The sequence below is a fragment of the Ranitomeya imitator genome, chromosome 2, assembly GCF_032444005.1.
Source record: "Ranitomeya imitator isolate aRanImi1 chromosome 2, aRanImi1.pri, whole genome shotgun sequence".
In the NCBI taxonomy this organism is placed as follows: Eukaryota; Metazoa; Chordata; class Amphibia; order Anura; family Dendrobatidae; genus Ranitomeya; species Ranitomeya imitator.
The window spans coordinates 333,095,894-333,167,982 of record NC_091283.1 but is presented as its reverse complement, the minus strand read 5'-3'; the positions used below and the strand labels follow the sequence as shown (position 1 = coordinate 333,167,982).

Below are 72,089 nucleotides of genomic sequence, written 5' to 3'. Positions count from 1 at the left end.
GTCTCAATTAGTTGAATGACAAACAATCAATATACAAACATATATTCAAAGACTGATCTGGGAATTGTGTGTAGACACTAAGTTACCTGCACTGAAAAACCTATATAACCATGGATGAGAATGGATACAAGAGGAGTCAGATTCTGTAGAGGATGAGGAGGCTTTATTAGGTGAATATAAGGATTCTTTTTATCTCGGGGGGGCTGTGGGGTACACTATATAGGGTACTGTGAGTTGGACCATCATAAAAAGTAAGGTGCGGTGGAGTGGACTACCATACTATATAGTGTAATGTTGGGGGACCATCATACTACATAGTGGGCTATTGTGAGACCATCATATTATATGGGGGACAGTGAGGTGGACCATTATATTATATGGGGGTTGTGAGGTGGATCGTCATACTATATAGGGGACTATGAGGTGAAGTATCATACGATATCAGGGGCTGTAGTGGGTACCATCATACTATATAGGGTCTATAAAATATAAGGAGCTATATACAGCTATAATACATAAGGAGCTGTGGGGTGGACCATCATACTATATATTGGACTGTTAGGTGGACCATCATAATATATAGGTGGCTTTTGGGGGTTCAGTCCTACAGTATTGGTGTTATGAGAATTTTCATAGGGTATGAGAGATCTATCATACTGTATGGGGTGGCTGTGGTGGGATTATCTTACTGCTTAGGGTGGTTGTGGTGAACATCATATTGCATGGGGTGGCTGTGGGGGACATTGTACTGTGTGAAGGTCTATGGTGTTCATTATACTATGTTTGATGGACATTATACTGTGTGGAGGAGGTCTATGGTGTACATTATACTATGTTGGAGGCTGTGGTGACCATCATACTTTATGCGATGGATATGAGGGACATTATACTGTATGAGGGCTGTGGGGATCATCATACTGTATGGGAGGTTTCGGTGGACGTCACACTTTAGTAGTTTAGTTTACATTTTACTTGTCAAATATATTCTGACAGGTGCCACACCCCTATCAAAGTGTATGAAAACTGTGTGTTCTGTCCCTCTTTTTCCAAACACACTCTCCTCCCTATCAAACCATCTGTTGTGCTTTTCCCTGTATTTAATAGGAGTTTGATATCCCCATTATTTATTTGTCCTTCTTTGTTAGCATGTCATGAACAGGGTGTGTTTGGCTGACCCTGGTTCGTCAGGGATCATTTATATCCCACTTCCGGTTTGGAAGTTGCAGCTCTCTGGTGCCCCTTTTACTCTCAGGTCAGTCAGGGAACTGCACCTAGGATAATTAGTTGCCATAAAGGCTGCCTTGATATGTCCTGGCTATTGGGCACACTGCAGTGAGGGCAATATAATTATTCCCGGTCTCAGATGGGAAATCCAATTATCAATCGCCATCCATTGCTGCCAGTATCCCCAAAAGCTCAGGACACTTCGCTGCCACCATCTCTTATTACTATGATTAATAGCGGGTCAGGATTCAACCCAATCAGTAGCGATGACTTAGTTCGGAGGACTTTGGCGTACATTTTAGAGCAAGGAAAATGAAACTAGTAAATATTATAGCTTTTACTCCCAAAAAGATTAGTCAGTGTTTACAAAAGTATAAAAGAAGATACTACACAAAGAGACAATTACAATATGTACACGATTACAAAATAAAAGGGACTAAAGATGAAAACACTTAGTTATCTCATATCATGGTTGCCATGTGGTGTGGGGGAGGGGTTCCCAAGGACCAGGATTCAGTCCACAGCAGGGATGGTATATGCTGTCCTCCTCCAAGCACTGATCCCCTGCAAAATGGCTGTTCCTGTTTTATAGTTGGACTCTAAACTAAGGAACTCCCCCCGTGCTGACCTCACGAGTGGCTGCCTACTCCCCTTTTTGAAAGTTATGAAAAATCTTCTACTGGCCTTAACTCTTAGGGTGAAGCTCGTAGGGGAATGATGGAAGTATTACATGTCTCCTCACAACATTAGCTTTCTATGAAATTAAACATGAAGTGGTTATTTGACTGGGTTCAGAAGAAATCCATTTCTCGGATTCTGCTGGTACTGGAACTTAGAAAACGCACTGGTGTGTAGTTCTACCATTGCAAATTCCAAATATGTAACTTTCACACCTATATAACTACTTTTTAAGTTATTTGATCTTGAATAACTCTATCATACAACAAAGGATGCACGTTTCCAGAACTGCTTTCAGCCAGTTTCACAGCTGCCAGTAGGGAGGAAGGAAGAATGGTATTGAGTTTCACAGGCAGACTGAGGTGGCATGCAGCTGTGAGCAGGGGAAGGGAGGAGCTGGCAAAGTGAAGAAAAGCTACCTAGTATAGGGAGGAGGGGCCGCAAGGGGGACCACAGAAGCAGCGTGTGTGCTGAACTGGCATGTCATGGAATGTACTAGAAGGGTACTTTGAATGACATTTCTTTTCTATTGCGCTATGGAGGCTGGACCTCTCGGTACTCCTCCATGCACACCTCAGCAGGTGTGCATGGAGGACAACCCACCTGCATTGCCATGCTCGCTGCCCTTTCTGTGTTTCATGGTAAAGTTGTACTACTGGAGGGCAAGGCTCCAACGTATCAACCTTCTGTTAGTACCAGACACGTGCAGCCAGCTCAGGGGGCTATAGTTGGTCACCGCAGTGAAAGTGCATCCGTACAGGTAGGGCTAAAATTATAAAGCGTCTATAGTACCCTGCCATGCCCAGGAAAGACATCACCTGTTTCTTGGTCCTGGGGGTGGGCTAGGATGCGATTGCATCCACTTTCGCAGGCTCTGGCCTCTTAGAACCCCTGTCTACCTGGTGCCCCAGGTAGTGGACCTCCCTCATGCCCATCTGGCACTTTCCTGCCATGATGGTCACGCCTGCTGGGTGGATGCGCCTGAGCACCTCCTGGAGATGCTGAAGATGTTCATCCCAGGAGGAACTGAAGATGGCAATGTCATCCAGGTATGCCACTGAGCATCTCTCTAGTCCCTTCAGTCCAGGTGGTTGACCATCCGCTGGAAAGTGGCAGGGGCATTCGTCATGTTGAAGGGCATGACCGTGGACTCGTACAGCCAGAAAGGGGTGATAAAAGCAGACTTCTACTGCACCTTGGGGCTCAGGGGAATCTGCCAATATCCCCGACTTATCCATTATGGTCAAATATTTCACACCAGTTAACCGCTCAAGCAGCTCCTCGATGTGCGGCTTTGGGTGTGCACCAGAGGCTGTGGTGGCATTGAGCCCGCTGTAGTCCACGCAGAGCTGGGAGGGTCTGATCCTTCTTTGTCACGAGGTCTACAGGTGAGGACCACGTGCTTTTGGACCGTTGAATCACCCCCAGCTGTAACATCTCATCGATCTCCTGGTGCATAACCTGCTGCACCACGTCAGAGATCCGATAGGGTGTCCGCCGTAGTGGGGCATGACTCTCAGTGTCCACTTTATGGACCGCTAACTCAGTCCTTCTGGGTCTGTTGGAAAACACAGCCTGGAAGGATTCCAGCATGGTTCGCAGCTGCCACCGCTGGGGTTCAGTTAGCAAGTCGCTTACCTCCACATCCTCGATGGACCCACTGGTAAGCCAGCATGTCTTCGTCCTCGGGCAGGTTGCAGAATGGCAGAATGCATGCTTCAAGTTCTTGATGAGCATTCATCATGTTGACGTGACAGGTTTTGCGCCTACCCCGAGCGTGGTCAAGAATGGCCATGTAGGTGACTGGATTGAGCTGTTGGTGGACGTATTGGCCTTCCCAAGCTGCCTGAAGCTTATCCTTTGGTACAGGGACCAGCACCCACACCTTTTCACCCACTTGGTAGGTCTGCTCCCGGGCATTCTGGTTGCACAAGTGCTTCTTGTCAGCCTTGACTTGCACCATGTTTTCATGCACCGACTGTGTCAAGGTCTGCATTTAGTCACGGAAGTGTGTGGCATACTCCATGATGGACACTTCTGAAGTGTTCAGCTCTTCTTCCCAGGATTCCCTTACCAACCCGAACTCGCGAGACAGCTACGTCATCATCTCGCGAGACTGCAATACACTCTTGGGACCGGAGCGTCGCGAGGAGCATCGGTAAATGCCTCGGCTGAATCCGGGGGCTCCGGAAGGTGATTATATAACCATTTATTATTTTAATTCTTTTTTTTAACAGGGATATGGTGCCCATATTGCTATATACTACGTTGGCTGTTATATACTACGTGGGCTCTGTTAGATACTGCGTGGGCTGTGTTACATACTGCGTGGGCTGTTATATACTACTTCTCTGTGCTATATACTATATGGGCTGTGCTATATACTACGTGGCTGTGGTATATATTACGTGGCTGGGCAATATACTGCATCCCTGTGCTCTATACTACGTGGCCTGGGTTATATACTGCATGGGCAGTGTTATATACTATGCCTCTGTGCTATATACTACGTGGCTATGCTATATACGTGGCTGTGCAATATACTACGTGGCTGGGCAATATACTACGTGTCTGTGCTATATACTACGTGGCTGTGCTATATACTACGTGGCTATAAACTACATACATATTCTAGAATACCCGATACGTTAGAATCGGGCCACCATCTAGTGACAAATACATGATCTGCTGTGGAGATCAATCTCACATAAAATACAGAGAATTGGGAAGGTGATTTGGGAGAGCTGAATAATAGACTCATTGTTCATATAAATAATTGTTGCTCATAAGTCAAAAATAATTCAGCACTCCCAAATTGTATGATACAAAAAATGAGATTGAGATTTTATTAAAGTAAATCTGTCACCCCAAAAATCGTACATGAGCTAAGGCTACCGACATCAGGGGCTTATCTACAGCATTCTGTGACGCGACGCCCATCAGACCGGACCGCCCCTGGGTGAGTATAGTATAACCTGTACTTCTTACCTTTCAGGTTACATCTGGGGCTTATCTACAGCATTACAGAATGCTGTAGATAAGCTCCTGATGCCGGTGGCCTTTGCTCATATACGATTTTTGGGGTGACCGATTCCCTTTAATGAAATAATATCCACTTTAGACAAAACGTTGACGTTTCAGCCAATTCTTAGGCCTTCATCAGAACTATTGTCTTCAGTGATTGTAGACAGCACAATAGGTCAAGAAGGTTCTGATGAAGGCCTAAGAATTGGCTGAAACGTCAACGTTTTGTCTACAGCAGTGTTTCTCAACTCCGGTCCTCAAGACCCACCAACAGGTCATGTTTTCAGCATTTCCTTAGTATTGCATAGGTGATGGAATAAATGCTCGAGCAGGTGATGAAATTATCACCTGTGCAAAACTAAGGATATCCTGAAAATTTGACCTGTTGGTGGGTCTTGAGGACTGGAGTTGAGAAACACTGGTCTACAGTGTATATTATTTTATTAATAAAATCTCAATCTCATTTTTTGCATCATACAATTTGGGAGTGCCAAATTATTTTGGACTTTTCTGGAGTGGTATCCTATTCATGTACCTTTTAGGGAGAGCCGCGCAGCCTTATTTTTAAATTTTTGCTCATTTAAATAATATGCTCAATCAATGAGAAAAACATTATCAAATAAGAATGACAAATTATCTGATGGGGATAGCAAACTCATACAATATTGCATCCATAGTGAATACAGATACAATCATTGAGAAACACACTATCAAATAAGAATGACAAATAAATGATCTGATGGGTATATCAAACTCATAAAATATAGGGAGAGATACGAGATATCAAGGTCATATAAAATACAGGGAACAGCACAACAGATTGTCTGATAGGGGAGGGGAAGTGTATGGAGTGGGAGGAGGGACAGAACAAACTTTTTGACACACTTTGTTTGGGGCATGGCACCTGTCAGATGACTAAGAATATGTAAGCTACACTACTTGTTTTCTTTTCAACTGGGGCTATAGACTCCTAAACTGGCATCCTGCAGAAGACAAATTTGTGTCCCTCATGTTGGAGCCATGCTTTCTTGTAGAGAGTCTCAAGGTTCTTTGGATGTAAATCTGTATATGGAGGTATATAGTTTTATCTCAAGTCCAAAAACAGTGTTGTGCACACCTCAAAATAGACATATTTAAACCAAAATCCCCATATGTAAATACTAGGGAAAAAGAGGCATAGGCAAAAAGTATAAATTCAATAAAAACATCTTTTTAATAGAAAAATAATCAGAATAAGGTAATATACCAATAATGTTAACCTGGCAACAATAATCAAAACTGTGTCACAATATAAGAAGGTAGCACGACAATATTCAATGACCTATAGCCAAATCTAGCTATATAAAGTATTCAATATATCTAGTTATCATGGAACATATGCTCCTATGATCCTGCAAACAGCCGTGAATATATTCTAAAACCTTTAATGGCGGGCTCAGCCTAAGTAAAGTGCATCGTGCATATCAAGTAAATTACACACAGTAATGTTGCTAGAATTTGTAAACTTACATAGATGTAACTCCAAGTGAGGAGCGACCCCGACAGCGCCGTTTCGCGTGACTGGCTTCCTCAAATAGGGGGCATATGTGTCTATAACTACCCGCTCTGCCTTTATATCTAAATGAAACAGCTGTGTTTCGCGTCAGCATAATTGGTATCGCATAGCGCATGCGTCGATCGTCACGGGCACAAGGGGGCATTCTTTGCGTCTGGAGGAGAGAAGGTTTTTCCACCAACATAGAAGAGGATTCTTTACTGTTAGGGCAGTGAGAATCTGGAATTGCTTGCCTGAGGAGTTGGTGATGGCGAACTCAGTCGAGGGGTTCAAGAGAGGCCTGGATGTCTTCCTGGAGCAGAACAATATTGTATCATACAATTATTAGGTTCTGTAGAAGGACGTAAATCTGGGGATTTATTTTGATGGAATATAGGCTGAACTGGATGGACAAATGTCTTTTTTCGGCCTTACTAACTATGTTACTATGTATGTTACTATGTCACACGTCCCTGTATCAATGTGACTTCTGGAACTCTGCGCCTGGAACGCAAGCGTTCCTTTATGTACGGAGCAGGATGTCACTGGGACGTCACTGACAGGCGCATGCGCAGACCACATGCCGAGGCCGCGTAATGCAAAGAGTAGTTGTAGGGGCAGAGAACCTGAAGGAGAATATATAACTGTGAACTAAAAACTTAATTTAAAAACGACAGCAACCTAAATCTAAACTCGTGGCACAAACATTTATGAAAGAAACCTAAAAGGGCACATAAACCACATATATTACTATAAATATGTGAAGAATCAATACATAAAAATGAATACTGTGATAATCAATGTGAGGTGCATACTTGCTGTGCATATATGTGGGATAAATAAATGTGAAGTGCATACCTAATGAATGTTATAGCTGAAAATTATATATGCAAATTATACATGTATGCACCTGTGTGACCATACACACATACGCCCACATATATATATATATACATACATATATACCGTACATATACATATATGTACATACACACACATACATACATATACATACATAAAAAAGTGAAAACAATGTGTATATAAATGTGCCAATGAGAATACAGTGTAAGATAAGACTAATAATTATATAATAATTACTTAATTTTTCAAAATTTGATAGTATATGTGTAAATATATATTAATAATAAACAAACAAAAAATAACAACAAATGAAAATATATACATATATTCATGTAACAAAACATGTTAAAAAATACATAGTGTTAGTGATCACTACAAATACTGAATATTAGACGTATACATAAGTCCATATTGATCTTCATATATTTTGTTATCATTATTCCTTCTCTTTTTTCTTTTATTCTTCCAGAGACCTTTCAGAGATAGAGACCACTATGACGCAATGGAGAGACCACTATGACGCGATGAAGAAAAACCGCCAGAAAGTGAGTTGCCACCGATACAGATAGTAACAAGATCACTAAATAAAAAATTGTAATTAATATCAAACATATAAACACATACAAAAATATACAATTAAAACAGGATCACAATATAAATGTGGAGATAAAGAACTCATTCTAAGGGACCTATATGAAAAAAGAATAAAAGACAAAGCTATAATGGATGGATGTTATATAATGCTAAACAAGAGAGCAATGTATCCAAAAAAACAAAGGGAAAAAAAGAAGAAAAATGTTATAAAAATGAATCAAGACCTAAGGTCTCATTAAGGCCCTGTGGCGCCATGGTTCCCAACAAATAGATCCATTTGCTCTCTTTTTTGCTCTCTTTTTGTTCATGACTAGATTAAATCAGAATCAATTTAACATCAAATTAACTTATAACTATCGTAGAACAGTTGATTTTCTAGATTTCAAAATAATGGCATTGGAAGATGGAAAAATAGTTACAGATGTATTCAGGAAATCCACGACTAATACCCTGTTACACGCTTCCTCTGCCCACCATAGATCTACCATCAACGGTATACCTACGGGGCAATTTCTTAGAGTCAAGAGGATTTGTACGACTGTGGATTATTATGAAAAGCAAGCATCTGACCTTATTAGAAGGTTTAGTGACAGGGGATCAAAAAGGGACTCAAGAAAGCCACAAACACCTCTAGAGAAGAATTGTTATATGGCAACACAAAGAAGGATAAGGCAAAAGGTGACAAGAGCGAAATAAGATTTATTACCAAATTCAATAAACAATGGCCTGAATTAACTAAAATCATGTATAAACATTGGGGTATTCTACAATCAGATCCGATATTGAAGCAACTTCTACCCAGTCGTCCACTACTGGTTCCAAGGAGATCTAGAAATTTAAAGGATCTTCTCGTACACAGTCACTATTCTACAGCCTGTTCTAAACCTACGTCAAAAGGTAACGTTTTTTTTCCATGCAATATGTGTAAAGGATGTTACAATCTATTTAAGAGTAATACAATTACAAATTTCAACGGTTCTAGGACATTTGAGATACGTAAGAGACTTACTTGTTCGTCTAAAGGTATTATTTATCATGCTCACTGTCCATGTAAAAAAGTATATATTGGTTTGACTTCGCGCGAATTAAGGATAAGGACAAGAGAGCATGTAAGAGACATAGAAAAATCAGCAACTGTTATTGATCCTAGTATGTTAAAGACTTTACCTAGGCATTTTCAACTATACCACCATTCAGATCCTAGGGGATTGAAGATCCAGGCAATTGATCAGATCGAACTTGGAGTTAGAGGGGGTAATTTGGCCAAAGTGTTAGCTCAAAAAGAGAGCAAATGGATCTATTTGTTGGGAACCATGGCACCACAGGGTCTTAATGAGACCTTAGGCCTTAATTCATTTTTATAACATTTTTCTTCTTTTTTCCCTTTGTTTTTTGGATACATTGCTCTCTTGTTTAGCATTATATAACATCCATCCATTATAGCTTTGTCTTTTATTCTTTTTTCATATAGGTCCCTTAGAATGAGTTCTTTATCTCCACATTTATATTGTGATCCTGTTTTAATTGTATATTTTTGTATGTGTTTATATGTTTGATATTAATTACAATTTTTTATTTAGTGATCTTGTTACTATCTGTATCGGTGGCAACTCACTTTCTGGCGGTTTTTCTTCATCGCGTCATAGTGGTCTCTAACTCTGAAAGGTCTCTGGAAGAATAAAAGAAAAAAAGAGAAGGAATAATGATAACAAAATATATATGAAGATCAATATGGACTTATGTATACGTCTAATATTCAGTATTTGTAGTGATCACAAACACTATGTATTTTTTAACATGTTTTGTTACATGAATATATGTATATATTTTCATTTGTTATTTTTTGTTTGTTTATTATTAATATATATTTACACAAGACACAAGCGGCAGGGCTGCACAATACCTCCAAGGTATAGAGGGACAGCTCATGCCAGGTGTCCAGCTTTGAGACCCAATAGTTGAAGGTCGCTGAGGAATTTGGGAGTACACTGGTTTAGTCAACCAGGTATTGCTTTACTATCTTTAAAAACGTTTCCCTCCATGTCAAAAATACCTGGTCATCAGGCCCTGGATGCTGGGATGGTGTAATGAAATTGGACCAGTCCTTTGACAGTGTACCCCTGCTGTGTGTCTCCGTCGCCTCTCTTCCTTGGTTGGGCAAGGAAGCTTGTCCCCTGCTGCTAGCGTTGTTTGATGGGAACCTTTTCAACATATTTTCCACAATGGCCTTCTGGTATAGCAGCATTTTAGAAGACCTCTCTGCCTCAGGAAGGAGAGATGCAAAGTTCTCCTCCAAGCGTGGGTCTAGCAGGGAGAATAACCAGTACTCTTTTTTTTTTTGGTCAAGGTAAATATAAAGTCACAGGAAAGGCAGTGCTACATAAAATCGGCCATGTGACAAGCTCCCTACAGCCAACACTTCCCTGTATCTGTGCTAGCAACCAGATTCTGTTCCCCCTCTTCATTTCTATCCAATACGGCTTGAGCAGATGTAAATGAGGGTGGGCTAGGTAGTATCTCATGTCTTCCTCCATCTCCACGTGGTCCACATGCATAGCTTTATGTTTAATTTTCAGCGACTGTAAGCACAGAAGTTGGATCGTTGCACGGACTATGGCGTCATCACCGCTCACCATCTTTGTGGACTCCTCAGTCTTGGAGAACTGCACAAATGACAGATATCCATGCCCACTCTTTAGGCACAGTACCAAAGGCTATGTTGGAGCTGGCACTGCACAACTGGCCTCTTCTCACAAATCCTTACCAGTATGGCAGCGTGGAGTTTTAGCATGTGGTCACATCGTATACCATTTGGTGGGCTCACACTTGCATGCGCTGCTGCAGCACTGCCAGCAGCTGTAACAGACTTGTGGAAATGGGCACTGCCGTAGTGTACATTGATCAGAGGCTCTGACAAATCTGGCTGAATGCTGTGCTGGGGCAACAATTTGGAATTGCCTAATGATGGAACATCATAATGTGCAAGGACAGATGCAGCCCAGGAGGCATATTCACCAGTGTCATAAACAGGGAATTGGGAAGCACCAACACAGGAGGCAGTGGTGTCAACCACTTGCACGAATCATAGACCCAGGCGTCGGGTGCTTAGATGACATATGCTTTATCATGCTAATGGTGGTTAGGCTCTTAGTGGCTAGGTCTCAGAACTCTCTTTAAAAAAGTCCCAGACTGGGGAACTCCTAACTCTTTGATAGTGATATTCACAAGCGTCGGTACTCTACAGAACGGTTGCCTGCCTTCTCCCTCTGGTCACCCCACTGCGTCTTTCTGCCTGTTTTGGTGCAGTCAATCTATTCCCCTCAGCGCTTTTTGCTTCGCTGTGCATGCTATCTTTGGTCAGTGACTTTGTCATCCACCACCTCGTCTTCAATCCGCTGCATATTGGTCCTCCTGACTTGGTGACTTAACACCCTGACTTATCGACAACTGTGCCTCATCATTTTCCTCTTTAGACAAAATGTGGGTGCTCTAAGTTTTGTGCATCATTAAACAGACAGTCCTCTTGGAATATGCAGGTTGAGAGGTCACAATCAAGAAATTAAGTTGTAAAGAGCTTCTCGGAGAGTCCTAGTGTGGGATCACTTATCTCCTGGGACTCAAATTGAAGGAGGATCAGCATGCTAGAAGCATTATCTGCTATCCAACCAACCACCTGTTCGCACAGTTCTGTCTTCAGAAGTGGTGTACGTTACCTTCCTGCAAAGTGGGACAAGAACCTATGTGATGTGGATGGGCATGGTTCTTGTGCTCCAGCAACAGGCGTAGTCACATCTGTCCCACCTCCTTGGCATTTACATGCACCATCATTAGCACCTCCACTTCCCTGTCCCTTCCCTCACGGGTTACGAATTTTCTAATTGCTAGGTATCTGGAAACCAAGTTTATTTTTTATTTAAAAATTTTAAAAAATTGTCCTCTGCAGCAGTAAAAGCATTTTTTTAGTTTAAGATCACCATAATGTAACACAAAGCAGGTAAAAGTGTATGGATGAACAAATCCAATCCAGAAAAAAGTTCTCAACGCTTATTTGGAGTGTTAAATACCACAGAAATGCACCACAAAGCACATTATACTCTATGGATAACACTAGTCTATTTTTTCACCCCCAAAAAAGAATGTGGTCAACTACCACTTCTATATATTTAGCAACGGACAGCAAAGCACTAAGCCCTGCTTAGAGACTGTATTCCCCTGTATTCCAATCCCCTGCTCATGTTAAGGTACCTTCACACATAACGATATTGTTAACGATATCGTTGCTATTTGTGACGTAGCAACGATATTGTTAATGAAATCGTTATGTGTGACAGCGACCAACGATCAGGCCCCTGCTGGGAGATCGTTGGTCGCTGAACAAAGTCCAGAACTTTAGGGTACCGTCACACTATACGATTTACCTACGATCACGACCAGCGATATGACCTGGCCGTGATCGTAGGTAAATCGTAGTGTGGTCGCAGGGGAGCTGTCACACAGACAGCTCTCCAGCGACCAACGATGCCGAGGTCCCTGGGTAACCAGGGTAAACATCGGGTAACTAAGCGCAGGACCGCGCTTAGTTACCCGATGTTTACCCTGGTTACAAGCGTTAAACTAAAAAAAAACAAACAGCACATACTTACATTCTGGTGTCCGTCAGGTCCCTTGCAGTCTGCTTCCCGCACTCAGTGACTGCCGGCCGTAAAGTGAAAGTGAAAGCACAGCCGCTGTGCTCTGCTTTCACTTTACGGCCGGCAGTCACAGTGCGGGAAGCAGAGACGGCAAGGGACCTGACGGACACCAGAATGTAAGTATGTGCTGTTTGTTTTTTTTTTAGTTTAACGCTTGTAACCAGGGTAAACATCGGGTAACTAAGCGCGGTCCTGCGCTTAGTTACCCGATGTTTACCCTGGTTACAAGCGAACGCATCGCTGGATCGCATCGCTAGATCGGTGTCACACACACCGATCTAGCGATGACAGCGGGAGATCCAGCGATGAAAGAAAGTTCCATACGATCTGCTACGACGTACGATTCTCAGCAGGATCCCTGATCGCTGCTGCGTGTCAGACACAGCGATATCGTAACGATATCGCTGGAACGTCACGAATCGTACCGTCGTAGCGATCGAAATGTTATAGTGTGACGGTACCCTAACTGTCCCTTGCTAGGCTAAATGAAGAATGTATCTGATAACAACAAAGCACAAGATTAGCCCTAACAAGGACTGTTAATATGGTGGTTCAGCATCAGCACAAGTATCAACACTACAGGACTCTGATTCATTATACTGTGCACATACAGGCCTGTACAACCACTCTCTTCCTTTAATAACTGTCAGAGCTATGCACTGACGTCAGTGTGCCAAGCGTGGCAGCACCTGTTCTTTTATAATACCCGATTATATAATACGGCCAGCCAATCACAGTAATGCCACTACCAAGATGGCTACAGCATTACAGTGACTGGCAGGCAATCCCCTGCATGTTTATTGGCTGCGTAACAGACACCAAACATGAGGAGCTGGAATTCAAACTTTAAATCTGAGCAACGACTAATGCTCACCGAGTATTTCCAAACATTTAGATAGTTAATAAATATCAGAGTATCAACAACCACGTTCGTTCATCCCTAGTAATTATCTTTTCTCATTTAATTATATGACTATCTGTTATGTTTTTGTGCAATTTGTCAATATGTAGTGTCTCCCAGTCGGAGTTATTTTTGATGGTCAACAAAATACGATTTTCTTGTAATTTCTTTTTCACACTCTACTGTGGGTATGATAATGGTTTCGCTCTGTGTGGGACAAACCCTTCTAACTGGAAAAGGAAAGATTGATCCAGCTTCTACTCTACAAATCCAAGACAGGTTTAAAATGATGAATTCTTAATTTTTTCAAAGTTAAAATAAAGTCATATCATAAAGTCTTTTTATTTCTTGGTTGAAACATGTAGGAAAAATGTATTTAAAAATCATAGAGAACACAGGGAAAAGACTAATAGAATACCAAATGCATTTTGAAAGCAAGTGTGTTCTTAAACTTAGTTCACTGTCTACACTTTTGCACATATCAAACAATAAAAGTAAGTCAGAGAGCAGTGGTGGCCCTAGCTTCCTGTTGATGCTCAATATATCTGAAGGCAGGAACAGTGAAGCCAGTGCTGATTTTGAAACAACCTCACATGAACCCCGGGAACGTGAGTGCCAAGAACACCGGAATGACACTGGTACGGAGAGGGAGTATTAATATTTTTATTTGAAATAGACCAAACATGAGGAATTATAAGGGGTTGTCCTACTAATGAGCAACCCCTTTAAGAAATACATTTTTTTGTGAAAACATTTCCTACATTATGAACATGAAAAAGGCTTCTCCCCTGTGTGAATTCTTTGGTGACTAAGAAGATATGATTTCTTTACAAAACATTTCCCACATTCCGAACATGAAAAAGGTTTCTCCCCTGTGTGAGTTCTTTGGTGTGTAACAAAATTCCCTTTAAAGTTAAAACATTTCCCACATTCTGAACAGGAAAAAGGTTTTTCCCCTGTGTGAATTCTCTGGTGCTTAACCAAATCTGATTTCTGTATAAAACATTTCTCACATTCTTTACATGAAAAAGGCTTCTCCCCTGTGTGAGTTCTCTGGTGTATAACAAGATCTGATTTCCGATTAAAACATTTCCCACATTTTGAACAGGAAAAAGGTTTCTCCCCTGAGTGGGTTCTCTGGTGCCTATCCAAATCTGATTTCCGATTAAAACATTTCATACATTCTGAACATGGAAAAGGTTTCTCCCCTGTGTGGGTTCTCAGGTGGCAATCAAGATTCGCTTTCCGGTTAAAACATTTCTCACATTCTGAACATGAAAACGGCTTTTCTGCTGTGTGAGTTTTCTGGTGCTTAACCAAATTTGATTTCTGTGTAAAACATTTCCCAGCTTCTGAAGATGAAAAAGCCTTCTCCCCTGTGTGGGTTCTTTGGTGAGTAATAAGATTTGGTTTCTGGTTAAAACATTTCCCACATTCCGAACATGAAAAAGGCTTTTCCCCTGTGTGAGTTCTTTGGTGTATAACAAGATTCCCTTTAAAGTTAAAACATTTCCCACATTCTGAACAGGAAAAAGGCTTTTCCCCTGTGTGAGTTCTCTGGTGCTTAACCAAATCTGATTTCTTGTTAAAACATTTCCCACATTCAGAACATGAAAAAGGCTTCTCCCCTGTGTGAGTTCTCTGGTGCTTAACCAAATCTGATTTCTGTATGAAACATTTCCCACATTCTGAACACGAAAAAGGCTTCTCCCCTGTGTGGGTTCTCTGGTGCTTTACCAAATCTGATTTCTCATTAAAACATTTCCCACATTCTGAACATGAAAATGGTTTCTCCCCTGTGTGGGTTCTTTGGTGTATAACAAGATTGCATTTCTGTTTAAAACATTTCTCACATTCTGAACAGGAAAAAGGCTTCTCCCCTGTGTGAGTTCTCTGGTGCTTAACCAAATCTGATTTCTGTGTAAAACATTTCCCACATTCTGAACATGAAAAAGGCTTCTCTCCTGTGTGTGTTCTCTGGTGCTTAACCAAATCTGATTTCTGTGTAAAACATTTCCCACATTCTGAACATGAAAAAGGTTTCTCCCCTGTGTGAGTTCTTCGGTGTATAACAAGATTGCATTTCTGGTTATAACATTTCCCACATTCTAAGCAGGAAAAAGGCTTCTCCCCTGTGTGAGTTCTCTGGTGACTAACAAGATGTGATGTGTATTTAAAACATTTTCCACACTTGGAACAAGAAAATCTTTTCTCCACTGCGTGAATTTTTGGATGTTTAAGAAAAGACTTTTCGATGGGAAACCTGTTTCCATATTCTGAACATGAAAGCGGCTTCTTTAATTTAGGAGTATTTTGGACTTTAATGCTTATTTTGTGACTCTGATTTTCCTTAGTTGTCACTAATGAATCAGAAAACAGGACCTGTTTCAAAGGACTAGATGAGAGATCTTTGCTGTGAAGGGATGATGTTATATCTGGAGCAATGACATTAACTTCCATTGTATCCAGTGGGATCTCAAAATCATCCAATTTAAAAATTGAAGATGTCAGCTGTTCCTCTGATCTCCTGCTACAGTCATCTGCCAAGATACAAACCAATTATTATTTTTGAATAAAATATCTTTGAATGTCATTTAACATTTCTACTTAAACTGTCTGTAAAAATGGCAAGTTATGTAAAAATATTGAATTCTTCACTAAGACAATGACAGTTCATAGTCTAAAAGAAACTCTCATAGGATGAACCAGTGGAGCGTGGTGTTCAACTGTTTGTTCATTCTGCCTCCTAAATATGGAATAAAAAGCCACAAAGAAACGTTATGTTGACTAACATAATACCAATAAAAACTTCTATTCATCTAACAAAAAACAAGTCCTCACTCAGATCCATCATCTGTCAATGGAAAAACAGAGGTTTAAACATTATTAGTGGATCAAAGGCTCTTGAAAAGTAACATGGTTTCCATTAACAGATCAGCAATAACTAGTGTTGAGCCACCTCCCTAGTGTTCGGGTTTGGTTCGTCAAACAGGGAGGTGTTCGCTGAACTGTTCGTCGAACGGTCAAGGAACACCGTCGAACCCCATTGAAACCAATGGCAGGCAAACACAAACACATACAAACACATGGAAAACACATAGAAAACACTTTAAAAGGTGTCCAAAAGCTGACAAACTGCTCAGAAGACACAACAAACATGGAAAAGTCACAAATACATATAGTCATGCGAAAAGAAAAGAGGTGGAGGAGTAAAAGGAGGAGGAGACACAGATATAGGCATGTCATGCCCTTCAAAAATCAAGAAAGGCTGGAGTAAAAATCTAAACTCACTCTACCAACACCCAGATGTCTTGACAAAAAAAATAAAAAAATAAGTATCTTTAGGTAGAATGGCGGCAGGTCCATTCAGAACACTTTCCTTAGAAGACGTAGTGGTACCCCCGTTGGGAGTTGTGCCAAAAAATGAACCCAATACATTCAGACTAATCCACCATTTGTCATATCCAAGGGGCAGGTCAGTAAACGACAACATCGACGCGGAACCAAGTACAGTACTATGCTCTGTACCTCCTTTGACGAGGCAATCAGGCGGGTCAAGAAGTTGGTAAGGGTCACCCTAATGGCCAAAACAGACATTGAGGGGGCGTTCCGGTTACTACCTCTGCCTCTGAATAGTGTCCTCCCATTAGGCTGCTTCTGTGAAGGAGCATACTACATAGATCAATGTTTGCCCATGGGGTGCTCCATATCCTGCTAACTATTTGAGGCGTTTAGTTGCTTCCTGGAATGTGTCGTCATGGACGTTTGTAAGGCGGCACATATTATCCATTACCTCGACGACTTCTTATGCCTGGGCCCAAAAGATTCGCCACAGTGTGAAAACACGCGGTATCCCACCTGTGAGAAGGAGAGAGCTGGAGGGAGAGTGGACACCCCAGAGCCGAGGGGTTAGATTGAGAAAGAAAGAAGGCGGTGTAGCTTGCTTCATGGGTGGGGTACTCTGCTGAGTAGCAGAAATTGCTACTAGGCCCAAAAGGATTTCCTGGGCCAGATGCCGTTAAAAAATAGTACTTAGGTAAACAGGCGGTGTACATTGCTTCATGGGTGGGGTACGCTGCTGAGTAGCACTAAATTCTACTTGGCCCAAACGGATTTCCTGGGCTAGATGCCGTTACAAAATAGTAGTTAGGTAAACAGGCGGTGTAGCTTGCTTCATGGGTGGGGTGTTCTGCTGAGTAGCACAAAATGCTATTAGGTACAAAACGATTTCCTGGGCTAGATGCAGTTAAAAATGAGTAACTAGATCAACAGGCGGTGTAGTTGCTTCATGGGTGGGGTACGCTGCTGAGCATCACTAAATTCTACTAGGCCCAAAAGGATTTCCTGGGCTAGATGCCGTTACAAAATCATAGTTAGGTAAACAGGAGGTGTAGCTTGCTTCATGGGTGGGGTACGCTGCTGAGTATCACTAAATTCTACTAGGCCCAAAAGGATTTCCTGGGCTAGATGCCGTTACAAAATAGTAGTTAGGTAAACAGGCGGTGTAGCTTGCTTCATGGGTGGGGTATGCTGCTGAATATCACTAAATTCTACTAGGCCCAAACGGATTTCCTGGGCTAGATGCCGTTACAAAATAGTAGTTAGGTAAACAGGTGGTGTAGCTTGCTTCATGGGTGGGGTACTCTGCTGAGTAGCACAAAATGCTATTAGGTACAAAACTATTTCCTGGGCCAAATGCAGTTAAAAATTAGTAATTACAGTAGATCAACAGGCGGTGTAGCTTGCTTCATGGGTGGGGTACACTGCTGAGTAGCACTAAATTCTACTAGGCCCAAACGGAGTTCCTGGGCTAGATGCCATTAAAAAATCGTACTTAGGTAAACAGGCGGTATAGCTTGCTTCATGGGTGGGGTACTCTACTGAGTAGCACAAAATGCTATTAGGTACAAAACGATTTCCTGGGCTACATGCCATTAAAAATAGTACTTAGGTAAACAGGCGGGGTGGGTGGCTGGGCTACTCTGCTGACTAGCAGACACTGAAGCTTTGGAGCAGACCTCTGAATCCCAGGCCATAGTATGAGGAAACAACTCTGCAGACAACCCCACCCACCTGGAATTGACGATGGCAACGTCATGTAAAACTCAGCAAGGGGACTAAATAAAAGAGTCTCCATTTTTTCCAAAAATTCGGCCACAGACACCACTTAAGTGGCATCAATTTCGCCAGAGCTTTTTAAAACGGTTGGTGAGGTGATTTTTAAAAATCATCAAGCTTTTAGTCTCCCCAAGATGACACAGGGGTAGAAAAGTCCTTGCGGATCCAGGATTTGTTCATCTTGATGAACGTTAGTCTGTCTACATTGTCACTGGACAGCCACGTGCGCTTATCTGTCAGCACACCACCAGCAGCGCTGAACACACGTTCAGAGAGAACGCTGGCTGCGGGGCACGACAAGATCTCCAAGGTGTGAGTGGCGAGCTCAGGCCATTTTTCAAGATTGGAAGCCCAAAATGAGCAAGGGTCCAGTTCCACAGTCATGGCATCGATGTTAACTTGGAGATACTCTTGTACCATCCTCTCTAGGCGTTGGCTGTGCGTCAGACTTCTTGCCTCCTGTGGCCTTGCAAAGGATGGTCTAAAAAAAATCTTGAAACGATTGGAAAAAATTGCTGTTACCTCCAGATACGATGTTACTGTTACGGTTTGAATGATGTCCCACGGTTGGCAAGTTAGAACTCAGAGATTGACTACGCGCACCACTGGTGTTTTGTGGAAAAGCAGATGTTAGATTCTGTAACAGTCTCTGCTGATACTACTGCATGCGTGAATCCCTTTCTATGGCAGGAATTATTTTGCCAAATTTGCTTATGTATTGGGGATCTAATAGTGTGGCAACCCAGTAGTCAGCATTACTTCGGATCCTGACAATCCGTGGGTCATGTTGCAGGTACTGCAGCAAGAAGGCACTCATGTGTCTTGCGCATCCAGGAGGACCAAGTCCTTGTTGTCTTGGTGGTGGCGAGGTGAGAATCATGCTTCCTTCGTCTGCCCTCTCCCCCCAACCTCGCACAACAGAAATTTGATCAGGGTCTCCCTCATCTGATGAGTCTTCCATGCCCAGCGCCAGTTTGTCCTCCACTTCTTCCTCACCTCCTGCACCTTCAACAGTTTGGCTGCTACCATGCGCCCTCGGTAACCCCTCTCCCCCAAACGCCAATGCCAGCCGCCTTGGTGCTGCCAACCTTCTTGACCTTGGAGAAATGATCCCTTCAGCATACGACTCCTCCTGTTCCTGCTCCTCTTGTTCCACCACCTGACTCCGAACACTGTGTAAGGTGTGCTCCAGCATGTAAATCACCGGAATGGTCATGCTGATAATGGCATCGTCAGCACTAAACATCTTCGTTGCTATTTCAAAACTGTGCAGAAGGGTGCATAGGTCCCTGATCTGAGACCACTCCTGCAGCGTGATTTGCCCCACCTCTTGATCTTGTTGGCCCAGGCTATACGTCATAACGTATTACACCAGGGCTTGTTGGTGCTGCCACAGTCGCTGCAACATGTGCAGAGTTGAATTCCACCGTGTGGGCACATCGCATTTCAGCGGGTGCACTGGCAGGCCCAACGACTTCTGTAGAGATGCAAGTCATCGAGCTGCGGGATGCGAACGGCGGAAGTGAGCACACAGCGACCGTGCCCTCTGCAGAAGCCCATCTAGTCTGGGATAGTGGGATAAAAATTGCTGGACAACAAAGTTCAAAATGTGAGCCATACAAGGCACGTGAGTGATATTGCCCTGGCGAAGGGCCGCACCCAGGTTTGCAGCATTGTCGCACACAGCGTTCCCTGGCTGCAGGTTGAGTGGAGACAACCATTGATGGAACTCAGTCTCCAGAGCTGACCACAACTCCTCAGCTGTGTGACTCACATTTCCCAGACATTTCAATGTAAACACTGCCTGATGCCGTTGAGCCCTGGTGACAGCATAGTGAGGAGGTGTGCAGGATTCCTTCTGCGCAGTTACAACGCGGTATTACCAGACAGGCTTTGGGTGCAGGTGGAGGACCGAGAGGAGGTTGAGGAGGTAGAAGCAGTGGAGGAACTTCTAGATACAGAGGATCGACGAGCAACTCGTGGCGACGGCAAGACTTGGACAGCAGCCCCTTCTCCTGATGTCGCCGTAGCTACCCAGTGCCCGGTCACCGACATGTAACGCCCCTGTTCATGTCTACTCGTCCAAGTGTCTGTGGTGAAATGCACCCTGTCACACACAGAGTTTCTCAGGGAAGCGGTGATGTTGTGTGCGACATGCTGGTGTAGCACAGGCACAGCTTTCTTTGAGAAGTAGTGGCGACTGGGCATCTGGTACTGGGGCACTGCGACGGACATAAGGTCTTGAAAATCCTCTGTGTCCTCCAGGCGGAAAGGCAGCATTTCTGTAGCTAACAGCTTGCCGATGGAGAAATTCAACCTCTTAGCTTTGTCAAGGCTAGGAGAAAATGGTCTTTTACTTGTCCACATCTGAGGGACTGACTCTGCTGACGTGCAGACACTGCTCCTAGGCCCTAAACTAATAACTGGATTAGATGCAGTGAAAATAGAGATACACAGGCGGTATAGTTTGTTTCACAGGCGGGCTACTCTGCTGACGTGCAGACACTGCTCCTAGGCCCTAAACTATTAACCCCTTTACCCCCAAGGGTGGTTTGCACGTTAATGACCAGGCCAATTTTTACAATTCTGACCACTGTCCCTTTATGAGGTTATAACTCTGGAACGCTTCAACGGATCCCAGTGATTCTGACATTGTTTTCTCGTGACATATTGTACTTCATGATAGTGGTAAAAATTCTTTGATAGTACCTGCGTTTATTTGTGAAAAAAACGGAAATTTGGCGAAAATTATGAAAATTATGAAAATTTCGCAATTTTCCAACTTTGAATTTTTATGCAATTAAATCACAGAGATATGTCACACAAAATACTTAATAAGTAACATTTCCCACATGTCTACTTTACATCAGCACAATTTTGGAACCAAAATTTTTTTTTGTTAGGGAGTCATAAGGGTTAAAATTTGACCAGCAATTTCAAATTTTTACAACACCATTTTTTTTAGGGACCACATCTCATTTGAAGTCATTTTGAGGGGTCTATATGATAGAAAATACCCAAGTGTGACACCATTCTTAAAAACTGCACCCCTCAAGGTGCTCAAACCAATATTCAAGAAGTTTATTAACCCTTCTGGTGCTTCACAGGAATTTTTGGAATGTTTAGATAAAAATGAACATTAACTTTTTTTCACAAAAAATTTACTTCAGCTCCAATTTGTTTTATTTTACCAAGGGTAACAGGAGAAAATGTTGTTGTACAATTTGTCCTGAGTACACCGATACCCCATATGTGGGGGTAAACCACTGTTTGGGCGCATGACAGAGCTCGGAAGCGAAGGAGCACCATTTGACTTTTCAATGCAAAATTGACTGGAATCGAGATGGGACACCATGTTGCGTTTGGAGGGCCCCTGATGTGCCTAAACATTGAAACCCCCCACAAGTGACACCATTTTGGAAAGTAGACCCCCTAAGGAACTTATCTAGAGGTGTGGTGAGCACTTTGACCCACCAAGTGCTTCACAGAAGTTTATAATGCAGAACCGTAAAAATAAAAAATCATATTTTTTCACAAAAATGATCTTTTCACCCCCAATTTTTTATTTTCCCAAGGGTAAGAGCCGAAATTGGACCCCATTGTTGTACAATTTGTCCTGAGTACGCTGATACTCCATATGTGGGGGTAAACCACTGTTTGGGCGCATGGGAGAGCTCGGAAGGGAAGTAGCGCCGTTTGACTTTTCAATGCAAAATTGACAGGAATTGAGATGGGACGACATGTTGCGTTTGGAGAGCCACTGATGTGCCTTAAAATTGAAACCCCCCACAAGTGACACCATTTTGGAAAGAAGACCCCCTAAGGATCTTATCTAGATGTGTTTTGAGCGCTTTGACCCACCAAAGGCTTCACAGAAGTTTATAATGCAGAGCCGTAAAAATAAAACAAATATTTTTTCCCACAAAAATTATTTTTTTTAGCCCCCAGTTTTGTATTTTCCCGAGGGTAACAGGAGAAATTGGACCCCAAAATTTGTTGTCAAATTTGTCCTGAGTGCGCTGATACCCCATATGTGGGGGGAACCACTGTTTGGGCGCTTGGGAGGGCTCGGAAGGGAAGGAGCTCCATTTGGAATGCAGACTTAGATGGAATGGTCTGCAGGTGTCACATTGCGCTTGCAGAGCCCCTAATGTACCTAAACAGTAGAAACCCCCCACAAGTGACCCCATATTGGAAACTAGACCCCCCAGGGAACTTATCTAGATGTGTTGTGAGAACTTTGAACCCCCAAGTGTCTCACTACAGTTTATAACGCAGAGCCGTGAAAATAAAAAATCTTTTTTTTTCCCACAAAAATTATTTTTTAGCCCCCAGTTTTGTATTTTCCCAAGGGTAACAGCCGAAATTGGACCCCAAAAGTTGTCCTATTTGTCCTGAGTACGCTGATACCCCATATATTGGGGTAAACCCCTGTTTGGGCACACGGGAGAGCTCGGAAGGGAAGAAGCACTGTTTTACTTTTTCAACGCAGAATTGGCTGGAATTGAGATCGGACGCCATGTCGCGTTTGGAGAACCCCTGATGTGCCTAAACAGTGGAAACCCCCCAATTATAACTGAAACCCTAATCCAAACACACCCCTAACCCTAATCTCAACAGTAACCCTAACCACCCCTCTAACCCTGACACACCCCTAACCCTAATCCCAACCCTATTCCCAACTGTAAATGTAATCTAAACCCTAACCGTAACTTTAGCCCCAACCCTAACTTTAGCCCCAACCTTAACCGTAACTTTAGCCCCAACCCTAACTGTAGCCTTAACCCTAGCCCCAACCCTAACCCTAGCCCTAACCCTAGCCCTAACCCTAATGGGAAAATGAAAGGGGGGTTTGATTTACTTTTATAGCGGGTTTTTTAGCAGATTTTTATGATTGGCAGCCGTCACACACTGAAAGACGCTTTTTATTGCAAAAAATATTTTTTGCGTTACCACATTTTGAGAGCTATAAATTTTCCATATTTTGGTCCACAGAGTCATGTGAGGTCTTGTTTTTTGCGGGACGAGTTGACGTTTTTATTGGTAACATTTTCGGGCACGTGACATTTTTGGATCGCTTTTTATTCCGATTTTTGTGGGGCAGAATGACCAAAAACCACCTATTCATGAATTTCTTTTGGGGGAGGCGTTTATACCGTTCCGCGTTTGGTAAAATTGATGAAGCAGTTTTATTCTTCGGGTCAGTACGATTACAGCGACACCTCATTTATATCATTTTTTTATGTTTTGGCGCTTTTATACGATAAAAACTATTTTATAGAAAAAATAATTATTTTTGCATCGCTTTATTCTCAGGACTATAACTTTTTTATTTTTTTGCTGATGATGCTGTATGGCGGGTCATTTTTTGCGGGACAAGATGACGTTTTGAGCGGTACCATGGTTATTTATATCTGTCTTTTTGATCGCGTGTTATTCCACTTTTTGTTCGGCGGTATGATAATAAAGCGTTGTTTTTTGCCTCGTTTTTTTTTTCTTTTTTCTTACGGTGTTTACTGAAGGGGTTAACTAGTGAGCCGGTTTTATAGGTGGGGTCTTTACAGATGCGGCGATACTAAATATGTGTACTTTTATTGTTTTTTTTTTTATTTAGATAAAGAAATGTATTTATGGGAATAATATATATTTTTTTTTCATTATTTAGGAATAATTTTTTTTATTTTTTTTTTTACACATTTGGAATTTTTTTTTAACTTTTTTACTTTGTCCCAGGGGGGGACATCACAGATCGGTGATCTGACAGTTTGCACAGCACTCTGTCAGATCACCGATCTGTCTCAGAGCCCTGCAGGCTTCATAGTGCCTGCTCTGAGCAGGCTCTGTGAAGCAACCTCCCTCCCTGCAGGACCCGGATGCCGCGGCCATCTTGGATCCGGGCCTGCTACAGGGAGGGAGGTAGGGAGACCCTCGCAGCAACGCAATCCTATCGCATTGCTGTGGGGGTCTCAGGGAAGCCCGCAGGGAGCCCCCTCCCTGCGCGATGCTTCCTTGTACCGCCGGCACATTGCGATCATGTTGGATCGCGGTGTGCCGGGGGTTAATGTGCCGGGAGCGGTCCGTGACTGCTCCTGGCACATAGTGCCGGATGTCAGCTGCAATAGGCAGCTGACACCCGGCCGCGATCGGCCGCGCTCCCCCCGTGAGCGTGGCCGATCGCGTATGACGTACTATCCCGTCGGTGGTCATAGGGGCCCACCCCACCTCGACGGGATAGTACGTCTAATGTCAGAAAGGGGTTAACTGGATTAGATGCAGTGAAAATAGAGATAAACAGGTGGTGTAGTTAGTTTCACAGGCGGGCTACTCAGATGACTATCGGAAAATGCCATTAGCCCAAAAGGATTGGCTGAGCTAGATTACTCCAAATGCTGTGACAAACACTTGCACAGCACTGGCACAGACCTGCCTGGCAAACAGTGCTATGAACTGCTGTAACCTACCCTGAAAATCTCTCTGACAATTCGCTCCAAAAAAACACTCTTTGTATAGCGGCCACAGCAGCAGCTGTCTAACACTAAGCTGCAGCAGTGAGGAAATGGTGGCGACGGGGCAAATGGCTGGTTCTTATAGGGCAAGGACATGTGACATACACAGCCAATGACACATACCCTTGCTTGTGTGCATCACATGCACATTGCTGTGTGTGTGCACTGCTAATAGGCTGAGGCTGCACCACCCCACTGTAAATGAGGCAAAGAAAAAAAAAATGGAGATCGGCGTTATTTCAGTCTATTAACAATGATAAACAGTTTTAATGTGCAAATCAAGCAAGGCTTTTGCTGAACGAACAGTTATCGAATAGAAACTCGAACAGCCGAATTTTAAGCAAATTGTTCGGGTTCGTCGAGCGACTCGGACACCGCCCAAAACAGCTTGAATTTGAAATTGGCGAACAGTTCGACTCGAACACCGCTCATCTCTAGCAATAACCACTCTCCTAAAGTCAAATTTCCCCCTCGCTTCTGAGCCTTTCAGTGTGCCCAAACCAAATGTATTTGGTATTACAATAGTGAGAAGAACCACCTTAATTTACGGTGTGTGTATCTACTGGAGCACAATCAAAGTAACAAAATTTTAATTGGGTACAAAAATGGCATATTTGCAATTTTTTTCTCCCACATAAACTGGGTGCTAATTTCCGGAATGTGCCTGTGGAATCAAAAATAGTCACTACTCCAATAGATTAGTTCTCTGAGGGTTATAATTTCCAAAATGGAGTTATTTTATTGGGATTTGTACAGCTCCGATTTTCTGAAATTTTGACATATTAGGGCTTCTGTAGTTGGTGTGTCACATCTCTTCTGGGATCAGCTCCTATGATTTCGTCAGGCGTTTCCTTATTCATATGGCAGGTGGGGCTGGTAATGGAGTAGGCATTGGAACCAGAAGCTCTGAACGACATAGACTCGATTCCGCCACTAAGATTAGGGTGCCTAGGACAAGTAGTACCATTGAGTCTGGCAGTATGGGTGTATGTGCTGTCTAGCTGAACTAATATGCTCCATGATTCAGCCAATTGGATAGCACCATATTCTATGAAAGCTCAAAGCATATTGAAGGAAGCTTCTAGATACAGACTTGTTCTCCTCTTGTGCAGTCCCCTATGCTCAGTTCACGGCTTGTGTATTTCCTGCTGTGATTCCAGCCTGTTTGCTGACTACTCTTATCTCTTCTGATTTAGCATTTTCTCTGCCTTAAGGTACCTTCACACATAACGATATTGTTAACGATATCGTTGCTATTTGTGACGTAGCAACGATATCGTTAATGAAATCGTTATGTGTGACAGCGACCAACGATCAGGCCCCTGCTGGGAGATCGTTGGTCGCTGAATAAAGTCCAGAACTTTATTTAGTCGCTGGACTCCCTGGAGACATCGCTGGATCGGCGTGTGTGACACCGATCCAGCGATGTCTTCACTGGTAACCAGGGTAAACATCGGGTAACTAAGCGCAGGGCCGCGCTTAGTAACCCGATGTTTACCCTGGTTACCATGCTAAAAGTAAAAAAAAACAAACAGTACATACTTACCTACAGCTGTCTGTCCTCCAGCGCTGCGCTCTGCACTCCTCCTGTACTGGCTGTGAGCCGGAAAGCAGAGCGGTGACGTCACCGCTCTGCTTTCCGGCTCCCAGACAGTACAGGAGGAGAGCAGAGAAGCAGAGCGCAGCGCTGGAGGACAGACGGCTGTAGGTAAGTATGTACTGTTTGTTTTTTTTTTACTTTTAGCATGGTAACCAGGGTAAACATCGGGTTACTAAGCGCGGCCCTGCGCTTAGTTACCCGATGTTTACCCTGGTTACCGGCATCGTTGGTCGCTGGAGAGCGGTCTGTGTGACAGCTCTCCAGCGACCAAACAGCGACGCTGCAGCGATTCGGATCGTTGTCGGTATCGCTGCAGCGTCGCTAAATGTGAAGGGGCCTTTACTGGTTCTGATCCGGCAACCTATTGTTCTTCCCATTTCACACCACCGAACAGCAGGCAACACTGTGGCCCAAGCCAGGGGGGGTCTCTACGTAAGTCCAGATCTATGTAGAGGTGTTAAAGGGTGATGAGCAAGACAATCCCTGGGATCAGGAAAATGGAGTAGATAGCGCCAAGCCTGTTTGTGGTGGCCATCTTTTGAGCTGCTCCCTGTGTATGCAAGCTGCTCCAGTATGATCTGGATTCAAATATCTAAATGGCGCTCATTCCCTTATCAACCCTGAAATGTGTCCAGACAGTAATGTACAACCATATATAGGGTATTGTCAGATACAAGAGAAGTTGTAAAATAATTTGTGAGGTCCATCTCTTTGCTATTATTCTTTGTGAAAGTGAAAAAAAATGAAATGAGGCTTATATTTTGTGAAGAATTCTAAAATTATCACCAGGTAAAGTGACTCACGTCAGATTTGAAAAATGGGCACTGATTAGGAATACAAAACTGGCTGCAGGATCTGGTTATCAGAGTATTTTGGGAACTAACTACTGTAGTTAAAAACTGTGACTATAGACAATAACACATCTACTGAAGTGAAACTGAACAATCTTCATCAGTAAAAAATGAGTAACTAGTGGTGAAACCTCTCTGGAGTAGTGGGGCTTGTTGATTCTTGGCAATTTAAAGTATCTTAAGGACCAATATTTTCTGTCAGATGAGTTTCAAGAAGAAATATTAGATAGTCAAAGATAAGAGTAGAGAATGTATTAGCAACCCCATTTCAGGAGAGATTGTGCATTAATCTGAATTCCTTAGGATTGAAAACAGAATGTAATTTATGACGTGGAGTGAAACCAGGGCTTGAGCCATGCGAACATCTTCTGCAGGCATAAATAAATGTATATTAAAGTCATCAGCCATGCACAGCTTAGAAATATATCATGAGACAAGTGTAATGTTTTTTATGTAATTAATCACAATCCTCCTTGAAGTTAGTTGGTTTTTAAAGAAATTGAAAAGTCAGGATAAAGGGAAACTCTTATTATTGTACAGAAATTCACACTTGGCCCTGACTGCACATTTAACCCCTTAACGATCGCCGATAAGCCTTTTAATGGTGGCAGTTAAATACTCAAGCTACTTACCAGTAGCAGTGTTTTTCAGGAGCCCAAGACAGCACCAACGAGAGGGAATCCGCCCTTCGGGGACAGGAAACCTACAGACATAAAAGGGTGGTTCCTCTCTCCCGCATCAGTTGGATTATAGAGCATGAGAGGACCTCCTTGGTTAGTAGCACATAAATAACTTTTACACTTCACCCATGTGAGTAACTTAAGGCTCCAAAGAAACAAAAAGGTGTTAGGCCATACAAGAAAGCAAGGGAGGGAATATAAAGGTGCTGTCATGGGCTCCAGAAAAACACTGCTACCGGTAAGTAGCTTGAGCATTTATTCAGTCGCCATGACAGCATTAACAAGAGAATTACAGAGAAAAGAGTCTTAGGGAGGGACTACTGCCTCCAGCACCTTTCTTCCAAATGTGAGATCAGAGGAAGCACCTAGATCTAGTCTATAATACTTAAAGAAAGTAGACGGAGATGACCATGTGGCCGCCTTACAAATGTCCTCAATTGATACCTCCGACCTCTCCGCCCAGGATGTTGCCATAGCTCGAGTGGAGTGAGCTCTTATACCTTCCGGAATTTTCTGAAATCCCTTCTCTAATCCAACTGCCTAAGGTGTATATCTTTCCTGTATTAAGGTGTTTTTGGACACTCTAAGTCCTTTCCTAACTCCCTGAAAGGATACAAATAAGGAATTATCTTTCTTGTACGAGTCTGTAACTGAAATATATCTGCGCAGGCATCTTTTTACATCTAACGAATGAAGTTTGATTTCCTTTTGATTAGAGGGATTAGGACAAAAAGAGGGGAGAACTATCTCCTGTAGTCTGTGGAACTTTAACGCTACCTTTGGAAGGTAATAATAATAATAATAATCTTTATTTTTATATAGCGCTAACATATTCCGCAGCGCTTTACAGTTTTGCACACATTATCATCACTGTCCCCGATTGGGCTCACAATCTAGAATTCCTATCAGTATGTCTTTGGAATGTGGGAGGAAACCGGAGTACCCGGAGGAAACCCACGCAAACACGGAGAGAACATACAAACTCTTTGCAGATGTTGTCCTGGGTGGGGTTAGAACCCAGGACCCCAGCGCTGCAAGGCTGTAGTGCTAACCACTGCGCCACCGTGCTGCCCAGATCCGTAAAGAGGATCTGTTTTTAACACCACTCTATCTTCTCTAAACTGAATGTATGGAGGCTGTCTAGAGAGGGCCTGCAGATCACTAACCCTCCTTGCCGATGCGAGGGCAACTAACAGGGCTGTATTAAAGGACAGGACTTTTATCGGAGCAGATTCAATAGGTTCAAAGGGGGCTTCAGTTAAAGCTCTAAGTACCAGGTTTAGATCCCACAGAGCTAGTTTTTGTTTGACAATGGGTCTTGACCTAGCCGCTGCCTTTGAAGAATCTAGCAACCAAGTAATTGCTAGCTAAATTACAATTGTATAGTTCTCCTAGAGCAGACACTTGAACTCTAAGAGTGCTTGTAGCTAGTCCATCTCTAAACCCCTTTGCAGGATTTCCAAAATCTTACTAATACAGGCTTTTTGACTAATCCTCAATCCTGAGACTGTCAAAAATCCTTTCCAGAGTCTAACAAATATTTGGTGTAGAAGCCTTCCTGCTTTTTAGCAAGGTATTATCAAGTTCCTGAGAAAACCCCCTCTCTCTCAGTAACGCCCTTTCAAATTCAACGCCGTCAGATGTAAATTGGACACTCATGGATGGAGAATCGAACCTTGGGAAAGGAGGTCTGGAAGCGCCGAAAGAATCCAGGGTTGAGAAATGGACATCTTTCTCAGACAGGGGAACCATGGTCTCTTGGGCCAGAATGGTGCTATTAAGATTATCCGAGCTTTGTCTTCCCGTATCTTCCTCAAAACTAGCGGGATTAAGTTCAATGGGGGAAAGGCATAGGCTAGATTGAAATGCCATGGAATTAGGAGGGCGTCCACTGCATACGGGTTTTCTTTGGGATCTAAGGAGCAGAATCGATGTATCTTTCTGTTTTCATTGTTGGCGAAGAGGTCTTTGTCTGGGTACCCCCATAAAAGCCTGATCTGATTGAAGACAGCCTGATTCAGGACCCAATCTCCTTGTCTGAGTCTGTTGCGACTTAAGTAATCAGCCAAGATGTTGTGTTTTCCTTTTATGTGAAGAGACGTGAATGACAGTAGATGAACCTCGGCTATCTGAAAGATACGATCCGCCACTTCCATTAATGATCTGGACCGAGTTCCCCCTTGATGGTTAATGTAGGCTACAGTTACCTGGTTGTCTGAAAATAGCCTGAGGTGTTGGCCCTGTAGGGACATAAGGAAATGACTAAGAGCTCGTTCTACCGCTAATAACTCTTTAAGGTTGGACGATAAGGTTTGTTCGGATTGTGTCCAAATCCCCTGGACCCACAAATCACCCATGTGTGCTCCCCAACCCCTGTGGCTAGCATCCGTAGTTATCACTTGGGATATATGGTTTATCCAGGGAACCCCTGTCCGCAGGTTTGGTATGTGCAACCACCAACGTAGGGCTTGTATAGAAGAGGTGGACAAGGAAAATCTATTCGCAAGGTGGCCCTCTAGACGACTAGCATTGCACGGTACATCCCACTGTAGGGTTCTAGTGTGGTACTGGGCCCAAAGGACTGCCGGGATGCATGACGTGAGTGAGCCTAACAGTGAGATTGCCCTCTTTAGTGTGACTGTCAGATTATTAACCACCCTGAGCATCTTCCGCCAAATATTGTCCACCTTTGTCCCTGGTAGGCGGCATTCCTGCAATCTGGAGTCTATGATGAGACCCAAGAATTCCTGTACTCTTGTGGGTTGTAATCGTGACTTTTTAAAATTAATAATCCACCCCAATCTTTGTAAGGCTGATATTACTTTCCCTTATTGGGCCGAGCAGTGTGATTCTGAGTGTCCTACAATCAATAAGTCATCCAGGTATAGAACCACTAGAACATCTTGTTCATGTAGATGTGCCATGACCTCCACCATTATTTTAGTGAAAACGCGGCAAGCAATCGCAACTCCAAAGGGGAGTGCTCTGAACTGGAAGTGTTCTACAGTGCCGCTCAGCGAAACTGCTACTCTTAAAAACTATTGGTGATCTGTGTGTATAGGGACATGATAATAGGCGTCTTTGAGATCTAAGACTACCATGAAACAATTGTTAAACAGTAGCTTTATTGCTGTTTTAACAGACTCCATCTTGAACGAGTGGACCAGTAAGAATTTATTTAGACCTTCTAGGTTAATAATAGTACAAAAGGAACCATCTGGCTTTTTAATCAAGAAGAGGGGGGAGTAAAACCCTTTACCTCTTTGTGCTTCAGGAACTTTAATCAATACACCCTTTTGTTGAAGTTCCTGGGCCTCCGATTCCAGCGCCCGTTGTTCTGTAGGTGAAGAACGGATGGGCGTTAAAAGAAACAGTCTGAGGTATCCTCTGAAAATCAAATTTTAGCCCTGTCTTAATAATGCTTAGCACCCATGGGCTATTAGAAATGTTTAACCGGGCCGGGTAGAAGGCCAAGAGACTGCCTTCCACCTGGTCCGGCAGTCATTGTGGTTTTCTATTGTCCCGGTAGGAGTTGAACATAAAACCTCTACCTTTCCTCCTATTGGCATCATATCTGGTTCTTTCTCTAGTAGACCTTGTACGATCGAACCGCCTTCTATTAGTATCCCGTCTGTATGGAGGTCTTCCTAAGTAAGGGAACCGTTTTTTACTATCGCCCGCTTTTTCCAGTAGTTCATCCAGAACTGAGCCGAATAGATGTCTCCCTTCACATGGAATGCTGCACAGCTTGGATCTGGCCTGCATATCCCCCGGCCAACATTTCAGCCATATGGCTCTACGAGCTGCTAGTTTTACAGAAACTGCCGAAGCATCAGAAAAGTAAGCCGCTGCTCCCTAGATTATGGGAAGGAAAAGAGGGTAAGATTTCATCTCTAAGAATCTTGTCTTTAAGTTGGTCCTCAAAGCGGTCTAGCCATATCATTAGAGATCGTGCTGTACAAGTGGCTGCGATTGAAGGTCTGAGAGCTCCTGCTGATGTTTCCCAGGCTCCTTTAAGGAACACATCAGCCCTTCTATCTAGTGGGTCCTTTAAAGTCCCTAAATCTTCAAATGGTAGGGAAGCTTTTTTGGAAGCCTTAGCCACAGCCGCATCAAGTTTTGGGGCCTTAGCCCATGCAGAAGATGCCGCCTCCTCAAATGGATACTTTCTTTTAAAGGATGGCCGAAGAGAACCTTTTCTTTCAGGTTTCTTCCATTCCCGTGTAATAAGGGAGCTTATCTTGTTAACCACAGGAAAACACCTATGAGCTTTCCGGTCTAGTCCTTTAAACATTTTATCCTGTACCGATCTCTCTGATTGGGTTTCCTCAATCCCATAGTATTATTTACTGGTTTAACCAAACGATCTATCTGGTCAAAATAAAACAAGAATGGCCGGATTCGCCTTCTGAAGATGATGAGGACGAATGGAGAGAGTCTGATCTTAGCTCCTCTGAGTCACTCTCGTCAATTGAAATAGGGGACCTGAGCTCTCTTTCTTTAACGCCTCTATCCTGAGACAGGGATTTCACCGAACCCTTGACCTCCTGTCTGACCATTTGTTTTAGGCTGGTGGCAAAGTCTGGTGTCTCATCCGCTATCAAACTCTGAATACATGGTCTGCATAGCTTGTTAGCGTGGCTGTCTGGAAGGGGAACGCCACATTCAGCACATTCCCTATGTTTAGCTTTAACGGACCATTTTTTTTTATCCCTGATAGATAAGGAGAGAGGGTACATAAGGGGAGACAAGATATCACCAAGTGAACTTTCTGAAAGATCACTTACCCATGGTATAGTAAAAAATGATACCGTAGTCTGTGGGGGATCCTTCTCAGCCAGTGATTCATCCCTACAGCTTGAGGACTTGCCAGGCTTAGACTTTTGACTGGTTCTATCTCCTCCAGGGCAACTACTACCACTAGACCGCCGCTGGGCGGTGCTTGGGGCTTCTCTTGACACTGCTGCTCTGGAGAGTGCTGCAGCTCTTCTTGCTCATGAGACTCCATATTACAAGATGGCTGAGAAGCACATGGCAGCACAAACAGATTCCTTATCTAGCCGGCTTCCCCACAAGGTACTTCCCCTGGACAGGGTCAGCAGGGCCAATCTGGGTGATCTGCCCGGTACATACTCCGCACGCCCCTGGGAGGCCCCTCCCCATATTCTTGTACACACGGCAATGGATCATCTAAAGCAAGCGCTTTCCCTGAAGGCTGCTTTCTCCTGCTGCTGCTTTCTCTTGCTGCTGCTTACCCCCAGAGCCCTCTGTGGTGTGGCACCTTGAGCACACCGGACAGAAGGAGGAAGGGAACCTCTGCCTCCTGAACTGGCCTGTCGGGCCTGGGTCAATCTTCAGTCGTCACTTTCTTCATAAGGTATGTCTAAAGGGATCCCCTGAAAGGAACAGGAAACCAACTTATGCGGGAGAGAGGTACCGCCCTTTTATGTCTGTAGGTTTCCTGTCCCGAAGGGTGGATCCCCTCTCGTTGGTGCTGTCATGGCGACTGAATAAAAGGTACTTAAACCACAGCATCGCTTTTTAACGGCACTGAGGAATAATGGTATAGCGCTCCCCAGAGTAGGAATTTCTTGGCTAGCTGAGACCCCAGAGAACATGATTTGGGTCGGTTTTTTACCAACCCCAGAATTGCGATCACCGTTATTAACGGTATAACGTTGACCGCAAAAAAAAGGTCTGATTTTCCTTTTAATTTCTCTCTCCTCTGATGTGATCGCACATCAGAGGAGAGAGAAATAGGGTCCCCCGATATCCCCCCGGTACCTCCTTTGTCCCTGCATCCTCCCGTGAAGTCCCTTGAGCCGCCGACATCTTCTTACGGGAGAAAATTGCAGGCGCGTAGGAAGTCCACTGAGATCTGCCAGCCGACACCCGGCAACAATAGGAAATTTTTCCTATTGGTTAATTTTGATCACTGAGATAGAGTCTATCACAGTGATCAAAATAAAAAAAATTGTAAATCAATCCCCCTTTATCACCCCCTTAGTTAGGTTAAAAATAATAAAATAAAAAAAATGTATTTATTTCCATTTTCCCATTAGAGTTAGGGCTAAAGTTAGGGTTAGGGTTGGGCTAAGGTTGTGGTTATGGTTGGGATTAGGGGTGTGTTGGGGCTAGGGTTGGAGATAGAATTGGGGGGTTCCAGTTTAGGTACATCAGGGGGTCTCCAAACGCAATATGGCACCACCATTGATACCAGCCAATTTTGCGTTCAAAAATTCAAACGGTGCTCCCTCCCTTCTAAGCCATGCCGTGCACCCAAACAATGGCTTTTTTCCCATATATGGGGTATGTGGGAGAAATTGCACAACACATTTTGTGGTCCAATTTCCTGATACCCTTGTGAAATTAAAAAAACGGTTCCAAAGTAAATTTATTTTCTGTTATATTGACCCCCCAAGCTCACTTCATATATGAGGTGGTCACTAAAAACAAATGGTTTTGTAAATTTCGTTGGAAAAATAAGAAATCGATGGTCAACATTTAACCCTTATAACATCCTAACATAAAAAATTATTTTCCAAAATTGTGCTGATGTAAAGTAGACATGTGGCAAATGTTATTTGTTAACTATTTTGTGTGACACCACTCTAATTTAAGTGTACAAAAGTTTGAAAATTGCAAGTTATATCGGAGAAATTTTACCACTAATGAAGTACAATATGTCATGAAAAAACATTCTCAGAATCAGTAGGATAAACTGAAGTGTCCCAGAGCTATAACCTCATAAACTGACAGTGGTCAGAATTGTAAAAACTGGCTGTCACTAAAAGGTTAATGTCGATCATAAAAGTGAAGTTTGGCCAGAAAGACTGGACCTGGTCTTGTAGGGACCATATGAGAACATTCAGCAGCACAGAAGGGAGAGAAGGTAGATTCATCCAATAAGATATCAGGGATCTAGGAAGCCAACAGCATCATTACCCTCCGCTTTCTCTTACATGCCCATCATAATATTTTTCATCAAGTGATTTTCTAACGCCATTTGGCTTTCTAACTAACAGATCTCAGCAGCTAGCGGTCAGCGTCTCCTAATCCCAGGGGTAGGAGAATACTCCCGGTTGTACCTTCTATAGAAAAGGATTTATCAATTTCACAAAGTAATTTCAACATTTCCAAATGGAGCAGAATGTTGTGGTCTACAGGCAAAATGGTGATCACACGATTGTGATACGACCGGACTACACCATTGATAAAGCAGTCACAGCCGGTGACTGAGAAAAATCTGTGACTTCTCTGCATTTAGTTGTTACTACTCACCTGGGTAGTCATATGCAGGAATCTCCTCTTTACACCGCTCATCATCCCTCACATATGTCTCTGTAGTATTAATATGGGTCAGATCTTCACCCTGAAACAAATATTGTAAAAGTCACAGCCAGATGGAGAAGTCACATCTATTATCAGCTCTAATCCTACCATCTCCACCGTTCTCATTACACAAGTATAAAACATATACTGTATTTTTTGGACCATAAGACATACTTTTCTTCATTCAAATTTGAGAGGAAAGTGCAGGGTGCGTCTTATGGTCCGAATGTAACATGTGGGGAGGGGGATTGCAGGAGGCAGGAAATTGTCGCCGCTGCAGGAATCCGGCACTGGGGAAACCACGTGGTCCCAAAGCTTAACGTGAAGGTTAGCTGCTTCACTGCCCACCTGTCAGGGCGGGAAGCAGCAAATGAATATTCCTTCAATTAAACAGTGGACCCACATGGTTTCAACAGTGCCGGATTCCTGCAGCAGCTGGGAAGATCATGTTTCCAGTGGAGAAGGAGGCGGCAGGAGCAGGGTGCACAGGAAGGATTGCCGCAGTCGCAGACCTGACAACACAGCGCAGGCTGTGCTGATGCCAAGTGTTCCTATCATTATACGAGTTGGCTTGAGCTAATGAAGAGGGCAGACTGGAGCATCACATGATAGCACAGAGCCCTCCCTCTTCATTGTGTCACCACAGGTCCTTCAGACACCGCACTAGAAACAATTCAGCATCCTCTTACAGGACCGGTGATGCGGTAATAAGAGGAAGGGCTCTGTGCAGTCATGTGATGCTCCAGCCCTTCAATACCTCAACACAGGTCCTGAAAGCTGTAGAGAGAGTTACTTTCGGTTTTCCAGCGTGGCTGGCTGCAGGACCTGCACTAATATGAGCACAGCCTGTACAAGTAAGAGTTAATTAAAAGTTTAGTAATTACAACACATAAAAAAGCACTCCGACACTCCTGTGATGAACTATAACTTCCAGCATGCCATAGGATCTGCATGACATGCTGGGAGCTATAGTTCTCCCATGGGTTCTTAAAGCAGCACTCCAGTGTCATTTTTCAGTACTGGATTGGTACTTTAAATAAAAGCCCTGTGCCCCCATTCTTATACTCACCCTCCAGCGTCTTCATATAGTACTTTACAGCTTTACAGACACCACACTGGTCCAGCAGCACCATCATCTACCCGTAGCTTCCAACATAATAACATACTATTATATATAATAACACCACATATAATCGTATGTTACTTACGTTAGTAAATACTTTACCGCATTTATTGCTTCAAATATTTTTTCCCTATTTTCCACCTCTAAAACCTAGGTGCGTCTTATGGTCCGGTGCGTCATATACTCCAAAAAATATGGTAATACTGGTGGATAAAACAAGACTGAGCACAAGACCTTCACTGCCGTCTACACATCATAGGGAAGATCTCATGACACCTTCTCTCCATCTACCTGATGATCCTGAGGAACATTGGGATCTTCTTGTTTACAGCCCTGTGGAAGAAGATGACGGGGACATCTCTCTGGTGTTGTCCTCTTACTGGATAGATCTGGAGAAAACACATACAGGGACTGAATTCATTCTTTACATACAGATAATTATAGGCTGTGTGTATTTTGTCTTATCTATTACCTGGTGATGTGAGGGGTTGAGGAGCCTCCATCATGACGTCCTTGTACAGACCTTTGTGTCCTTCTAAATACTTCCACTCCTCCATAGAGAAATAGACGGCGACATTCTGACACCTTATAGGAACCTGACACATACAATGATACCGTCATCCCCCAATCCCTTATTAGTGTTACTGTATAATGTCCCAACATTCACAGCAGTGTCACCTCTCCAGTCAGCAGCTCAATCATCTTGTAGGTGAGTTCTAGGATCTTCTGGTCATTGATGTCCTCATGTATCAGGGGGTGAGGTGGAGGCCCCGTGATTGGGCTCAGGGGTCTTCCCCATCCCTCAGACACAGGGTCCTGACAGCGATCACTAGAGGTCTTCTTCACTACTGTGTAATCCTGGTTAGGGAGAGACACATTAATAAATCTCACTACAGACATTTCCAGAGTCCTCACCTCTCCAGTTCTGTACGTTTGTTATTCCCATAGATAAGAATGATGTAATGTGACGTCATCAGAATATCTCACCTCTCCAGTAAGCCGGAAGAGGATCTCTAGGGTGAGGTGTAATATCCTCTCCACCATCTTGTCTCTGTCCATATCCATCTTTGATGGTTAAATCAGGAAAATTCTCTTATATAGAAGATCTTCACTGAGAGGATTCGATATTGTACAGAACTGAGTGAGAAGAAGATGAGCCGATGTAAAATAAAAATCTTGTGTAATAATACAATTATTTGAAATATTAAAGGAAGCATAAGAGGAGATAGAACGTGCACATGTTGTATTATCTAGTCTGTTATGGACTGGAACATAAGTTGAATTGCTAACACATCTCCTCCATACTCCCAATCACTGGCTATGTTACTCACTGCTTTGGCAACTGATTGGCTGTAGAAATCACAAGTTCGTTGGGAATAACCAAGAAATACAGAGACTGGCGGGGGACCCAAGCAGCAATGATATTTTTATTATTTTACAACATACTGTGTTCTTCCCTGACATCTACTAATAAAACATATAGTTTAAGCCACAGACAACAAGCAGTTTCTTCCTCGGAGTCGGCAGCTGAATACGTTTCTCACAGACTCATCTTCCATAACGCTAATTCTCATCTCATTTATCAACACTGGAATCGGCATTAGCAATACTGCAGGAGATATTCATTACACAGTAAGGAAAAAAAATTATTACATTTCAGCTCACCACTGTGACTGCCATTTAAGACGCTCTAGCACGGATGTAGTTCAGTCCAAACTAAGCACAGCTGTATCCAAACAAGAAAAGCTTTTACGACGATATTGCAAAAAACTCTTGACATTTGATGAATCAAAACGTTACATATAGAGACAAAAAATTCACCCCTCACCCCCCTAAAAGTATGCGTTTCGGTGGATGCCTTTATCAAGTTCTTACACAAGGGTATACGCAATGGATTTCAAACCCTGTCTACCTCGGAGCATGTACCCTATGGTGGTACAATGAGCACATGGGCCAACACACAGATCCAAGACACAGATGAATGATCTGATCGGTACTTACTGGCTCGCTTCAGGGATTTCCACCCTAACAGCGAAGTTCACTAGCAGCTGTTTGGCCTGTAGCAAATGTAACCACGGAAGAGTGGAGAAAGTTCCCCCACATCATCTGGCCAGCCCACTGTATCCTTTCCAGAGGAGCCAGATAGACAACATCCAGATGCCATCAAGCGGAGGATTTGAATATGCTCTTGTGGTTGTAGATGTGTTCTCAGGATGGCCAGAAGCTTTCCCAGTGAGAAACCAGTGGGCGAAGACTACTGTGAAGAAACTACTTTTGGAAAGTGTGTAGATACGGTGTCAGAAGTAATAGAGAGTGATAAGGGATCCGCATTCACAGCAAACCTAACACGAGAGATATGGTCAGCAGTAGGGTCAGATTTAGGCCTACACACTCCCTACCATCTTCAAAGTGGCGAGAAAGTAGAAAGACTAAACAGGGCAGTTAAGACCAGGATGTTGAAAGTTGCCCAAGAGACAAGCAAACCATGGCATGAAACATTCCCAATCGCACTGTTTAGTGTAAGGCACAATCCCAGAGGCCCAGAAAAGCTGTCACCATATGAAATTTTGTTTGGGTCCAATCCCAGTTTAGGAGTATTTGTCCTTCAGCAGCTGACTCTGCAATATGATATCTTGTCTGCTTATGTGATTGAACTGACCAAAAAGCTTGCTGATGTGCATTCTCGAGTTTTCTCTTCATTGCCAGATTCAGTATCCAGATTCAGTATCCGCTACACACCTCTTGAAGCCAGGAGACTGGATGTTGGTGAAGAAGTTTGCAAAGAGAACACTCCATCCCAGATTTTATGATCCTTTCCAAGTGCTGCTGACAGCAACCTCTATGAAACTGAAGAGAAGACCCACTTGGATCCACGCATCACACTGTAAGAAAGCTCCCATGGAAACAGGAACACATGGGCTACTTGCACAGTGAACAAGTCTGTATGATCATGTTCACACACCACCAAGAAACCTGAAGACACAAAAGAGAATAGTAAAACCAAAAACACTGTTTTTTACATCTTTTACTAGCACTTGCGGATTACTGCAACATTTTTTCAAACGGAGTGTTTTTGGTTTTACTATTCTCTTTTGTGTCTTCAGGTTTCTTGGTGGTGTGTGAACATGATCATACAGACTTGTTCACTGTGCAAGTAGCCCATGTGTTCCTGTTTCCATAATTGTTCTCTTGTGTCTACAAGACTGGGGAGTTCCACCACTCCTCTTGGGCTATCTGCACAAAAGCTGTTCTACCCTGTATGCACACATGGATTTTTCCTCTCTGAACCCTGTTCACACAGGTTATATACAGATGATCAGGTTTTTAAATACATCAGATAGGGATTGCATACATTAGTTAGGACTGCTCTGATAAGGGTATACCGTGAAGATTGGTAGAGCAGCTTAGTATACATTTTTTGCAAAAAACGTATCAACCAAATACCCTGTTTTTTACATCTTTTACTAGCACTTGCGGATTACTGCAACATTTTTTCAAACTGAGTGTTTTTGGTTTTACTATTCTCTTTTGTGTCTTCAAGAAAGCTCCCATACCAGAAGATACACCCAAGCCAGAATGATGATTCTGTATATCCTATGTGGTACAGATTCTGGGAGTAGGAGCACAATTGGGAGCCTGTTGTGAATTCTGTGGCAGAGCTCCCTCCTGTGGTCACAAGTGGTACTTTGGCTGATTCTCTCTGTGAGCTTCCGTTGGTGGAGGAAAGTGGTACTGCGGCTTCTGAGTTTCCTTCCTCAGGTGATGTGGTGAAGTTGTTAGGTGCTGCTCTATTTAACTCCACCTAGTGCTTTGATCCTGGCCTCCAGTCAATGTTCTAGTATTGGACCTGTTTCCTCCTGGATCGTTCCTGTGGCCTGCTGCTCTGCATAGCTAAGTTCCTCTTGCTATTTGTTTGCGGTTTTTTTCTGTCCAGCTTGTCAATTTGTTTTTTTCTGCTTGCTGGAAGCTCTGGGACGCAGAGGGTGTACCTCCGTGCCGTTAGTTCGGTACGGAGGGTCTTTTTGCCCCTTTTGCGTGGTTTTTGTAGGGTTTTGTGTTGACCGCAAAGTTACCTTTCCTATCCTCGCTCTGTTCAGAAAGTTGGGCCTCACTTTGCTAAATCTATTTCATCTCTACGTTTGTCTTTTCATCTTAACTCACAGTCATTATATGTGGGGGCTGCCTTTTCCTTTGGGGTATTTCTCTGCGGCAAGGTAGGCTTATTTTCTATCTTCAGGCTAGCTAGTTTCTCAGGCCGTGCCGAGTTGCATAGGGAGCGTTAGGCGCAATCCACGGCTGCCTTTAGTGTGGTTGGAGAGGATTAGGGATTGCGGTCAACAGAGTTCCCACGTCTCAGAGCTCGTTTTTGTTTTTTGGGTTATTGCCAGGTCACTGTATGTGCGCTGACCTCTATGTCCATTGTAGTACTGAATTACCTTTCATAACAGTACTGGAGGCCAAAAGTACTAATGCTTCTCAATAGAGGGAAAAAAGAAGTTCTGAGACCATTTTTTTTTCTCTGCACTGTGTTTTGCCTTTCTTTTCCCCTAGACATTTGGGTGGTTCAGGACACAGGTGTAGCAATGGACATTAAAGGTCTGTCTTCATGTGTGGATCAGCTCACGGCAAGAGTACAAAGTATTCAAGACTTTGTGGTTCAGAATTCTATGTTAGAACCGAGAATTCCTATTCCTGATTTGTTTTTTGGAGATAGAACTAAATTTCTGAGTTTCAAAAATAATTGTAAACTATTTCTGGCTTTGAAACCTCGCTCCTCTGGTGACCCAGTTCAACAAGTGAGGATCGTTATTTCTTTTTTGCGTGGCGACCCTTAGGACTGGGCATTTTCTCTTGCGTCAGGAGATCCTGCATTAAGTAATATCGATGCGTTTTTCCTGGCGCTCGGATTGCTGTACGATGAGCCTAATTCTGTGGATCAGGCAGAGAAGAATTTGCTGGCTCTGTGTCAGGGTCAGGATGAAATAGAGGTATATTGTCAGAAATTTAGAAAGTGGTCCGTACTCACTCATTGGAATGAAGGTGCGCTCGCAGCTATTTTCAGAAAAGGTCTCTCTGCAGCCCTTAAAGATGTCATGGTGGGATTTCCTATGCCTGCTGGTCTGAATGAGTCTATGTCTTTGGCCATTCAGATCGGTCGACGCTTGCGCGAGCGTAAATCTGTGCACCATTTGGCGGTATTACCTGGGCTTAAACCTGAGCCTATGCAGTGCGATAGGACTTTGACCAGAGTTGAACGGCAAGAACACAGACGTCTGAATGGGCTGTGTTTCTACTGTGGTGATTCCACTCATGCTATCTCTGATTGTCCTAAGCGCACTAAGCGGTTCGCTAGGTCTGCCACCATTGGTACGGTACAGTCAAAATTTCTTCTGTCCGTTACCTTGATCTGCTCTTTGTCATCGTATTCTGTCATGGCATTTGTGGACTCAGGCGCTGCTCTGAATTTGATGGACTTGGAGTATGCTAGGCGTTGTGGGTTTTTCTTGGAGTCCTTGCAGTGTCCTATTCCATTGAGAGGAATTGATGCTACGCCCAGGGCCGCCATCAGGGCATTACAGCCGTGACTGGCGTAAGGGGCCCGGTGAGCAGAGGGGGCCCGCATCGGGCCCCCTCTTACCTGCTCACCGGGCCCCTACCGGCAGCCGCAGGCTGAACCGGGCCCTTAGCGGCGGCCGGCGCTGCAGCTGTACGCTATTGACATGCGGGCCCGCGCCCGCACGTCAATAGTTAACAGCCGCCAGCCGCAGCGTGCAGGTCGCCGGCGTCTGACGTCATTGTCAGTCGCCGGCGAGTGCACAGTGCAGCTGCGTGGAGAGATCAGGAGCGCGGCAGGTAAGTAGAACTTTTTTTTTTTCTATGGAGAGCGGAGAGCGGAGAGCGGCGATCGGGGGGGGGGGGGTTTGGGCAGAAGGCTGGACACAGAGGGGGCAGAAGGCAGCTGGACACGGGGGGGCAGTAAAGCTGGACACAGAGGGGGCAGAAGGCAGCTGGACACAGGGGGGCAGAAGGCAGCTGGACACAGAGGGGGCAGAAGGCAGCTGGACACAGGGGGGCAGAAGGCAGCTGGACACAGAGGGGGCAGAAGGCAGCTGGACACAGGGGGGCAGAAGGCAGCTGGACACAGAGGGGGCAGAAGGCAGCTGGACACAGAGGGGGCAGAAGGCAGCTGGACACGGGGGCAGAAGGCAGCTGGACACAGAGGGGGCAGAAGGCAGCTGGACACAGAAGGGGCAGAAGGCCGCTGGACACAGGGGGGCAGTAAAGCTGGACACGGGGGGGGGGGCAGAAGGCCGCTGGACACAGAAGGGCAGTAAAGCTGGACACGGGGGGCAGAAGGCTGGACACAGGGGGGCAGTAAAGCTGGACACAGGGGGGGCAGAAGGCTGGACACAGAGGGGGCAGTAAAGCTGGACACAGGGGGCAGTAAAGCTGGACACGGGGCAGTAAATCTGGACACAGAGGGGGCAGTAAATCTGGACACAGAGGGGGCAGTAAATCTGGACACAGAGGGGGCAGTAAATCTGGACACAGAGGGGGCAGTAAATCTGGACACAGAGGGGGCAGTAAAGCTGGACACAGAGGGGGCAGTAAAGCTGGACACAGAGGGGGCAGTAAAGCTGGACACAGAGGGGGCAGTAAAGCTGGACACGGGGGGGGGGCAGAAAGCTGGACACAGGGGGGGGCAGAAAGCTGGACACAGGGGGGGGCAGAAAGCTGGACACGGGGGGGGGGGCAGAAAGCTGGACAGGGGGGGGCGGGGCAGAAAGCTGGACACGGGGGGGGGGCAGAAAGCTGGACACATGGGGGGCAGAAAGCTGGACACATGGGGGGCAGAAAGCTGGACACGGGGCAGAGTGCTGGACAGAGATGGGGCAGAGTGCTGGACAGAGATGGGGCAGAGTGCTGGACAGAGATGGGGCAGAGTGCTGGACAGAGATGGGGCAGAGTGCTGGACAGAGATGGGGCAGAGTGCTGGGCAGAGTGCTGGACAGAGATGGGGCAGAGTGCTGGACAGAGATGGGGCAGAGTGCTGGACAGAGATGGGGCAGAGTGCTGGGCAGAGTGCTGGACAGAGATGGGGCAGAGTGCTGGACAGAGATGGGGCAGAGTGCTGGACAGAGATGGGGCAGAGTGCTGGACAGAGATGGGGCAGAGTGCTGGACAGAGATGGGGCAGAGTGCTGGACAGAGATGGGGCAGAGTGCTGGACAGAGATGGGGCAGAGTGCTGGACAGAGATGGTGCAGGATTGGAAACAGATGGGGCAGGATGGATACGATGGAGACAGATGGGGCAGGATGGGGAGATCATATGGGGTAGAATGGATACTCATGAGGGCAGGATGAGAGAACATATGGCTGGAGCCTGAAATGAGACACACGGTGGCCAGGATGGCGAATATTACCATAGGGGCTAATTAAGGGATATTATTATTGCAGTGATGTATTTATTTTATTTTTTGAGTATACTGTTTTAAATGGGGGGGCGGTCCTGTTACTGTGTAGAGTGATACTATGTTGCCTTCTTCATGTGGTGTAATGTAGAAGTTGGGAAAATTAAGTAATGTGTTCTAAAAGCGGAACTCGAGATAACTGTTTTATTTCCTGCAGAGACGAGTCCTGGCTGGATAAAGTGATGGCGGTCTGTGCTGGATGAAAGATGAAGGACTTCACCTAGAGACGTCACTGGTGAGTCAGTGTTACCTATACACTTACACTATACACTGTATACTATATACAGAGGTCCTGTGTACAATGTCACCAGTGATCACTGTATTATCTATACATTATATACAGAGCTCCTGTGTGTAATGTCACCAGTGATCACTGTATTACCTGTACACAGACACTGCTTACTAATTACAGATCTCCTGTGCATAATGGCACTGATGGTGATAGTATTGTGGGTTTTTTTTGTATTACTCATCAGTATTGTAGTATTCAGTCATTGTTGGTAATATGTGGTCTGGTCATGATGTGGAGGTAATATGTGGTCTGGTCATGGTGTAGCGGTATTTGTTCCTTGTATTTTATATTATTCGATCACTGTGGTGGTAATATGTCATCTGGTCATAGTGTTGTGGTATTTGTTCCTTGTATGTAGTATTATAGGTCATTTTAAAAATTGAAAAATAAATAAAAATATACCTAAATTGTATTGCATATTTTAACAAATATTTAGTAGGTTACAGTAGAGTAGGGCCCGGCCAAAAGTGTCTACCTTGTTGTGGTGGCGGCTTAAAAAATCTTTTGGCCAAAACAAAAGCTGCCTGCTATATGTGTGATCTGGTGATGGGAACTGTTAATGTGTGATAGGTGAGAAGTGGAGATTTTCCAAGAGAGAGTGGTGGGACTGTGGACAGTTCGTGGGGTGGAGCCTGGAGGCGGGGCTGGGGTGGAGCCTGGGCGGAGTTTCAAGGGGGCCCCGAAAATTTTGCCAGTATGGGGCCCCAAAATTTCTAGTGGCAGCCCTGGCTACGCCTTTGGCCAAGAATAAGCCTCAGTACTGGACCCAGCTGACCATGTGCATGGCTCCTGCACATCAGGAGGTTATTCGCTTTCTGGTGTTGCATAATCTGCATGATATGGTCGTGTTGGGGTTGCCATGGCTACAAGTCCATAATCCAGTATTAGATTCGAAATCCATGTCTGTGTCCAGCTGGGGTTGTCAGGGGGTACATGGTGATGTCCCATTTCTGACTATTTCGTCATCCACCCCTTCTGAGGTTCCTGAGTTCTTGTCTGATTACCGGGATTTATTTGATGAGCCCAAGTCCGATACCCTACCTCCGCATAGGGATTGTGATTGTGCTATCGATTTGATTCCTGGTAGTAAATTCCCAAAAGGTCGACTGTTTAATTTGTCTGTGCCTGAGCACGCCGCTATGCGGAGTTACGTGAAGGAGTCTTTGGAGAAGGGACATATTCGCCCGTCATCGTCGCCATTAGGAGCAGGGTTCTTTTTTGTAGCCAAGAAGGATGGTTCACTGAGACCTTGTATAGATTACCGCCTTCTAAATAAGATCACGGTTAAATTTCAGTACCCCTTGCCATTGTGATCTGATTTGTTTGCTCGGATTAAGGGGGCTAGTTGGTTCACCAAGATAGATCTTCGTGGTGCGTATAATCTTGTGCGTATTAAGCGAGGCGATGAGTGGAAAACTGCATTTAATACGCCCGAGGGCCATTTTGAGTATCTAGTAATGCCATTCGGACTTGCCAATGCTACATCAGTGTTTCAGTCATTTATGCATGACATCTTCCGAGAGTACCTGGATAAATTCCTGATTGTGTACTTAGATGACATTTTGATCTTCTCGGATGATTGGGAGTCTCATGTGAAGCAGGTCAGAACGGTGTTTCAGGTCCTGCGTGCTAATTCTTTGTTTGTGAAGGGATCAAAGTGTCTCTTTGGTGTTCAGAAGGTTTCATTTTTGGGGTTCATCTTTTCCCCTTCTACTATCGAGATGGACCCTGTTAAGGTCCAAGCCATCCATAATTGGACTCAGCCGACATCTCTGAAAAGTCTGCAAAAGTTCCTGGGCTTTGCTAATTTTTATCGTCGCTTCATCTGCAATTTTTCTAGTATTGCTAAACCATTGACCGATTTGACCAAGAAAGGTGCTGATGTGGTCAATTGGTCTTCTGCTGCTGTGGAAGCTTTTCAAGAGTTGAAGCGTCGTTTTTCTTCTGCCCCTGTGTTGTGTCAACCAGATGTTTAGCTTCTGTTCCAGGTCGAGGTTGATGCTTCTGAGATTGGAGCAGGGGCTGTTTTGTCGCAGAGAAGTTCTGATTGCTCGGTGATGAAACCATGCGTCTTCTTTTCCAGGAAGTTTTCGCCTGCTGAGCGAAATTATGATGTGGGCAATCGAGAGTTGCTGGCCATGAAGTGGGCATTCGAGGAGTGGCGTCATTGGCTTGAAGGAGCTAAGCATCGCGTGGTGGTCTTGACTGATCATAAGAACTTGACTTATCTCGAGTCCGCCAAGCGGTTGAATCCTAGACAAGCTCGTTGGTCATTGTTTTTTGCCCGTTTTGACTTTGTGATTTCATACCTTCCGGGCTCTAAAAATGTGAAGGCGGATGCTCTGTCTAGGAGTTTTGTGCCCGACTCTCCGGGTGTATCTGAGCCGGCGGGTATCCTCAAAGAGCGAGTAATTGTGTCTGCCATCTCCCCTGATTTGCGGCGGGTGCTGCAAAAATTTCAGGCTAATAAACCTGATCGTTGCCCAGCGGAGAAACTGTTTGTCCCTGATAGGTGGACGAATAAAGTTATCTCTGAGGTTCATTGTTCGGTGTTGGCTGGTCATCCTGGAATCTTTGGTACCAGAGAGTTAGTGGCTAGATCCTTTTGGTGGCCATCTCTGTCGCGGGATGTGCGTACTTTTGTGCAGTCCTGTGGGATTTGTGCTCGGACTAAGCCCTGCTGTTCTCGTGCCAGTGTGTTACTTTTGCCCTTGCCGGTCCCGAAGAGGCCTTGGACACATATCTCTATGGATTTTATTTCAGATCTTCCCGTCTCTCAAAAGATGTCAGTCATTTGGGTGGTCTGTGATCGCTTCTCTAAGATGGTCCATTTGGTACCCTTGTCTAAATTGCCTTCCTCCTCTGATTTGGTGCCATTGTTTTTCCAGCATGTGGTTCGTTTACATGGCATTCCAGAGAATATCGTTTCTGACAGAGGTTCCCAGTTTGTTTCGAGGTTTTGGCGAGCCTTTTGTGGTAGGATGGGCATTGACTTGTCTTTTTCCTCGGCTTTCCATCCTCAGACTAATGGCCAGACCGAACGAACCAATCAGACCTTGGAAACATATCTGAGATGCTTTGTTTCTGCTGATCAGGATGACTGGGTGTCCTTTTTGCCTTTGGCTGAGTTCGCCCTTAATAATCGGGCCAGCTCGGCTACCTTGGTTTCACCGTTTTTCTGCAACTCTGGGTTCCATCCTCGTTTCTCTTCAGGGCAGGTTGAGTCTTCAGACTGTCCTGGTGTGGATACTGTGGTGGACAGGTTGCAGCAGATTTGGACTCATGTAGTGGACAATTTGACTTTGTCCCAGGAGAAGGCTCAACGTTTCGCTAATCGCAGACGCTGTGTGGGTCCCCGACTTCGGGTTGGGGACTTGGTTTGGTTATCTTCTCATCATATTCCTATGAAGGTTTCCTCTCCTAAGTTTAAACCTCGTTTTATTGGTCCGTATAGGATTTCTGAGGTTCTTAATCCTGTGTCTTTTCGTCTGACCCTTCCAGATTCTTTTTCCATACATAACGTATTCCATAGGTCATTGTTGCGGAGATACGTGGCACCTATGGTTCCATCTGTTGATCCTCCTGCCCCGGTTTTGGTGGAGGGGGAGTTGGAGTATATTGTGGAGAAGATTTTGGATTCTCGTGTTTCAAGGCGGAAACTCCAGTATCTGGTTAAGTGGAAGGGTTATGCTCAGGAAGATAATTCCTGGGTCTTTGCCTCTGATGTCCATGCTCCCGATCTTGTTCGTGCCTTTCATATAGCTCATCCTGGTCGTCCTGGGAGCTCTGGTGAGGGTTCGGTGACCCCTCCTCAAGGGGGGGGTACTGTTGTGAATTCTGTGGCAGAGCTCCCTCCTGTGGTCACAAGTGGTACTTCGGCTGATTCTCTCTGTGAGCTTCCGTTGGTGGAGGAAAGTGGTACTGTGGCTTCTGAGTTTCCTTCCTCAGGTGATGTGGTGAAGTCGTTAGGTGCTGCTCTATTTAACTCCACCTAGTGCTTTGATCCTGGCCTCCAGTCAATGTTCTAGTATTGGACCTGTTTCCTCCTGGATCGTTCCTGTGGCCTGCTGCTCTGCATAGCTAAGTTCCTCTTGCTATTTGTTTGCTGTTTTTTTCTGTCCAGCTTGTCAATTTGTTTTTTTCTGCTTGCTGGAAGCTCTGGGACGCAGAGGGTGTACCTCCGTGCCGTTAGTTCGGTACGGAGGGTCTTTTTGCCCCTTTTGCGTGGTTTTTGTAGGGTTTTGTGTTGACCGCAAAGTTACCTTTCCTATCCTCGCTCTGTTCAGAAAGTTGGGCCTCACTTTGCTAAATCTATTTCATCTCTACGTTTGTCTTTTCATCTTAACTCACAGTCATTATATGTGGGGGCTGCCTTTTCCTTTGGGGTATTTCTCTGAGGCAAGGTAGGCTTATTTTCTATCTTCAGGCTAGCTAGTTTCTCAGGCCGTGCCGAGTTGCATAGGGAGCGTTAGGCGCAATCCACGGCTGCCTTTAGTGTGGTTGGAGAGGATTAGGGATTGCGGTCAACAGAGTTCCCACGTCTCAGAGCTCGTTTTTGTTTTTTGGGTTATTGCCAGGTCACTGTATGTGCGCTGACCTCTATGTCCATTGTAGTACTGAATTACCTTTCATAACAGTACTGGAGGCCAAAAGTACTAATGCTTCTCAATAGAGGGAAAAAAGAAGTTCTGAGACCATTTTTTTTTCTCTGCACTGTGTTTTGCCTTTTTTTTCCCCTAGACATTTGGGTGGTTCAGGACACAGGTGTGGCAATGGACATTAAAGGTCTGTCTTCATGTGTGGATCAGCTCACGGCAAGAGTACAAAGTATTCAAGACTTTGTGGTTCAGAATTCTATGTTAGAACCGAGAATTCCTATTCCTGATTTGTTTTTTGGAGATAGAACTAAATTTCTGAGTTTCAAAAATAATTGTAAACTATTTCTGGCTTTGAAACCTCGCTCCTCTGGTGACCCAGTTCAACAAGTGAGGATCGTTATTTCTTTTTTGCGTGGCGACCCTCAGGACTGGGCATTTTCTCTTGCGTCAGGAGATCCTGCATTAAGTAATATCGATGCGTTTTTCCTGGCGCTCGGATTGCTGTACGATGAGCCTAATTCTGTGGATCAGGCAGAGAAGAATTTGCTGGCTCTGTGTCAGGGTCAGGATGAAATAGAGGTATATTGTCAGAAATTTAGAAAGTGGTCCGTACTCACTCAGTGGAATGAAGGTGCGCTCGCAGCTATTTTCAGAAAAGGTCTCTCTGCAGCCCTTAAAGATGTCATGGTGGGATTTCCTATGCCTGCTGGTCTGAATGAGTCTATGTCTTTGGCCATTCAGATCGGTCGATGCTTGCGCGAGCGTAAATCTGTGCACCATTTGGCGGTATTACCTGGGCTTAAACCTGAGCCTATGCAGTGCGATAGGACTTTGACCAGAGTTGAACGGCAAGAACACAGACGTCTGAATGGGCTGTGTTTCTACTGTGGTGATTCCACTCATGCTATCTCTGATTGTCCTAAGCGCACTAAGCGGTTCGCTAGGTCTGCCACCATTGGTACGGTACAGTCAAAATTTCTTCTGTCCGTTACCTTGATCTACTCTTTGTCATCATATTCTGTCATGGCATTTGTGGACTCAGGCGCTGCTCTGAATTTGATGGACTTGGAGTATGCTAGGCGTTGTGGGTTTATCTTGGAGCCCTTGCAGTGTCCTATTCCATTGAGAGGAATTGATGCTACGCCTTTGGCCAAGAATAAGCCTCAGTACTGGACCCAGCTGACCATGTGCATGGCTCCTGCACATCAGGAGGTTATTCGCTTTCTGGTGTTGCATAATCTGCATGATATGGTCGTGTTGGGGTTGCCATGGCTACAAGTCCATAATCCAGTATTAGATTCGAAATCCATGTCTGTGTCCAGCTGGGGTTGTCAGGGGGTACATGGTGATGTCCCATTTCTGACTATTTCGTCATCCACCCCTTCTGAGGTTCCTGAGTTCTTGTCTGATTACCGGGATTTATTTGATGAGCCCAAGTCCGATACCCTACCTCCGCATAGGGATTGTGATTGTGCTATCGATTTGATTCCTGGTAGTAAATTCCCAAAAGGTCGACTGTTTAATTTGTCTGTGCCTGAGCACGCCGCTATGCGGAGTTACGTGAAGGAGTCTTTGGAGAAGGGACATATTCGCCCGTCATCGTCGCCATTAGGAGCAGGGTTCTTTTTTGTAGCCAAGAAGGATGGTTCACTGAGACCTTGTATAGATTACCGCCTTCTAAATAAGATCACGGTTAAATTTCAGTACCCCTTGCCATTGTTATCTGATTTGTTTGCTCGGATTAAGGGGGCTAGTTGGTTCACCAAGATAGATCTTCGTGGTGCGTATAATCTTGTGCGTATTAAGCGAGGCGATGAGTGGAAAACTGCATTTAATACGCCCGAGGGCCATTTTGAGTATCTAGTAATGCCATTCGGACTTGCCAATGCTACATCAGTGTTTCAGTCCTTTATGCATGACATCTTCCGAGAGTACCTGGATAAATTCCTGATTGTGTACTTAGATGAAATTTTGATCTTCTCGGATGATTGGGAGTCTCATGTGAAGCAGGTCAGAACGGTGTTTCAGGTCCTGCGTGCTAATTCTTTGTTTGTGAAGGGATCAAAGTGTCTCTTTGGTGTTCAGAAGGTTTCATTTTTGGGGTTCATCTTTTCCCCTTCTACTATCGAGATGGACCCTGTTAAGGTCCAAGCCATCCATAATTGGACTCAGCCGACATCTCTGAAAAGTCTGCAAAAGTTCCTGGACTTTGCTAATTTTTATCGTCGCTTCATCTGCAATTTTTCTAGTATTGCTAAACCATTGACCGATTTGACCAAGAAAGGTGCTGATGTGGTCAATTGGTCTTCTGCTGCTGTGGAAGCTTTTCAAGAGTTGAAGCGTCGTTTTTCTTCTGCCCCTGTGTTGTGTCAACCAGATGTTTCGCTTCCGTTCCAGGTCGAGGTTGATGCTTCTGAGATTGGAGCAGGGGCTGTTTTGTCGCAGAGAAGTTCTGATTGCTCGGTGATGAAACCATGCGTCTTCTTTTCCAGGAAGTTTTCGCCTGCTGAGCGAAATTATGATGTGGGCAATCGAGAGTTGCTGGCCATGAAGTGGGCATTCGAGGAGTGGCGTCATTGGCTTGAAGGAGCTAAGCATCGCGTGGTGGTCTTGACTGATCATAAGAACTTGACTTATCTCGAGTCCGCCAAGCGGTTGAATCCTAGACAAGCTCGTTGGTCGTTGTTTTTTGCCCGTTTTGACTTTGTGATTTCATACCTTCCGGGCTCTAAAAATGTGAAGGCGGATGCTCTGTCTAGGAGTTTTGTGCCCGACTCTCCGGGTGTATCTGAGCCGGCGGGTATCCTCAAAGAGCGAGTAATTGTGTCTGCCATCTCCCCTGATTTGCGGCGGGTGCTGCAAAAATTTCAGGCTAATAAACCTGATCGTTGCCCAGCGGAGAAACTGTTTGTCCCTGATAGGTGGACGAATAAAGTTATCTCTGAGGTTCATTGTTCGGTGTTGGCTGGTCATCCTGGAATCTTTGGTACCAGAGAGTTAGTGGCTAGATCCTTTTGGTGGCCATCTCTGTCGCGGGATGTGCGTACTTTTGTGCAGTCCTGTGGGATTTGTGCTCGGACTAAGCCCTGCTGTTCTCGTGCCAGTGTGTTACTTTTGCCCTTGCCGGTCCCAAAGAGGCCTTGGACACATATCTCTATGGATTTTATTTCAGATCTTCCCGTCTCTCAAAAGATGTCAGTCATTTGGGTGGTCTGTGATCGCTTCTCTAAGATGGTCCATTTGGTACCCTTGTCTAAATTGCCTTCCTCCTCTGATTTGGTGCCATTGTTTTTCCAGCATGTGGTTCGTTTACATGGCATTCCAGAGAATATCGTTTCTGACAGAGGTTCCCAGTTTGTTTCGAGGTTTTGGCGAGCCTTTTGTGGTAGGATGGGCATTGACTTGTCTTTTTCCTCGGCTTTCCATCCTCAGACTAATGGCCAGACCGAACGAACCAATCAGACCTTGGAAACATATCTGAGATGCTTTGTTTCTGCTGATCAGGATGACTGGGTGTCCTTTTTGCCTTTGGCTGAGTTCGCCCTTAATAATCGGGCCAGCTCGGCTACCTTGGTTTCACCGTTTTTCTGCAACTCTGGGTTCCATCCTCGTTTCTCTTCAGGGCAGGTTGAGTCTTCAGACTGTCCTGGTGTGGATACTGTGGTGGACAGGTTGCAGCAGATTTGGACTCATGTAGTGGACAATTTGACTTTGTCCCAGGAGAAGGCTCAACGTTTCGCTAATCGCAGACGCTGTGTGGGTCCCCGACTTCGGGTTGGGGACTTGGTTTGGTTATCTTCTCATCATATTCCTATGAAGGTTTCCTCTCCTAAGTTTAAACCTCGTTTTATTGGTCCGTATAGGATTTCTGAGGTTCTTAATCCTGTGTCTTTTCGTCTGACCCTTCCAGATTCTTTTTCCATACATAACGTATTCCATAGGTCATTGTTGCGGAGATACGTGGCACCTATGGTTCCATCTGTTGATCCTCCTGCCCCGGTTTTGGTGGAGGGGGAGTTGGAGTATATTGTGGAGAAGATTTTGGATTCTCGTGTTTCAAGGCGGAAACTCCAGTATCTGGTTAAGTGGAAGGGTTATGCTCAGGAAGATAATTCCTGGGTCTTTGCCTCTGATGTCCATGCTCCCGATCTTGTTCGTACCTTTCATATGGCTCATCCTGGTCGTCCTGGGAGCTCTGGTGAGGGTTCGGTGACCCCTCCTCAAGGGGGGGGGTACTGTTGTGAATTCTGTGGCAGAGCTCCCTCCTGTGGTCACAAGTGGTACTTCGGCTGATTCTCTCTGTGAGCTTCCGTTGGTGGAGGAAAGTGGTACTGTGGCTTCTGAGTTTCCTTCCTCAGGTGATGTGGTGAAGTCGTTAGGTGCTGCTCTATTTAACTCCACCTAGTGCTTTGATCCTGGCCTCCAGTCAATGTTCTAGTATTGGACCTGTTTCCTCCTGGATCGTTCCTGTGGCCTGCTGCTCTGCATAGCTAAGTTCCTCTTGCTATTTGTTTGCTGTTTTTTTCTGTCCAGCTTGTCAATTTGTTTTTTTCTGCTTGCTGGAAGCTCTGGGACGCAGAGGGTGTACCTCCGTGCCGTTAGTTCGGTACGGAGGGTCTTTTTGCCCCTTTTGCGTGGTTTTTGTAGGGTTTTGTGTTGACCGCAAAGTTACCTTTCCTATCCTCGCTCTGTTCAGAAAGTTGGGCCTCACTTTGCTAAATCTATTTCATCTCTACGTTTGTCTTTTCATCTTAACTCACAGTCATTATATGTGGGGGCTGCCTTTTCCTTTGGGGTATTTCTCTGAGGCAAGGTAGGCTTATTTTCTATCTTCAGGCTAGCTAGTTTCTCAGGCCGTGCCGAGTTGCATAGGGAGCGTTAGGCGCAATCCACGGCTGCCTTTAGTGTGGTTGGAGAGGATTAGGGATTGCGGTCAACAGAGTTCCCACGTCTCAGAGCTCGTATTTGTTTTTTGGGTTATTGCCAGGTCACTGTATGTGCGCTGACCTCTATGTCCATTGTGGTACTGAATTACCTTTCATAGCAGGAACCATCACTAAGAATGGGGACAACACTATTTTCAGGTATAACACACAGTTACAAACCAATTCAATTACTGTGATGTAATATACTGCTCACCCACATTGCTGGAGAGACAGGAAAATGGGGACCAGTACATTAGTGTGGTGGATGACTATTGGGGAGAGAACTGTGATTACTGGGGAGTTGCCCCTCGTTCACAACCTGGTAGCTCCGAGCTCCCCCCACAGATACCATATTATTGCTAAACATAGCGCAGACACCCAATCGACATAGCCCAGGACAGCCCAGAATTCCTGGACTCATACTTCCATCACACCAGTAATGGGGAATTTCCAGCACATACAGTACAGACCAAAAGTTTGGACACACCTTCTCATTTAAAGATTTGTCTATATTTTCATGACTATGAAAATTGCAAATTCACACTGAAGGCATCAAAACTATGAATTAACACATGTGGAATTATATACTTAACAAAAAAGTGTGAAACAACTGAAAATATGAAAATATTCAAAGTAGCCACCTTTTGCTTTGATGAATGCTTTGCACACTCTTGCAATTCTCTTGATGAGCTTCAAGAGGTAGTCACTGGAAATGGTTTTCACTTCACAGGTGGGCCCTGTCAGGTTTAATGAGTGTGATTTCTTGCCTTATAAATGGGGTTGGGACAATCAGTTGTGTTCTGCAGAAGTCTGGTGGATACACAGCTGATAGTCCTACTGAATAGACTGTTAGAATTTGTATTATGGCAAGAAAAAAGCATCTAAGTAAAGAAAAATGAGCGGCCATCACTACTTTAAGAAAAGAAGGTCAGTCAGTCCGAAAAATTGGGAAAACTTTTAAAGTGTCCCCAAGTAAAGTTGCACAAACCATCAAGCGCCACAAAGAAACATTCTGAGGGTAAGTTTATCCGAGTCAACAAACTCAGAAATCGCAGGTTAACAGCAGCTCAGATTAAAGACCAGGTCAATGCCACACACAGTTCTAGCAGCAGACACATCACTACAACAACTGTTAAGAGGAGACTTTGTGCAGCAGGCCTTCATGGTAAAATAGCTGCTAGGAAATCACTGCTAAGGATAGGCAACAAGCAGAAGTGACTTGTTTGGGCTAAAGAACAAAAGGAATGGACATTAGACCAGTGGAAATCTGTGCTTTGGTCTGATGAGTCCAAATTTGAGATCTTTTATTCCAACCACCGTGTCTTTGTGCGACGCAGAAAAGGTGAACGGATGGACTCTACATGCCTGGTTCCCACTGTGAAGCATGGAGGAGGAGGTGTGATGGTGTGGGGGTGCTTTGCTGGTGACATTGTTGAGGGTTTATTAAAAATTGAAGGCATACTGAACCAGCATGGCTACCACAGCATCTTGCAGCGGCATGCTATTCCATCCAGTTTGCGTTTAGTTGGACCATCATTTATTTTTCAACAGGACAATGACCCCAAACACACCTCCAGGCTGTGTAAGGGCTTTTTGACCAAGAAGGAGAGTGATGGGGTGCTATGCCAGATGACCTGGCCTACACAGTCACCAGACCTTGACCCAATCGAGATGGTTTGGGGTGAGCTGGACCACAGAGTGAAGGCAAAAGGGCCAACAAGTGCTAAGCATCTCTGGGAACTCCTTCAAGATTGTTGGAAGACCATTCCCGGTGACTACCTCTTGAAGCGCATCAAGAGAATGCCAAGAGTGTGCAAAACAGTCATCAAAGCAAAAGGTGGCTACTTTGAAGAACCTAGAATATAAGACATAATTTCAGTAGTTTCACACTTTTTTTTTATTAAGTATATAATTCCACATGTGTTAATTCATAGTTTTGATGCCTTCAGTGTGAATGTACAATTTTCATAGTAATGAAACTACTGAAAAATCTTTAAATGAGAAGGTGTGTCCAAACTTTTGGTCTGTACTGTACCTCCACCCGCAGAGCCGCACTCCACATAGTGAATAATGGAGCCTCCAGCACCGACCTCCACCCGCACTCCACATAGAGAATAATGGAACCTCCAACACCTACCTCCACCCGCAGAGCCACACTCCACATTGAGAATAATGGAGCCTCCAGCACCGACCTCCACCCCCAGAGCCACACTCCACATAGAGAATAATGGAGCCTCCAGCACCGACCTCCACCCGCTGGGCAGCACTCCACATAGAGAATAATGGAGCCTCCAACACCGACCTCCACTCTGCTCTGTCATTTAGGTCTTTTTTAGAGTTGTTTAATATGCAAATTAGCCTATACTAGCCCCAGCCTCTCCTGCTGTAATTACACTCTAGTAGGAAAAAAACTTTTTTTCTTTTGATAAGGCAAAATGGGGTCAAATATTAATGAGAACCAACTAGAAAAAAACCTTAAAAAAATAACTTTTCTGCAATTAACTTAAAAGTATATGTTAGTATATACAAAAGCCTTTAACCCCTTAACGACCGCTGATACGCCTTTTAACGTTAATTAACGCGCTGCGGAAAAAGTGTATGGTGCTCCCCAGCAGGGCCGCCATCAGGGCATTACAGCCGTGACTGGCGTAAGGGGCCCGGTGAGCAGAGGGGGCCCGCATCGGGCCCCCTCTTACCTGCTCACCGGGCCCCTACCGGCAGCCGCAGGCTGAACCGGGCCCTTAGCGGCGGCCGGCGCTGCAGCTGTACGCTATTGACATGCGGGCCCGCGCCCGCACGTCAATAGTTAACAGCCGCCAGCCGCAGCGTGCAGGTCGCCGGCGTCTGACGTCATTGTCAGTCGCCGGCGAGTGCACAGTGCAGCTGCGTGGAGAGATCAGGAGCGCGGCAGGTAAGTAGAACTTTTTTTTTTTCTATGGAGAGCGGAGAGCGGCGATCGGGGGGGGGGGGGGTTTGGGCAGAAGGCTGGACACAGAGGGGGCAGAAGGCAGCTGGACACGGGGGCAGAAGGCCGCTGGACACGGGGGGGCAGTAAAGCTGGACACAGAGGGGGCAGAAGGCAGCTGGACACAGGGGGGCAGAAGGCAGCTGGACACAGAGGGGGCAGAAGGCAGCTGGACACAGGGGGGCAGAAGGCAGCTGGACACAGAGGGGGCAGAAGGCAGCTGGACACAGGGGGGCAGAAGGCAGCTGGACACAGAGGGGGCAGAAGGCAGCTGGACACAGAGGGGGCAGAAGGCAGCTGGACACGGGGGCAGAAGGCAGCTGGACACAGAGGGGGCAGAAGGCAGCTGGACACAGAAGGGGCAGAAGGCCGCTGGACACAGGGGGGCAGTAAAGCTGGACACGGGGGGGGGGGGCAGAAGGCCGCTGGACACAGAAGGGCAGTAAAGCTGGACACGGGGGGCAGAAGGCTGGACACAGGGGGGCAGTAAAGCTGGACACAGGGGGGGCAGAAGGCTGGACACAGAGGGGGCAGTAAAGCTGGACACAGGGGGCAGTAAAGCTGGACACGGGGCAGTAAATCTGGACACAGAGGGGGCAGTAAATCTGGACACAGAGGGGGCAGTAAATCTGGACACAGAGGGGGCAGTAAATCTGGACACAGAGGGGGCAGTAAATCTGGACACAGAGGGGGCAGTAAAGCTGGACACAGAGGGGGCAGTAAAGCTGGACACAGAGGGGGCAGTAAAGCTGGACACAGAGGGGGCAGTAAAGCTGGACACGGGGGGGGGCAGAAAGCTGGACACGGGGGGGGCAGAAAGCTGGACACAGGGGGGGGCAGAAAGCTGGACACGGGGGGGGGCAGAAAGCTGGACAGGGGGGGGCGGGGCAGAAAGCTGGACACGGGGGGGGCAGAAAGCTGGACACATGGGGGGCAGAAAGCTGGACACATGGGGGGCAGAAAGCTGGACACGGGGCAGAGTGCTGGACAGAGATGGGGCAGAGTGCTGGACAGAGATGGGGCAGAGTGCTGGACAGAGATGGGGCAGAGTGCTGGACAGAGATGGGGCAGAGTGCTGGACAGAGATGGGGCAGAGTGCTGGGCAGAGTGCTGGACAGAGATGGGGCAGAGTGCTGGACAGAGATGGGGCAGAGTGCTGGACAGAGATGGGGCAGAGTGCTGGGCAGAGTGCTGGACAGAGATGGGGCAGAGTGCTGGACAGAGATGGGGCAGAGTGCTGGACAGAGATGGGGCAGAGTGCTGGACAGAGATGGGGCAGAGTGCTGGACAGAGATGGGGCAGAGTGCTGGACAGAGATGGGGCAGAGTGCTGGACAGAGATGGGGCAGAGTGCTGGACAGAGATGGTGCAGGATTGGAAACAGATGGGGCAGGATGGATACGATGGAGACAGATGGGGCAGGATGGGGAGATCATATGGGGTAGAATGGATACTCATGAGGGCAGGATGAGAGAACATATGGCTGGAGCCTGAAATGAGACACACGGTGGCCAGGATGGCGAATATTACCATAGGGGCTAATTAAGGGATATTATTATTGCAGTGATGTATTTATTTTATTTTTTGAGTATACTGTTTTAAATGGGGGGGCGGTCCTGTTACTGTGTAGAGTGATACTATGTTGCCTTCTTCATGTGGTGTAATGTAGAAGTTGGGAAAATTAAGTAATGTGTTCTAAAAGCGGAACTCGAGATAACTGTTTTATTTCCTGCAGAGACGAGTCCTGGCTGGATAAAGTGATGGCGGTCTGTGCTGGATGAAAGATGAAGGACTTCACCTAGAGACGTCACTGGTGAGTCAGTGTTACCTATACACTTACACTATACACTGTATACTATATACAGAGGTCCTGTGTACAATGTCACCAGTGATCACTGTATTATCTATACATTATATACAGAGCTCCTGTGTGTAATGTCACCAGTGATCACTGTATTACCTGTACACAGACACTGCTTACTAATTACAGATCTCCTGTGCATAATGGCACTGATGGTGATAGTATTGTGGGTTTTTTTTGTATTACTCATCAGTATTGTAGTATTCAGTCATTGTTGGTAATATGTGGTCTGGTCATGATGTGGAGGTAATATGTGGTCTGGTCATGGTGTAGCGGTATTTGTTCCTTGTATTTTATATTATTCGATCACTGTGGTGGTAATATGTCATCTGGTCATAGTGTTGTGGTATTTGTTCCTTGTATGTAGTATTATAGGTCATTTTAAAAATTGAAAAATAAATAAAAATATACCTAAATTGTATTGCATATTTTAACAAATATTTAGTAGGTTACAGTAGAGTAGGGCCCGGCCAAAAGTGTCTACCTTGTTGTGGTGGCGGCTTAAAAAATCTTTTGGCCAAAACAAAAGCTGCCTGCTATATGTGTGATCTGGTGATGGGAACTGTTAATGTGTGATAGGTGAGAAGTGGAGATTTTCCAAGAGAGAGTGGTGGGACTGTGGACAGTTCGTGGGGTGGAGCCTGGAGGCGGGGCTGGGGTGGAGCCTGGGCGGAGTTTCAAGGGGGCCCCGAAAATTTTGCCAGTATGGGGCCCCAAAATTTCTAGTGGCAGCCCTGCTCCCCAGAGTCGGATTTTCTCCAGGGTATCGGTTGCTGGGGTAGCCGAGACCCCAGACAACATGATTCGGGTCGGTTTTTACCAACTCCCGGGTTGCGATCGCCAGAATTAACCGTTTACCGGCAACCGCAAAAAAAAGCGCGATTTGACATTTCATTTCTCTGTCCTCTGATATGATCCCACATCAGAGGACAGAGAAATAGGGTCTCCGATCGCCCCCCGATACTTACCAGTGTCTCCCGGTGTCCCTGGATCCTCTTTCTCCTCACGGCTGCTGGTGACTTGTTCCGGTAAGAAAATGGAGGGCACATGAGCAGTGCGCCAGCCGAGATCTGCCGGCCGGCACCCGGCAAATCTCGGGGTGATTCAGGCGACCACTGTTTTGCGATTGCTGTTAGTAAACGTGTAACGGCGGAAGCAAAAAAAAAAAAGAAGTCCAATGTGCCATTTAATTTCTCTCTCCTCTGATGTGATCGCACATCAGAGGACAGAGAAATAGGGTCGCTGATCCCCTCCGATACTTACCAGTGTCTCCCGATGTCCCTGGGTCCTCCTGCTTCCCCCCACGGCCGTCGGCGTCTTCTTCCGGTAAGAAAATGGCGGGCGCATGCACATTTCGCCCGAGATCTGCTGGCTGGCACCCGGCAACAAGAGGCAGATTTTTCCTTTTGGTTAATTTTGTTCATCGTGATAGACCCTATCACGATGATCAAAATAAAAAAATAGTAAATAAACCCCCCTTTTATCACCCCCTTAGTTAGGAAAAAATAATAAAAAAAAGAAAATGTATTTATTTCTATTTTTCAATTAGTGTTACAGTTGGGCTAAAGTGAGTTGAGCTAACGTTAGGGTTAGGGACTAAAGTTAGGGTTAGGGCTGGGACTAAAGTTAGGGTTAGGATTGGGGCTAATGTTAGGGTTGGGGCTAAAGTTAGGGTTGGGGCTAAAGTTAGGGTTAGAGTTGGGATTAGGGTTTGGATTAGGGCTGAGATTAGGGTTAGGATTGGGATTAGGTTACGGATTAGGGTTAGGTTTGCGATTAGGGATATGGTTGGGATTAGGGGTGTATTGGGATTAGGGTTAAGTTTGTGGTTAGGGTCGGGATTAGGGTTAGGGGTGTGTTGGGGTTAGGGTTGTGATTAGGGTTCTGGTTGGGATTAGGGTTAGGAGTGTGTTGGGGTTAGAGTTGTAATTAGGGTTATGGTTAGGTTTGGGATTAGGGGTGTGTTGGGGTTAGGGTTGTGATTAGGGTTAGGGATGTGTTGGGGTTAGGGTTGTGATTAGGATTATGGATTAGTTTGGGATTAGGGGTGTGTTGGGGTTAAGGTTGTGATTAGGATTATGGATAGGGTTGGGATTAGGGTTGTGTTGGGGTTAGAGTTAGAATTGGGGGGGTTTCCACTGTTTAGGTACATCAGGGGGTCTCAAGACGCAACATGGCTCCACCATTGATTCCAGCCAGTTTTGCGATCAAAAAGTCAAATGGTGCTCCCTCCCTTCTGAGCTCTGCCGTGCACCCAAACAGTGGTTTACCCCCACATATGGAGCATCGGCGTACTTAGGACAAATTGGAAAACAACTTTTGGGGTCCAGTTTCTCCTGTTACCCTTGAGAAAATAAAAAAATTGGGTGCTAAGAAATCATTGTGAAAAAAAAAAGATTTTTTATTTTCACTGATCTGCAACAAACTTCTGTGAAGAGCTTGGGCGTTTAAAGTGCTCACCACACATCTAGATAAGCTCCTTGGGGGGTCTAGTTTCCAAAATGGTGTCACTTGTGGCGAGTTTCTACTGTTTAGGCACATCAGGGGCTCTCCAAATGCGACATGGTGTCCGATCTCAATTCCAGCCAATTCTGCTTGGAAAAAGTCAAACAGAACTCCTTCTCTTCCAAGCTCTGCCGTGCGCCCAAACAGTGGTTTACTACCCCCACATATTGAGTAACGGCATACTCAGGACAAATTGCACAAGTTTTGTGGTCTAATTTCTCCTGTTACCCTTGTGAAAATAAGAATTTGGGGGCGAAAAGATCATTTTGTGGAAAAAATATTTTTTATTTTCACGGCTCTACGTTATAAACTTCTGTGAAGCACTTGGGGGTTCAAAGTGCTCACCACACATCTAGATAAGTTCCTTAAGGGGTCTAGCTTCCAAAATAGTGTCACTTGTGGGAGGTTTCCACTGTTTAGGAACATCAGGGGCTCTCCAAACGTGACATGGCGTTCGATCTCAATTCCAGACAATTCTGCATTGAAAAAGTCAAACGGCGCTCCTTCTCTTCCAAGCTCTGCCGTGCGCCCAAACAGTGGTTTATCCCCACATATGCGGTATCGGCGTATTCAGAAGAAATTGCACAACAAAATTTTGTGGTTCATTTTCTCTTTTTACACTTGTAAAAATAAAAAAATTGGTTCTTAAGTAAAATGTTTGTAATAAAAAGATAAATGTTAATTTTTTCCTTCCACTTTGCTTCAGTTCCTGTGAAGCACTAAAGGGTTAATAAACTGGTTTTGAGCACCTTAAGGGGTGTAGTTTTTCAAAGAGTGTCACTGGGTATTTTCTGTCATGTACTCCTCAAAGTGACTTTAAATGTGAGATGGTCCCTAAAAAAGTGGTTTTGCAAATTTTGTTGTAAAAATGAGAAATCGCTGGTCAACTTTTAACCATTATAACTCCCTAACAAAAAAAAATTGTTTCCAAAATTGTGCTGATGTAAAGTTGACATGTGGGAAAAGTTATTTATTAACTATTTTGTATGAGATATCTCTCTGATTTAAGGGCATGAAAATTCAAAGTTTGAAAATTGCAAAATTTTAAACATTTTCGCCATATTTCTATTTTTTTCATAAATAAATGCAAGTAATATCGAAGAAATGTTACCACTAACATGAAGTACAATATGTCACGAAAAAACTGTCTCAGAATCAGCGAGATCTGTTAAAGCATTCCAGAGTTATAACCTCATAAAGTGACAGTGGTCAGAATTGAAAAAATTGGCCTGGACATTAACCCCTTTCTGACCTCGGACGGGATAGTATGTCCGAGATCAGAAGCCCCGTTTTGATGCGGGCTTCGGCGGTGAGCCCGCATCAAAGCCGGGACATGTCAGCTGTTTTGAACAGCTGACATGTGCCCGTAATAGGCACAGGCAGAATCGCGATCTGCCCACGCCTATTAACTAGTTAAATGCCGCTGTCAAACGCAGACAGCGGCATTTAACTACCGCTTCCGGCCGGGCGGCCGGAAATGATCGCATCACCGACCCCGTCACATGATTGGAGGTCGGCGATGCTTGTACATTGTAACCATAGAGGTCCTTGAGACCTCTATGGTTACTGATCGCCGGTAGCTGTGAGCGCCACCCTGTGGTCGGCGCTCACAGCACACCTGCAATTCTGCTACATAGCAGCGAACATCAGATCGCTGCTATGTAGCAGAGGCGATCGTGTTGTGCCAGCTTCTAGCCTCCCATGGAGGCTATTGAAGCATGGCAAAAGTTTAAAAAAAAAGTTTAAAAAAATGTGAAAAAAAATAAAAAAAATATAAAAGTTTAAATCACCCCCCTTTCGCCCCAGTCAAAATAAATCAATTAAAAAAAAAATCAAACTTACACATATTTGGTATCGCCGTGTTCAGAATCACCCGATCTATCAATAAAAAAAAGCATTAACCTGATCACTAAACGGCATAGCGAGAAAAAAATTCGAAACGCCAGAATTACGTTTTTTTGGTGGCTGCGACATTGTATTAAAATGCAATAACGGGCGATCAAAAGATTGTATCTGCACAGAAATGGTATCATTAAAAACGCCAGCTCGGAATGCAAAAAATAAGCTCTCAACCGACCCCAGATCATGAAAAATGGAGACGCTACGAGTATCGGAAAATGGTGCAATTTTTTTATTTTTTTTTAGCAAAGTTTGGATTTTTTTTCCACCACTTAGATAAAAAATAACCCAGTCATGTTAGGTGTTTATGAACTCGTAATGACCTGGAGAATCATAATATCAGGTCAGTTTTAGCATTTAGTGAACCTAGCAAAAAAGCCAAGCAAAAAACAAGTGTGGGATTGCACTTTTTTTGCAATATCACCGCACTTGGAATTTTTTTCCCGTTTTCTAGTACACGATACGGTAAAACCAATGATGTCATTCAAAAGTACATCTCATCTCGCAAACAATAAGCCCTCACATGGCCAAATTGACGGAAAAATAAAAAAGTTATGGCTCTGGGAAGGAGGGGAGGGAAAAACGAACACGGAAAAAAGGAAAATCCCAAGATCATGAAGGGGTTAAGCTGTACATTGGCTGTGTCAGCTTCTGTGTATTGTTCCTGATATTACAATTAACCCATTTATAGTCCCCTTTTTTTAAAGGGTTTCGTATATACTAACATATAGTTTTCAGTGAGTGGGTCTAATTGCACCCAATATAAAACTTTTTTACTGCATAGAGCAAGAAACTTTTTAAAGGGAACCTGTCACCCCCCCAGGGCGTTTTTAAGTAAAAGAGCCACCTTCAGCAGCACTAAGGCTGCATTCTGTAAAGGTGGCTCTTATGCTTCTGATCCGTAGTAACACTGAAATATTGGCTTTTATAAATTGCGCCCCATACCCGTATTGAGTCACAGAGGTATGGTGTCTCCCCGTTTTAGCCGCCTCCGACCCGTCCATCAGACCCCTCTTGCGTCTGTGCGCCGCCTCCTGTGTTGCTGTTACATGCCCGGTGCCTGCGCTGTGCCAACAGTTCTCGGGCATGTGCAGTGCACGCTGCCCGAGAACTGATATCAGGCTATCGCACCTGTGCTCCACTGAAGATAGTGCCAAAGTCTCGCGAGACCGAGAACTTGGCACAGCGCAGGCATCGGGCATGTAACAGCAACATAGGAGGCGGTGCACTGATGCAAGAGGGGTCTGATGGACGGCTCGGAGGCAGATGAAATGGGGAGACACCATACCTCTGTGACTCAATAGAGGTATGGGGCGCAATTTATAAAAGCCAATATTTCAGCGTTACTAGGGATCAGAAATATAAGAGCCACCTTCACAGAATGCGGCCTTAGTGCTGCTGAAGGTGTCTCTTTTACTTAAAAACGCCCTGGGGGATGACAGGTTCCCTTTAAAGCAGGGAGGACTTCACTACAATACAGTAATAGAGCTGTCAATCTATATAATCATCTAAGGGGTACTAACGTCTGTCGGTCTGTTTGTCTGTCTGTCTGTAACGGAAATCCTGGGTCACTGATTGGTCGCGGCCGGCAGCGACAGGCACAGTCCGGCCGCGAATTGCCCCCTCCCTACTCCCCTCCAGTCAGTACCCCCTGTGTGCGTTACTGCTGACACATGACCCGCACATGGTGCACGAGGTTATAATGGGGAGGAAGCAGCGAGCACTCACAATGCGGGACACGGAAATACAACAGGGAGATCATAGCAGCTGCCATCATCTGACCTGTGCCCGGGGCTCCGCACACTCCCGGGAGCAGCCACGATGTCCTCCGCCAGCAGCGGCCTCCATTCCAGACTACAGGAAGGGTGTCCGCACGTGAACAGCTCTTTGGAGCCAGCACATGTGCTGGCACTGTGAAGTCCTGCAGGGCGCCCCGTGTGAGCCACACTCCCGGCCAGGCCCTCGGCTTCTCTGTCATCTACACACGTGTCCTGTTATTGCTATGCGCGGACCGTGTGCTGCTCCTGCACAGCTGGAGATGGCACCTCCACCGCTCTCACCACCGCCCATACATCTGCTGCTCTCATGGATGGCCGGCCCGGGGACGGTCTCCATAAAGCTGCTGCCACCGCCATCCACCATACTCCCCTTCAGTGTTATATACATCTCTGTGCTATATACTACGTGGCTGTTATATACTACGTGGGCTGTGCTATATACTACGTGGGCTGTGTTATATACTATGTGAGCCGTGTTACATACTACGTGGGCCGTGTTATATACTGCATGGGCTGTGTTATACACTGCGTGGGCTGTGTTATATACTGCGTGGGCTGTCTTATATACTGCGTGGGCTGTGTTATATACTGCGTGGGCTGTGTTATATACTGCGTGGGCTGTGTTATATACTGCGTGGACTGTGTTATATTCTGCGTGGACTATTATATACTACGTGGGCTGCGTTATATACTGTGTGGACTGTGTTATATACTGCGTGGACTGTATTATATACTAAGTGGCTGCGTTACATACTGCGTGGGCTGTGTTATATACTGCGTGGGCTGTTATATACTACGTGGGCTGTTATATACTACGTGGGCTGTGTTATATACTACGTGGGCTGTGTTATATACTACGTGGGCTGTGTTATATACTGCGTGGACTGTGTTATATACTGCGTGGACTATGTTATATACTACGTGGGCTGTGTTATATACTGCGTGGACTGTGCTATATACTGCGTGGACTGTTATATACTACGTGGCTGCGTTACATACTGCGTGGGCTGTTATATACTACGTGGGCTGTTATATACTATGTGGGCTGTGTTATATACTACGTGGGCTGTGTTATATACTACGTGGGCTGTGTTATATACTGCGTGGGCTGTGCTATATACTACGTGGCTGTGTTATATACTACGTGGGCTGTTATATACTATGTGGGCTGTGCTATATACTACGCGGGCTGTGTTATATACTATGTGGGCTGTGTTATATACTACGTGAGCTGTGTTATATACTACGTGGGCTGTGCTATATGCTACTATACATATTCTAGAATACCCGATGCATTAGAATCGGGCCACCATCTAGTATATATATTACATTTACTGACCCAGCCCCACATCATTTTCTGGCTTTAGTTGGTTGTCCTAGACTTGTAGCATTGGTCTATCCTTAGAATTGGTCATCAATGGCTGGACTGTGACACACGATCCCCTACTGAACAGCTGTCCTGTGTCTGCCGCAGTCAGAGCTGCTCGGTGATGGAGCTGCTCTCTCTGCTGTATGTGCAGTACGCGGCCGCTGTAGACTGAGCAGCTCAGTGACTGGAGATGGAAGTTCTGGCTGATCAGAGGCTGCCAGACTTCACATCACCACAGAACAGACACTGACCTTAAGGCCATCAATGGTGAAGTCGTGGACACCTCTGTAAACCTGCAATACAGGCAATACTACCTCAATGACCATTACTATAACCTCATTGTAACTAGAATCAGGATGTAACCATTGCTGCAGCCATAGGACTTGCTGGGAATTATAGTGCTGGGTACAACCAGCAGGGAAAGTTGGCCGCATTTAGACATTTTTGTTTCAAGTTAAAATAAACTCATTTTACTTATGTAATCTGCTTTGCTTCCATCCTGTAATCTGCATGTGTGCGGTGCAGAGATCAGAGTTACTCTGTAAGCCTAAGTTCACACTTGCGTGTGGCTGGTCTGCGGATGGCTGTGTAATTCCTCCCTTAAGCTTTACCTACTTCTGCATGTTTCCTGCGTACCTATCTTTAACATTGGGTACGCAGGGACATGAATTCCATGCGGATGCGTCTGCATGCAGCGTTTTGATGTGCCCGCCGACAGCACGGTAAGGAAACTTTTTGCATTCCCGTGCGGTCAGCGGGCACATCAAAACGCCGTATCCGCATATAACGCATGTCCCTGAGTACCCAATGTTAAAAATAGGTAAGCAGGAAACATGCAGAAGTAGGCGGAGCTTAAGGGAGGAAGTAGCAAGCCATCCGCAGGCCAGTCACACACAAATGTGAACCCGGCTTAAGAGCCTGGAACACGTCTCCAAAGCTTTACTGATAAGACTGTTCTCCAGATGTCACAGGACTGACTAATGGAGAAACCACAAATATCAGATATTAGAGAATAACACAAGTCACAATACAGACGAGGAGTGAGGGTCTGTTCCCAGGAGCTACAGTCTGAGAAATGGCTAAAAAGCCTCCACTAGGCTCCTGTACAGCTGTATAATGAGGCCCAGGCTTTATAGTGAGGGGACTGGAGCGAGGGCCTGTTCCCAGGCGCTACAGTCTGAGAAATGGCTAAAAAGCCTCCACTAGGCTCCTGTACAGCTGTATAATGAGGCCCAGGCTTTATAGTGAGGGGACTGGAGCGAGGGCCTGTTCCCAGGAGCTACAGTCTGAGAAATGGCTAAAAAGCCTCCACTAGGCCCCTGTACAGCTGTATAATGAGGCCCAGGCTTTATAGTGAAGGGACTGGAGCGAGGGCCTGTTCCCAGGAGCTACAGTCTGAGAAACGGCTAAAAAGCCTCCACTAGGCCCCTGTACAGCTGTATAATGAGGCCCAGGCTTTATAGTGAAGGGATAGGAGCGAGGGCCTGTTCCCAGGAGCTACAGTCTGAGAAACGGCTAAAAAGCCTCCACTAGACCCCTGTACAGCTGTATAATGAGGCCCAGGCTTTATAGTGAAGGGACTGGAGCGAGGGCCTGTTCCCAGGAGCTACAGTCTGAGAAATGGCTAAAAAGCCTCCACTAGGCTCCTGTACAGCTGTATAATGAGGCCCAGGCTTTATAGTGAGGGGACTGGAGCGAGGGCCTGTTCCCAGGAGCTACAGTCTGAGAAATGCCTAAAAAGCCTCCACTAGACCCCTGTACAGCTGTATAATGAGGCCCAGGCTTTATAGTGAAGGGACTGGAGTGAGGGCCTGTTCCCAGGAGCTACAGGCTGAGAAATGGCTAAAAAGCCTCCACTAGGCCCCTGTACAGCTGTATAATGAGGTCCAGGCTTTATAGTGAAGGGACCAGAGCGAGGGCCTGTTCCCAGGAGCTACAGTCTGAGAAATGGCTAAAAAGCCTCCACTAGGCCCCTGTACAGCTGTATAATGAGGCCCAGGCTTTATAGTGAAGGGACTGGAGCGAGGGCCTGTTCCCAGGAGCTACAGTCTGAGAAATGGCTAAAAAGCCTCCACTAGACCCCTGTACAGCTGTATAATGAGGCCCAGGCTTTACAGTGAAGGGACTGGAGCGAGGGCCTGTTCCCAGGAGCTACAGGCTGAGAAATGGCTAAAAAGCCTCCACTAGGCCCCTGTACAGCTGTATAATGAGGCCCGGGCTTTATAGTGAAGGGACTGGAGCGAGGGCCTGTTCCCAGGAGCTACAGTCTGAGAAATGGCTAAAAAGCCTCCACTAGGCCCCTGTACAGCTGTATAATGAGGCCCAGGCTTTATAGTGAAGGGACTGGAGCGAGGGCCTGTTCTCAGGATCTACAGTCTGAGAAATGGCTAAAAAGCCTCCACTAGACCCCTGTACAGCTGTATAATGAGGCCCAGGCTTTATAATGAAGGGACTGGAGCGAGGGCCTGTTCTCAGGAGCTACAGTCTGAGAAATGGCTAAAAAGCCTCCACTAGACTCCTGTACAGCTGTATAATGAGGCCCAGGCTTTATAGTGAAGGGACTGGAGCGAGGGCCTGTTCTCAGGATCTACAGTCTGAGAAATGGCTAAAAAGCCTCCACTAGACCCCTGTACAGCTGTATAATGAGGCCCAGGCTTTATAATGAAGGGACTGGAGCGAGGGCCTGTTCTCAGGAGCTACAGTCTGAGAAATGGCTAAAAAGCCTCCACTAGACTCCTGTACAGCTGTATAATGAGGCCCAGGCTTTATAGTGAAGGGACTGGAGCGAGGGCCTGTTCCCAGGAGCTACAGGCTGAGAAATGGCTAAAAAGCCTCCACTAGACCCCTGTACAGCTGTATAATGAGGCCCAGGCTTTATAGTGAGGGGACTGGAGCGAGGGCCTGTTCCCAGGAGCTACAGTCTGAGAAATGGCTAAAAAGCCTCCACTAGGCCCCTGTACAGCTGTATAATGAGGCCCAGGCTTTATAGTGAAGGGACTGGAGCGAGGGCCTGTTCCCAGGAGCTACAGTCTGAGAAATGGCTAAAAAGCCTCCACTAGGCCCCTGTACAGCTGTATAATGAGGCCCAGGCTTTATAGTGAAGGGACTGGAGCGAGGGCCTGTTCCCAGGAGCTACAGTCTGAGAAATGACTAAAAAGCCTCCACTAGGCCCCTGTACAGCTGTATAATGAGGCCCAGGCTTTATAGTGAAGGGACTGGAGCGAGGGCCTGTTCCCAGGAGCTACAGTCTGAGAAATGGCTAAAAAGCCTCCACTAGGCCCCTGTACAGCTGTATAATGAGGCCCAGGCTTTATAGTGAAGGGACTGGAGCGAGGGCCTGTTCCCAGGAGCTACAGTCTGAGAAATGGCTAAAAAGCCTCCACTAGGCCCCTGTACAGCTGTATAATGAGGCCCAGGCTTTATAGTGAAGGGACTGGAGCGAGGGCCTGTTCCCAGGAGCTACAGTCTGAGAAATGACTAAAAAGCCTCCACTAGGCCCCTGTATAGCTGTATAATGAGGCCCAGGCTTTATAGTGAAGGGACTGGAGCGAGGGCCTGTTCCCAGGAGCTACAGTCTGAGAAATGGCTAAAAAGCCTCCACTAGGCCCCTGTACAGCTGTATAATGAGGCCCAGGCTTTATAGTGAAGGGACTGGAGCGAGGGCCTGTTCCCAGGAGCTACAGTCTGAGAAATGGCTAAAAAGCCTCCACTAGGCCCCTGTACAGCTGTATAATGAGGCCCAGGCTTTATAGTGAAGGGACTGGAGCGAGGTCCTGTTCCCAGGAGCTACAGGCTGAGAAATGGCTAAAAAGCCTCCACTATACTCCTGTACAGCTGTATAATGAAGCCCAGGCTTTATAGTGAAGGGACTGGAGAGAGAAAAGTGGGGAAAGTAGCTGTATGTGAGGGAATAGCCGGACTGCCCATCACTGACCTGCAGATCCGCCTCCATACATATGGCTGCTCTTTGCGCACAGGACCTGTGATGAGGTCACAGGAGGGGAGGAGTCAGAGGTCACATGATCAGGGGCCTCCGTGTGTGCAGGTTGTCATGGTGCTGGATGAGGGGAGGTTTGTGTGGGGTCAGGAGGTGCTTACAGTGTGGATGCAGCAGACCCTTCTGTGTACGCTGTATACACCCGTATACCCCCAGCTTCGGTCGCAGACCCCTCTGTGTACACTGTATATACCCGTATACCCCCAGCTTCGGTCACAGACCCCTCTGTGTACACTGTATACACCCGTATACCCCCAGCTTCGGTTGCAGACCCCTCTGTGTACACTGTATACACCTGTATACCCCCAGCTTTGGTCACAGACCCCTCTGTGTACACTGTATACACCCGTATACCCCCAGCTTCGGTCACAGACCCCTCTGTGTACACTGTATACACCCGTATACCCCCAGCTTCGGTCACAGACCCCTCTGTGTACACTGTATACACCCGTATACCCCCAGCTTCGGTTGCAGACCCCTCTGTGTACACTGTATACACCTGTATACCCCCAGCTTCGGTCACAGACCCCTCTGTGTACACTGTATACATCCATATACCTCCAGCTTCGGTTGCAGACCCATCTGTGTACGCTGTATACACCCGTATACCCCCAGCTTCGGTTGCAGACCCCTCTGTGTACGCTGTATGCACAAGTATACCCCCTGCTTCGGTCACAGACCCCCCTGTGTACACTGTATACATCCGTATACCCCCAGCTTCGGTCACAGACCCCTCTGTGTTCACTGTATACACCCGTATACCCCCAGCTTTGGTCACAGACCCCTCTGTGCACACTGTATACACCTGTATACCCCCAGCTTCGGTCACAGACCCCCCTGTATACCCCAGCCTCGGTCACAGACCCCTGTGTGTACGTTGTATACACCCGTATACCCCCAGCTTCGGTCACAGAGCCCACAGCTCTTTATCACACTGTAGAACTGACACCGGACACACACGGTAAAACTGCGGTTGGACGTTTCCTCCACAAAATATTCATAAAATTAACCTCTTCACGAGCGATGATCGGTCTTATCCCTGCCTCCATGTGGCTCCGCCACTAATCTGATCAGCTGTTTTGTGCCCCCACCTGCCGCTGATGGAATCGCGATTCCCCCACAGCTGTTAACATATTAAATGCTGCTGTGAAACTCTGACAGCGAAACTCTGACATTTAACAAGGCCACTCTGGAAGCTCATAATTAGCTCTGCCCTTTGGCACCTCTGTCACATGATCACGGGGTGCCGATCGGTTGGTATGACAACCTGGGGTCTGGAGGAGACCTCTGTGGTTGTCATAGCCGATCTGCTATAAGCACCGGCCAGCTGTCAACTATCAAAGCATCGGATCTGTCAGCTCGGCGCACAAAGAATAATCCCTCACCGAGCCCCAGATCCTGAAAACTGGAGACGCTACGGGTCTCAGAAAATGGCGCCATTCTTTTACCACTTACATTAAAAACAAACATATATAGGTATCTGGAGAATCAGAATCGCCATAATCGGTGAATTTTAGCATTTAGTGAACATGGTAAAAAAAAGTTTTAAAAACTTGTGAAATAGCACATTTTCGGACTCTTTTTCCCATTTTCCAGTATATTATATGGTAAAACAATGGTGTTGTTTTTAAAGTACAACTCGTCTTACAAAAAAACAAACCTCACACGGCCATATTGATGGAAAAGTAAAAAAGTTATGGGTCTGGGAAGAA

General features: G+C 45.5%; 1 protein-coding gene across 1 annotated transcript; it reads right to left on the bottom strand.

Annotated features, from left to right (window-relative positions):
• Nucleotides 1–13,825: 13,825 nt before the first annotated feature.
• LOC138663597 (zinc finger protein 271-like) lies at nt 13,826–70,358 on the bottom strand. Its single transcript, XM_069749858.1, has 7 exons — nt 70,315–70,358; nt 37,705–37,854; nt 37,396–37,575; nt 37,190–37,313; nt 37,009–37,106; nt 35,544–35,634; nt 13,826–16,047 (listed from the first exon to the last, which is right to left on the bottom strand). Exons 2-7 carry the CDS (start codon nt 37,780–37,782, stop codon nt 14,270–14,272), a joined length of 2,349 nt encoding a protein of 782 aa, XP_069605959.1. The 5' UTR covers nt 37,783–37,854; nt 70,315–70,358; the 3' UTR covers nt 13,826–14,269.
• Nucleotides 70,359–72,089: the final 1,731 nt, after the last annotated feature.

What these genes read in the sequence shown, in the direction of transcription:
- LOC138663597 (XM_069749858.1), bottom strand. Translation starts at nt 37,782, where the DNA reads ATGGATATGGACAGAGACAAGATGGTGGAGAGGATATTACACCTCACC. An exon ending in TCTTCCGGCTTACTGGAGAG is followed by an intron (nt 37,576 to 37,704) that starts GTGAGATATTCT and finishes CTCCCTAACCAG; the next exon opens with GATTACACAGTAGTGAAGAA. An exon ending in TTGAGCTGCTGACTGGAGAG is followed by an intron (nt 37,314 to 37,395) that starts GTGACACTGCTG and finishes TGTATGTGTCAG; the next exon opens with GTTCCTATAAGGTGTCAGAA.